Genomic DNA, 71,387 nt, shown 5'->3' with positions numbered 1-71,387 from the left:
GAGCTGCCATGTACTTCTGAAAGGGAAAATATAGTCATCATATAGGCTCCTGAGTGTTTCTCCTAGCAGGACCAGTAATACTTCCGTGGGACCATTTTCTATTGTAATTCTGGAATGTGGGGAAATGGTTCACACACACTTCGATGGCAGTCCCAAGCAAAAACAGGTCTCAGTTTACAAAGGTGAAAGTGCTTGGGAAATCACGTAGTGTTAGGCTCACACAGAGATTGTTTTCTGCAATATAAAGGTGATACCTGTTCAGATGATCACAACCCAAGAGCCCTTGTCTGGCAAGGGCCACGTGGAGTGCATGACATTCTGACAGGCAGGTACGTAGAGGAGCTTTCCAAGCTGCCTTTTCTGCTTTTTTGAAATACACAAAGCTACATCCCTCCTTCACCCAGAAAGAAGGTAGAAGATTGAGTGAGGTATGCATAAAATACCTCCATATGCAGTAGTATTTCAGCTGAATGAAATGAGCAACTGGGAGTTCTAGGCTCTCCACATACTTTATACTGTGAGCAGATGTACTTGTAGTGGGTTATTAGTCTGAGCTGTTCCCTGCTCAAACCACAGCTCAACTATGAACTCACTCAGTGGCTTAACCTTTATGTAATGGGATACTTCTAAGAATGCCTGATAAAAGGAACAGGAAGCTCTTTAGGTATTTGGAATCACTGCACATGTTGTTGTTGTTGTTAACAACTGTGCCATTTGCATTGACTCGGCTATGGCCCCAATCAGGCCCTGGAATAATTCCTGACATGTAGTCTGCCTTCTTGACAGTGTTCTGGGGTTTTCTGTGCTCCAAATTCAGTTCCCAAGTAAGCACAGGTCCAGTTCAAGTTCAAGTTTATTTATATCCCGCCCTTCCCACCGAAGTGGCTCAGGGCGGCTCACAACACATAAAAATCTAACATAATTTGAATTTAAAACATCTTACACAGTTAAAACAGTAGAATAATAAAACATATAAAACATATAATGGCGGTCTATCAGAACTACGCTCAGCTTCCCATGCCAGTTAATTATAAGCCAGCTGGAAGAGGGCTGTTTTACAGTTCAGATTGGGACTGCAGTGTGCAGGGTGAGGGCCTCAAACCTTCCTTGTTGTGCCCACTTTTCAACCAGAAACAGCCCCCTGATGAGGAAACTTACTGTACCTATCAGTACATGAAAAGTTTTCCCAGGGGGACACCTAGCATTTCTGGGACTATTTCAGGTTAGGAAACAGAGCGAGGAGGAGCTTTAGCCTCTTCTCCCCCTTTTGTGGTCTCCCGTTCTGAACTGGGTCCATGTGAACCTGGGAAGTAAGTTCCAAGCATGGCACTACCATCACAAGTCTGATTGAGTAGGGGACACAAGGATTTTGTAATGTGTGAATGGTCTCTCTGAGCTATCCATACAGCCTCATGATCTCTGTCCTGGACAGTGAGAACAAGTTTAAATCCTATCAGTGTATATATGAAGATGGGATGTTTTACACCACTGTGTACTTAACTAAGTACTTAATTTCCCTTTTTGTGTCCTGTCTGTTCAGTTTGGAGAACTCCTTTTGGAGCTCTCCTCTGTCTTTTTGCCTTTCTAGCATTCTGCTGTCATTAGCAACTTCACAGCTCATCCGAGACACCGGATCATTTAAGATGACATTAAAAAGCTCTGGTCCCAGTAAAGATTCCTGGGGGACTGCACTGCTTGCTTCTCTCCATTATGAAAACTGTCTGTTCTCACCTCCTCCTTCCCATTGAACCAGTTTCTGGTGAGGCTGGTCCTTCTTTCTCTAGACTGTTACTCAGAAGCTTTGGTAAGGGACTTTGTCAAAAAGCTTGGTAGAAGCCCAAGAATATAATGTCTACCAGATTACACCTACATGTTTGCTGACAGTTGCCAAGAATTCTAGAAGGTTGGTGAGGCAGGATTTCCTTTTGCAAGAAGCCATGGCAATTCTCCCTCTGTTGTTCTACATGTTTAATAATTGTAGCTGTAATTATGCTTTCCACCAATTTACCCAGGACAGACATTAGGCTAATGGCTCTGTAATTTCCTGGCTTCCCCTCTGGATCCTTTTGCAAGAATTGGTGTTTCCAAATCTTCCGGAAGGGAGCTGATTTTAGCAACACGTTGCATGCTTTTATTCTCTCTGTTTATTTAGAAATATGTAACCCTATTTTTTTCACCACCGGTGGGGACCCAGATCTGCTGATAACATCGTTCTCATTTTCTCCATTTTATGTTCACAAAAACAACCATATGAAGTAGGTTAGGCTGTGCGAGTGAGTGACTGGCTATAGGTTACTTGGTGAGTTTCTAGGGTTGCCAGACTTCAGGTGGTAGCTGGAGATTTCCCACTATTATAACCAGGGCTTTTTTTCCTCTGGAAAAAGAGGTGCTGGAATCCTCAAGAGGGAAATGAAGGAGAAACCCACTAGTGCCCCTCATGAACTTTTAAACATTTTTTGATAATTTTGTTTCCACAAAGGGGTTCTGGAACTCCATTTCACTGCATTTCCCCAGAGGAAAAAACCCTGATTATAACTAATCTCCAGGCAACAGAAATTAGTTCACCTAGTGAAAATGGCCACTTTGGAAGGTGAACTCTATGGCATCATACCCAACTGAAGTCCCTCCCCTCCCCAAACTCCACCCTCAAAATCTCCAGGAGCTGGCAACCCTATCCATGGCAGAGTATCTACTGGACCCTAGGTGTCCCGGATCCTAGGCTGATTTCTCACTAGGCTTGTTCCAGTCTTGGACCTCTTTTTGCCCCCCTGCACTTCTGTCCAATTTTGCACGAACTGCCATGAGGCTGCAACTTGCTCCGCCTCTTTCCCACAGCAAGCAAAATCCTCTGAAAACCAGTTTCTTCTTGCTGCGGGAAAGAGGCGGGGTGAGTCGCAGCCTCACGGCAGCTTGTGTGAAATTGGACAGAAGCGCCAGGGGGGGGAAAGGGCTCCGAGACCGGGAAAAGCCTAATGAGAAATCGGTCCTAGTCTGCAACACTTTAACTTACTTTAACCACTATCCCACAATTAAAACAATAGGACGATACCTTATTACCAAGATCAAAATATTGCACAACTCTAGCAAACATTGCTTATTGTTTTGTGATATTTTAGTTTGGTCTAATAAAAAGATACTGCAAAAGTGTAAGGCTGTTTTTTTTAAAAAAAAAAATCCATCTGCCAACACGACTTATTATTACCAGAAGACCAGCAATGACACACTTAAGTACTTTTTGCTTGATGTACCCCATCCAGACCTACTTCTTTGTTGATTTTGAATTCGTCAGCTGTAGAATTTTATATCTTCCCTTTGGAACTCAATTCCTTGGATACCTTCCCTGAAAGAACACAGTTCAGGCATCCAGTATCTTCTGCTGAGAAGACAGTTGCCAGGAGTTATTTTAGCTTCTCTATCATTTCCCTATCTTCCCTCAGTAATACTTTCACACCTTAGTCATATCTAAGCTCCAATCTGGCTAGTTTTCTGCTTCTGATGTATTTAAAGATGTACTTGATTGTTTACCATCTTTAGCAATATGCTCCTCAAATTCTTTTGTGGTGTGTTGCATTGCTCATAAGTAACACAGGCATACTAGCTTCTTTAAGAACAGTTCATATGTGAAATGCATATATCCTATTGAAGGTAAATGGAGAACCATAAGCTTTGCACTAGGGATCATGCTGAATTTTGCACACTGCCTGAAAAAAGAGTGGAAGACCTCTCACCCCAGGCTGATTTGCATTTGAATTGATGGATTTTGAGTGTGTTTTGGCAAGAAGCAACTGAGGAAGTTGCTTTCCCTGTTTACAGGCAACAGAGTCATATCTAGGATGGAGACAATGGAATGACTGACAAGTGGAGAGCTTGTGCCAAACTGCTGCAGGCCAGGGGGAGTTAAGTTCTTTGCATTTATTTGCTTATTGAGCTTTGATCAAAAGGAAACAAAAAGACTCACCAAAGCAGCTTATGGAAATTGAAACAATAATATGAGTATATCAATTAAAATGTCCTTGGGGAAGGTGTCCTTAATGAGGTCTCTCCCCAGGTACAATGCTTTCTCTTTTGCTTTTCCTTGTTCAGGGGATACTTCCAGATAGGTAGCCATGTTGGTCTGAAGAAGAAGAGGAAGACCTGAGTCCAGTAGCACGTTAAAGACTAGCCAGATTTCCAGGGTGTCATCTTTTGAGAATCAGAGCTTCCTTCCTCAGATATATAGGTTTTGGTTCTCAAAAGCTTATACCCTGGAAGTCTTGTTTGTCTTTGAGGTGCTACTGGACTCAGATCTTATTCAGAGGAGGGAGGGGTGCTCTTTTGGCTAGAGGTGATTCCAGGCACGGTGGTTTTTGGCCTGATATTTCCCCCCTCCTCCAGTCTGCACATGGAATCCTTTACTGGGTCTAGCAGGGTGGTGAGAGAAAATGAGCAAAGACACAGTGGGCACTTTGAAAGTTCAGCCCCCAATATTTGTGCATTGTCTAGTGTGAGTGGAAAGTGCTCAGCAGCTTCCATAACACAACAAATGGATATCAGTAGAGCCCTGCTGGTCGGTCTAGTCCAGCATGCTTCCCCCCCTCCCACTTCTGTGTCTATCCAGATGCCTCCAGGAAGCCCACAAGGAGGGCATAAAAGCAGTTGCAATTCTTCTCTTCTGTCTATCCTATGCAAACTGGTTGATAGATCTGTCCTAGGCAGGCCATCTAAGTTGGTAGCTGACACTAATCTCTTGTGGCAGTGAATCCCAAAAGTTAAGTCTGCATGGTATAAGGAAGCATTTCCATTGATCCTGAATCTACCATCAGTGTGTTTCAATGAATGGCCCTGAGTTCTAGTATTAAGGTAGAAAAATGTTCTATATTCTTTATCCACAGCATCCTTAATTCTACAAACCTCAATTACAGATTTTCCTTAGTTGTCTTTTTTTTCTTAAGCTAAAACACCCGGATTGCTTTGGTTGGCCTTTTCTGCATTCTTCCCAGTTCTGCCTTCTCTCTCCTTTTTTGTTTTATTTTAAAGACTACAACTGTTCAGTTTTCCAGCTGTGGCTGCTCCACAGATTTACATTACAGCAAATAGTTGTGGAAGTCTTGTTTTCAGTCTTGGTTCTGATGATTGCACGTATAGTGACAATGTTTTTTCTTGAGCTGTCCTCCAGAAACCCAGGATCTCTTTTCCAGTTAGTCACAGTGAGTTCAGACTCCAGCAAGCTATACATAGGACCAGGGCTTTTTTTTTTCTTTATTAGCAGGAACACAGTTCCAGCTGGCTTGGCATCAGGGGTGTGTGGCCTAATATGCAAATGAGTTCCTGCTGCTAAAACAATGGTGCCATCGGGGTGTGTCCTAATATGCAAATGAGTTCCTGCTGGGCTTTTTCTACAAAAAGAGCCCTGCATAGGACTATAATACTTTACACCCATGAGGCCATTCGAACTGCATCCACACAGCAATGAACCCTCCCTTGTGCATTCATTACCTCTGTGGATTGGTAATGGAGCATCTGTGCTCTTTCCTTCATGCACCATAATTTCCCTTGTGTTTCTTCCTAACCATGCCACCAGAGGACCTTTTTTTTTTGGAAGCCCTTTATTAAATCAGTAACTGCTATAGCGTTCTAGTACTATAGCAAAATAACCTTTACCCCCCCCCCCCCAAAAAAAAGCCTTCAAAATACCCTTGAGCAGTACAGTGGGGGAAATGGTGGCCACAAGGGACTGCTAAGAGCAGGAAATGGCTCCAGTGCAGGTAGGACTTTTGAAAATGCATGCCAGCCTGCTGTGCTTAGACCACATTCTTTCTCAAAGCATTGGAGTGAAGCAAGTATGGAAAAGAACATAAGAATGGGGGAAATGTTATATCAATGCTCCAAGACTCAGCACTCCAGTTTAGGATCACAGACAACCCCCCCCCCAATCTTGGGTTATGTTTTTTATTATAGATTTTTTTTTGACCCAGAGATAGCTGTGTAATCCATCATCAAGACCTGAAGACTTTAGTTTAATCAGTCTTTCATTGGGGGTTTTTGATTCAGCAGCTTCGTAGTATAATTTGATATCAGGTATTGCCAGACCGCCTCTCTTCTTCTCGTCTATGAAGAAAAACATCAATGGATGGTTGCCAACTCAGATGCCCTGTTCCAAGAGGCTTTGCAAGCTGTCTGGGCTAGTGTCATCCCGAAGAATCTGGTGTCCTCAGCAGCATTCCACCATTTGCATTCTCAGCTCTTTGCCTGTCTCCCTCACCAACAAATGAGCAGTGTGGCTTTCAGGGCCCTGATAACAAGCTCTGCATATGGTCCATTATTCTCTCGCATTGATTAATTTGGTTAACAGGCTCTTGAATATCCTGTTAAGGGTCATCCAGCTGGAGGCGAGTGCAGCTCCTGCCTCTAAACACAGAGACTGAGATCTAGGCCATCTCCTTTTTCTAAATAACAGGCTTGCTATTATAAGCGTGAAGGTCCAACCCAGGCCAGGTGCTTCCTTGGTATTAGCAATCCACATCCCAAATTCCTGGGGCTCCATATGTTGCTAACCAGCTATCCATAGCCACCAGCCAGGAAGATAACAATCTCAGTGGTTGGCAAATCCCAGCATTGTGTGTTTTCCCCTTCTGCACTGGCTTGTGCACCATTTACATGATAATGGGTCAAGCTCCTCTTCCCCCTTCTCTGGGCAGCTCTGCCTAATGAACTGATGGGTGTCACAGAGCTGGGTGAGTTCCACTTCCGGCAGCTGGGGCAAAGGCTTGCGTTGCTCCCCAGTTGATGAGGATAAGAAGAAATGACAAGCTGAATCCTGTTTTCATTTAATCATATTTAACCCTGCAAATCAGCCTGGGCTAGGGCCAGGCAGGAAAATGATTTAGCTCTGCGGTCTTGGAAAAGGCTTTCATGCTGCTCAGGGAGGGGAGGGAGATTGTCATCTCTGTCTTTACCTTGAGAAAGCAAGTAGTTTGTGGGATCCAAGTGGGATGGATCAATGGGCATTTTTAAAGATGGTTATAAAGCATGTGTAACATGGTTTGTTTATTCTTTCAATCCATAGCTCACCCTTCAAAGATGCAATACCTGCCAAATCATATTAAGTAGTTGATTAAAAATATTTATATGCTGCCTTTCCATATTGGACAAAGCAGTTTCCAAAAACCGACAAGAAAACAATCCAGCCTGTAAAAATAACCCTCCAAAATACATTCTGGAATAACCAGGACATATTTAATTGCCCAAAAGCCATTTTAAACAGCTGCATTTTTCATATTCACCTAAATAATGGCAAAGACATTCCTGACCTTATTTAATTGAGTGATGCATTCCATAGGACTGGAGATGCCCCAGAAAAGGCCCTTATTTAAATTGGGACAATCTTCTCATATCCTGTTGTCAGAATAGACTACTAATGACAGGGACAGGACTGGCATTAACATACCCTGAGGTGGGCAGCTGCTGGGGCCCCAGACTTCAAAGGTAACCTTTGAAACAGGCAGATCCTACTGGGATGGATGCCTTACAAAGTACTGGGCCTCATCATCCACTTGATCAGTGTAATCCCACATACACAGAGATGCTACCAGATAGGCAAGAGCAACTGTTGGAGTGTCCCATAAGAAGTGTCCCATAAGCCAAAGTGGTTTTAGTATGGATCCTAGTGTGAACAGCATGAGAACTGGTACCAATGTGATAGAAAAGGTGAAAGAAGAGGTAAATCTTCAGCAGGACACAACGCACACCTGCTCTGCCATGAAATTGGTGTGAGGCATCATGGCTGATACTATATGTAGAATTTCTACCTTTACTGTGCATTTAACACCTGCATATGGAACAGAAATTCATTAGGACAGCTAGATTTGTGTCCAGTAGTACCTTAGAAGCCAACAAGGTTTTCATCAGGGAGCTTTGACTCTTAAAGGTTTATACTACAAAATCTTGTTGGCCTCCGAAGTGCTGCGAGACTCGAATCTACTGTGGACCGACACACTGAAATTGAAATTCATTAGGTGATGCTTTTCCCTTGCTGGAAATCTTTCTCATGTTCCCCTTTAGTCTTGAAAGAGGCACATTTCTTCTCCTCAAGCTCTTAGAGCTGGAGATTGAATTGGAGAGGTCAGACTGGGGCTGGATCTGAATAGCACTGGATGTTGGGGACTAGAAATCACCTCCATAGGAAGTTTAGGAAAACTAAAAAGGGGCCAAAAGTTTAAAACATCAATAGTTATAGACAAAAGTACATGTGTTTGTTTCAAAGTGACAAATGTACAAAAGAACCGTATATGACCTGACTCATTGTGACCCACAAGAGCCGCCTTCTGAGGTCGAATAGTACAGAATACAACATACATAAACGTATGTATTTTTGTCCATAACTATTGATGTTTTTAACTTTTGGCTCCTTCCTTGTTTTCTAAACTGGAGGTTTTTGCTTGGTTTGTTTAGTTTATCTTCTGGTCTCTTTGTGGGTGGTATAGAAATCATTCACCTCCAATGTTTCCTCTAAGCTGTGGAGTCTTTGTGAGGAAAAACTTTGTGAGCTACTGGCATTAAAGCTGTAAGCAAACCATTTGGCTACTGCATAAACTAGGGCCAACCTTCCTGAGCTAAGACAAAAATGCATGAGCTGGATGCTGAAGAACTGTGAGCTAGCTTGCACTAACTCAGTTTAGAGGGAACACTGTTCACCTCCTGGATTTTCCTGTTTAGAGAGAAAATCACTGATTACTGTAGCACTACCTGCATCCAAGAATACACAAATTTTACCTACAACTCTGATTCCAAGAAGACCCTTATGGTAAAATCTCTGGGAGAAGAAATTATTGCGCCTTCCTCCCTGCTTTCATTTAGAGAAGATGCCAGGTTTTCTTCAGCCTCTAACCTGTGCCATTTTTAGCACTACTCTTTGGAGGACTGGTGTAGGGGAAGGCCTTGGCTCAGTAGAAGAGCATCTGCTTGGCTTGCAGCAGCTCTCAGGTTCTGTTCCTGGTATCTCCAATTTAGGTAGCAGATGATGTGAAAGACCCTGGAGAGCCTCCACCTGTCAGAAAAGATAATACTGACTTTGATGGATGAATGGTCTGATTCAGTATAAGGCAAGCTCATATGTTCATGTGACTGCAGGTGCTGGGAAAGACCTTTCTCTGCTAAAGACCCTGGAGAAAAGATGATGATATTGGATTTGTATACCACCCTTCACTCTGAATCTCAGAATGGCTTACCATCTCCTTTACCTTCCCTCCCCACAACAGACACCCTGTGAGGTAAGTGGGGCTGAGAGAGCTCTCCCAGAAGCTGCCCTTTCAAGGACAATTCTGTGAGAGCTAAGGCTAACCCAAGGCCATTCCAGCAGCTTCAAGTGGAGGAGTGGGGAATCAAAACCAGTTCTCCCAGATAAGAGTCTGCACACTTAACCACTACCAACTGGTTAGAAAAACCACCACTGGTCAGAAAAGTCAATATTGAGCTATAGAACCAATCATTTGACCCATTACAAGGCAGCTTTATACAGTAGCTGCACAATTTTAACTATCAAGGGTCTGGGGGTGCAGCCTTGACACTGGCTGGATCCATGCATTGTTGGAAAGTACATCTCCTAGATTGTCCTACCCAGACAAGGGAAATCCAGGAAGTGAATCCTTACAGTAGCACAGTGTCCCCTGTAACACTGTGTTGTCATGAGTGAGATTCACCCAGTGTTGTCATGAGTGTGAGATTCACCCAGCAGCTGCTGTCTAGCACAGAGCAGTCTAAAGCCATCTAATTCTGAAGCAGTGCATAGGGAAGCAATGAGAAAAGGAAAGACTTCCTTCCTTGGAAACCAGGGTACAAAGGCTGGGGTGGGGGGTGGGTAGGATCCATCTGCTGCAGTTTCCCCTTCATGGTGATATTTTGCCATCCACCAAAGCATCTCCTTTCCCCTGTCTTCCAGCTCTCCCTGCCATCCTCACTCTCTCCCACGCAGAGTTCTGCAGCTGGTATGCTGAAAACCATTTTGTTTTAAAGCTTGGTGGGCGGAGAGCGAGTGAGCAAGGAGGAGGAGGATTTTATTTTGTACCTGTGCTTATCTCCAAATTTAAACTTGACGGCCTGTGTGGATAGAGTGGGGCTTGGTTCTCTGCCAGGAAGGTGAAGACAGCCTCCCCTCAAACCCCCGCAATGTGGAGCGGAGTGGCAGAAAAGCTTTTAGTGGGTTTGGTGAACGGCGGGGGAGCCAAACCACTTCTGTTCAGTCACCGGGCTGCAGTGAATCAGCTGCCAAACAGCTCCCCTTTTGCATTCTCCCAAGATTAAATTCCTTTTTAAAAAATTGTGTGCTAATTTCTGCCCACCTGTATGTGGTCCCCAAGATTTAAAGTGCATCAGGAAGGTAGATTGCTTCTCAGCTCTCACAGCAACTAAGAACCAAGCTATGCTGACGTCTTGCTTTCCCCCAAGTCCTTCCCAAAGCAAAGGAAACTAAGATAGAACTCTGGGCACCTCTGAACTATAATGATGGTAATAACACTTGCATAGAATGCCGCTTGTCTCGGAGAATGCTGTACAGACAGTAGCTGTAATTAAGTGTAGCTGTGTCTATGTGGGGCAGGTTAAAAAGCACTGAAGATTACAGGGATTGCGAAGAACAAGGATGTGATTTTGGAATAAAGGGTAAAAGCTCCATGCACTCCCAGCTTGGTTGAGGGTGACTGCTGGAGGCTTTGCAAGAACCATACACGTCAGGGGAGCAACAGCCAAACTGCTATTAACTGTGGCTGGTTGCTGAGAAGACATGTTTGTTTAAAGAGCTCCACTGCTCCACATTAGTTTCTGGGCAGAATAAAAAATGCATTATTCCCAAGCCTTGAATTCAGCAGGAGCTCACAAGAGCGCAGCTCCTGAACCTTTCTGAGGGTTCCCCCTCTTCTTCTTCACCTACCTTGTCCAATGAATAGTAGGTGCAACTGCATAACAATCCCTGGATTAGGAGAGTGGGCAGCCAGCCAACCACCAGGGGCTTTGCCCTCATTAACCTCTGGAGAAGCCCACACCACCCTTTCTCCATTTCTGTGATTTTGGGCGGTGGGTGGCTTGCTGGCCCTTTGACTGGGAGGGGAGTGGCCCAGGAGAGCCCTAGGTGAGCGAGGCCTGCTTGGGCTGGGTTGCTTTTGGCTGGGATGGCGGTGGCATGTGCTAATGAATTATGCTAATGAGCTCCACCATCTATTTTTCCACAAAACGACCCCTGATCACTCCCCACTACGCATACACACACAACTTAGAGCTTTGGACTGTTTGGGGCAAGGGAATGCACTTCTGTATGTACCCCGTGCTTAGAGTACCCCTGACTCCTGGCCCAGGGCTTATTTTAATGTGTGACCAAACACAAAAGGCACAGCATTGGGCAGGAAAAGATGTGCAGTTCAAAAAGACAATCTGTGCAGCTGAAGTCATGCAGATAATATATTATCATAGCAGAGGTTAAAAGTGCCCAAGAACTATGCAAAAAGCAAACAGAGTCATCTGTTTTATTTATTCAGGAGATTTTTATGCTACCTCTTCATAGTCCTGCTCAAGGCAACTTACAGTTAAAACAGCAAGCAGTATAGATAACAAACTGTTAAAAACAAGCCATTGGACATACACAGCATGAAAACTGTCTATAAAACAGAAGTAGACCATTTGAAAAGCTGGGAAAATAAAATCCCTTGTTAAAAGTCTGGGTAAAACGATGTATTTGGGGTGTGGAATGGCATAATCTCATCAGATCTTTTTGCTTTCCTCACTGTTTCTCATGCCATCTCTCCCAGATTCGTTGCTTTCCGGCACTGTGTGGCTTCTGCTATGACCACAGCACCAGACTTCTCTCCCAGCAGTCAGGATGTCCCCCTAGACGGCACGCCCAGGCCTATCTCTCTTCCGTGCCCGCCCTCCGTCCAGGAGCATCATGGGAAGCGTCAGTAGCCTCATCTCTGGACACAGTTTTCACAGCAAGCACTGCCGGGCCTCACAGTACAAGCTGCGTAAATCGTCTCACCTGAAGAAGCTGAACAGGTACTCTGATGGCTTGCTGAAATTTGGCTTCTCTCAGGAAACCAGCCACAACAAATCCAGCTCTAAGGGGAACAAGAATGAGGACTTCTTTTACATCAAGGTGAACCAGAAGGCTCATCGGTCAGACTACACCCCGCTCTCTGGTGGGGACCTGGGAAGCCAGGCGGGAAGGAGCAGTGTGGATTACGGCACCCCAACACCACCCAAACCGAAGCCAGGCTCCAACCAGCTGGAACTAGTGAGTGGTGCTATGTGAAATCTGGTCTCAGTGCAGCTATGTCTTCCTTTGGACTAACCACTTAACTATTGGAGAGACATCAATTGCTGTATAGACTGTGCGGAGGGAGGGGGGGCTGCACATTAATTGTGGTGATGGAAAGTGACATCAAGTTGCAGCCAATTTAGGGCAACCCCATAGGGTTTTTAAGGCATGAGATAAACAGAGGCACATTAATCGCATAGCTAATTAATTCCTTTTGGGGATGCAATAGCTGCATCAAAGAAATAACAAAGGCAGACTGCGTGGTTTTCCAGACTGTACAGAGGGGTGAGTTGTAAATAGAACAGGTTAAGGACTGTAAGCCTGAACAATAAGTTAAACAGTAGGTGAGGGCAGGTTATTATTTTGAGGATATTTTAGTTGAGACATGTTAGTGCCCTAAGCAGCCGAAGGAATAATAATGATAGCCTTTCTTGCTAACAGTTAGTTGGAGCTTTTAATTTAATAACCATCAGATTAAGGTCAATAAAGACCAGGTGACACATTGCAGGCAAGCAGCAGCTAACAACATAAAATGCAGAGTACAGTTGGGCAGAGCCTTTGCCGTTAAAAGCACAGGCAAGTAAGACTGATGTTAGGATGTTACTAATGTTGAAAGCAGGCAAATGTGTTTTGGGAGAGAATTCCACAACCAGGACACTACCACAAAAAAGGCCCTATAAAGGGCTAGATGGTGCTTACATGAAGCTGACAAACAGGTTCATATGGGAGAAGCTGGTTCTTCAGTTGCTTTGATCAATAGACTTGAGACGGATTTCACACTAGGCTTGTTCCAGATGGAGAGCCCTTTTGCTCCCAGCACTTCTCTTAGTTTTTGCACAAGCTGCCACGGAGCTGCGAGTTGGCTCACCACTTTCCCATGGCAAGCAAGATCCTCTTACAAGTGGTTTCTGCTTGCCCCAGGAGAGCGGCGCTCCAACTCACAGCTCCGCAGCAGCTTGTGCAAAAGCGGAGAGAAGCGCCAGGGCAAAAGGGCTCTCCACCCAGAACAAGCCCTAGTGTGAAACTGGAATGTTTGTTTACTTTGTTTATATCCTGGCCTTTTCTCCAGTGTGGGCATAAAGGGGGGGATCACACGAGAGATTTGGCACAGCAGTATCCTGGCTCTGAAAAAGCTGGTTCTCTTTGATCTGTGCCACAGCATTCACACAGCCCTCAACCTGCTGCTGGGAGAGGCAATAGCTGCATGTGCAATAGGAGCATTCAGACCGCTCATGCATGTGCAGGGCAAGTGCATTGTGCTCCCAGCCATTCAGCCAGGAAATATGCCCTACATACATTTTAGAGGTTTGCTACTTGGATGTTTCTGGTAGCTATTTAAAACGAGGTAGGTACGGGCAGGACTCGTGGGGGAGAGGCAGACTGTGCACATTGAATCCAGATGGGAGGTGTTGCTTGGTCGAGCCAAATCTCTTGTGTGATCGCACCCAAAGCTGCTTACATTGGTTCTCCTCTCCTCCATTTTTACCTTCACTACAAGCCTATGAGCTACCGTAGGTCAGGCTGAGTGCTTGTGTGAGGCCCAGAGCCACCCAGCAAATTTCCATGGCAGAGCAGGATTTGAACCTGGGTTTCCCAGATCATCAAACGCTCTAACCACCATGCTAAACAAGCAGGAAGCTAAGGAAGATATTTAGATGTTGGAGCCTTAATATATATTCTCCAGAATAAAGCCCAGTTTACCTGGCTGCTGTATTCTGTTTAAGTTGAAATCCCACCTGAGGTCTACATTTGTGGAGGTTCACCTGTTGGAGGGAAATTATGTAGCTGTTGTAAGAACACACGTTTCCCATTGCCTTCTACTTTTGCTAATGCCTTCTGCGTAACAGTCTCTAATTGTTCTGCCCCGGGTGCCCTGGCTGTGATCCTGTGAGGAGAAATGAGTCACAGCCAGCAACACCAATCAGCAGAGTCTTTGGGACCAATTACGTGGGAGAGAGTCACAATCAGATTGCCAAATATTTCTTTTAATATTAAAAAATGGTGTTCGGGGAGGGGATTTGGATCAATATGACAGCATTGGAGGAGGAGAGGTTAACCTTTCTCCCGCTCCCCGGACTATTTCTTCACTCAAATTTGCTCCTCGGAGCAGTTAATAGTTGCGGTGAGAAAACAGTACAGGTATCTCTTGAATGCAGCTTCTTATTTTTTTTCACATTAATGGAAAGCTCAGTTGTAGCTCCTACATAATGTGCTCTTTGAACATTAGGTAGACTCCACTGAAGGTGGCTGCACTCTCCATTGCTTCTACTGGTGTGTGTAGGAGTCTAGACTTACCTGCATTTGTGAGTTTCTTGGACAACAAGAACACCTACCTGCAAACTGCAAATTTACCGTTTATCTTCTGTGTGAGTCCTGTACACATCCACAAACAAGACAGCTTGTGAAGAGCAGGAAGGAGCATGCTGGCTCTGGCCTCCATGTACAGATGTACAAGCTCTATCCACAGAACTAAGTTTGAGTCCAGTGACATCTTTAAGAACAGCAAAGTTTAATTCTGGGACCTGGGTATAAGCTTTTGTGTGCATGCATCACTTATGAATATTGAGAGCCTTTGTCCTAGTTTGAATCCTATTTCTGCTTCTCCCTCTCTCCCCTAAAAAAAATTCAGCCAAGCTTAGAGCCCCTTGACTGAAGGTCTCTTCCACATTGCAAGTGAGCTCTGCTTCTGCTTGGTTCAGTAACAGGCCTTGTGGGTTGCGGAAAGCTGTGCCCGGTATTATGAACAGTGGGGGGGACTGCAGTTGTGCTAATTAGAACAAACTAATACAGCAACCAAGTCTCATATGCACAGCCCTGAAAATAATCTGGTTTGTTGTCTTGCTGCGCTTAATTACTTTCTAAAACAAGAGAGATCAGGGTCTTAGCCTGCCTGGACCTTTGGTCCAGAGTGTTATGACCTCTCCCCTCCCCCCCCCCATGCTTGTTCAGTGATGAGGTCAAGACAATCCCTGCAGTTGTTCCGTGGCATCTTCTTTGTGACCCCCAGAGGTGAGGCTTGATACTGATAATGGCTTCTGCTTGATCAGTCCTGGCTCATTTTAAATCTTGGCAATGCATTTTAGTGGCCTCAGGAGGCAGCATTAGGGGAACCCGTACAGATGCTGGATTAACCATTAAGCTAAGCACTCTCTGTAGAGTGGAGCTGAGGCTTTTGTGCTGAAGTGTATTGAGTAGGTTGGGAGGGGACCTGCCTAACTGCCTGGGTAGGAGGTATTTGCAACAGCAATGCAGCCATGGCTCAGTGAAAGAGGCTCTGCTTGGCACACAGAAGGTCCCAGGTTCAATCCCTGTCGGCATCCCAGGTAAAAGGATTTAACTGTGGGTGAGGTGAATGACTTCTGCCTGCGACTCTGGAGAGCCACTGCCAGTCTGAGTAGACAATACTGGCTTTGATGGCCCAAGAGCCTGATTCAGTGTAAGGCAGCTTCATGTGTTCAGCCTCCGCATTGGGATTTTTGACATGCTTCCCCCTTGTGCCCTGCCCTTCCCCTCTCTTGCCTCCAGGAGGCTTTTTGCCAGCATTTGATGTTTTTAAAATGGTGGGAAGTATATCCAATAGTGTTAGGATACCACAGCTATTTATCTATTATAGAATTTAAAAGGGAAAACAGCAATAAGCCCAAAACTGGCAGAGGGGAGTGGTGGTGTGTGGGGAAATGGAGAAGAAATGGCATCAAATATGGGCAGAGGAACATGGACGTTTATTTATTTACAAAATTTATATGCTGCCTTTCTGCCCTCACAAAGGCTATCAGGGGAGCTAACAAATTAAAACTTAGATGATGACACTACACTTTAAAACCGTTAAAATCAGCCCTGACCTAGATAGCCCAGGCAAGCCCAATCTCATCAGATCTCAGAAGCAAAGCAGGGCTGATTCTGGCAAGTGTGTATGTCTGTGTATACACATACACACGAGACATAAAAATGGCAATTAAAACATTGGACAGGAAGGAGGAGTCACTGAAGGAATGCCAAAAGAAACCCAAAAGTCTTCCTCTGCTGGCAGAAGATGGCAACAGAAGGGGATGGATGGATCTCCCTGGAGAGGAAGGACTTACAAAGGTTTGGCACCACTACTAAGGCCCTGTCCCAGGTTGTTGCCACCTGCCTAACTTCAGAAAGTTGGGGTACCCACAGCAGTCCCTCTAGAGACGACCATAGTTGGGGGAGATGGAACGTCCTATGGGAATAGGCAGTCCTTTGGGTATGTTAGTCCCAAACCATATAGGAAATGTGCACCTTCTCATCCACACTATCCTGAACCCACTATGTGTAGGATCTTTCAGAAAAGATCATACCAGCACAGGCTTGGGAAACTGCAGAGAGGAACCAAGGAAAACTCTGAAAGCAGAAAATTGCATGACAATGTTATGCAGAATTATGTTATGTTACAGTGTGACAGTGTTATGAGCCCACCATGGGAAAGGGCGGACTACAAATTGACAGAAATAAATAAGACTCCTCTCCCACCCCCACCCCCACCCCAAAAAACCCTGCTGGAATTTGGGGGGATTAGAATGCAGAGCAAGAGCTAGGTGTGGAAGTCACACATGTGTGTCTAAGCATTGGCAAAGCAGCGGCTGGGGGGGGGGAGGGGAGAGGGGTCTCTGGCAGTAGATAGAAAGGACTAAGTAAGTGATGCTTCTGCCTTGGCTGACTGGGTTTCTCTATCTCTCCAGGCCACAGACAAAAGTTCTACAAGGCCCACAGCCTTCAAGCCTGTGCTCCCTCGCTCAAACACTGTACTTCATTCCTCTCCAGAACATGGCAGCCACACCTCCCAGCAGCTTCAGTTCCAGGACAAAGCCAAGGACTTGGAAGTTAAGCCAGCTCCCTGTTCGGGAGGACTCTCAGATTCAGGGAGGAATTCCATGTCTAGCCTCCCCACCCACAGCACTGCCAGCAGCTACCAGCTGGACCCTCTTGTCACCCCTGTAGGGCCCATCAACCGGTTTGGGGGCTCTGCCCACAACATAACTCAGAGCGCAGTCCTGCAGGACAGTAACATGATGAGCTTGAAGGCCCTGTCCTTCTCTGACGGGGGCACAAAGATCCTCAATCCTGACAAAGGGCCTTCTGCTCACCACTCTGCCGGGGAAAAGAACTCCTGCATCCGCTCGCCCATCTCCACAGACGAGTCAACGATTCAGGAACTGGAACAGAAGCTGCTGGAGAGGGAAGGGGAGTTGCAGGACCTCCAGTGCAGCTTCGAGGAGAAGGAGATTACCTCCTGCCAAAACTTTGAGGAAAAGCAGAGGCGCTGCAGGGAGGAGATGGAAGGGCTGAAGCAAAAATGCAACAACAAGCTCAGGCAGGCGTCGCAGAAGTCGCAGAGGGCACAACAGCTGCTGCAGCTCCAGGTGTTCCAGCTGCAGCAGGAGAAGAGGCAGCTCCGTGAGGAACTGGCCAACCTGATGAAGGAGCAGGACATGCTGGAGAACAAGCTGAGGTCTTATGAGAAGGAGAAGACTACCTTCGCTCCAGCATTGGAGGAAACACAGTGGGAGGTGAGTGTGAATCAGGAAGTCCTGCCTATAATATACAGGACCCCCAGTCTCTTGCAAGTGCATATAGACCCAAGTGTGTACTTGCACACAATTTGTGGTGCCCATACCCATAAACACAAAAGAAGCTTTTGCATGAGTTTTATCTATGTAGGGTGCCTTTGACATGGTCTGTTGGCTATTGAGGAAAGATATAATTTCTTACCCACCTTCTTCCCACAACTACTGCATCTATTTTCTTTTGGGCTTCTTAAGATTGGGTTGGATAACTCATCTGGTGTCCCTGCTGGTCACTTTCTTTTTGCATTAGATCTGTGCATCATTTTTGAAAATAATTAAAATGAATTGCAGGGAGTGGGGCAGAAGCATGATTTATATTAAAACCACAGGGCAGGAGCATCCAGGAGACCAGAAAACATCCGAAATCTTTAGAAGTCCTTAAAAAGGTAAAGGTAGTCCCCTGTGCAAGCACCAGTCGTTTCTGACTCTGGGGTGACGTCGCATCGCAACGTTTTCACAGCAGACTTAATAAATGTTAAAAACCTGGTGGAGGAGGAAAGTCTTAACCTGTTTTCTAAAAGAGAAAGGGCACCAACTGGGCATCCATAAAATAGTGGGGATGTTTGCTGAAGATGCCTCATCCCTGGAAAATGATGTTTTGGTGGTGGAACACACTGTCAAGTCACAGCCAACTTATGGTGACCCCATAGGGTTTTCAAAGTAACAGACGAACAGGGGGAGGTGGTTTGCCATTGCTTGTTTCTCTGTAGCAACCTTGAACTTCCTTGGTAGTTTCCCATCCAATGACTAACCACTGCTTAGCTTCTGAGAGCTGATGATGCTGGGCAAGCCTGGGCTATCCAGGTCAGAGAGAATGGTGTTTTAACCCTGTTATAACAGAAGAACCCACAAACAGGACTTAGATGGTACTGTTTATTTGCTCTTTAGAACTTCATAGTTAAAGGTCTGGACTGCAGCAGACTACTATACCTAGTATGCAGCACTGCAAGTTATTCAAGGGGAGGGTGGGAAGGGGCAAAGATATCAGTGTGTGTCCCTTTTCCCTGCATGGGAGATTTTAGGTGATGTTGAAGTCAGGAGTTAATTGTTCCACTTTCATGGGGGGTGGGAAATTCCATTCAGTGGTATTATATTTGCATCCACTCCTATTAATTTTTTTCTGCTTGAGTTTATCTCATGTAACTATCTAAAAACGATGACATTTGCAGCAACAGCAGACAGCATTCCAATCCTGACTTCCTTTTATGGAGATTTGTTAAAATCCATACTTCTTTTCCCCTTAGGAAAATGTTTTGAACTAGTTGTGTTGTGGGGTTTGAGTGGAAAGCAATCAGTCACAGAGCCTGCTCGGAATCCCTGATTTGCTCCCCCAGCATTTCAGTTAAAGGCAGCTACAGAGCAGGCTGCCAATTTGCATGGGCAGTGATAGGACAAGGGGAGGCTTAACCCCTTCCTGCCTTTGCCATCTTCCCAAAGCTGTTGTTTCCTGCAAAGGGAGGAAAAGAATACAAACATGATAGGAGTAACCAGGGCTTTTTTGGTAGGAAAAAACCCAGCAGGTACTCATTTGCATGTTAGGCCACACCCCCCCAATGCGGAACCAGCCGGAACTGCGTTCCTGTGCGTTCCTGCTCGAAAAAAAAAGCCCTCGGAGTAACCATCTATTCCCATGTAGAGCTAAAGTGCTTCAGCTTGCAAATGAGATTTAGGTCAGGAAAATAGCAATGGGTAAAAGGTTAAATGCTGCCCACAACCACAATTAAGCAAATTGGCAGGCTGTAGGAAGGCCCACAGTGCAGCCTTAAACATTACACATTACAAAAATTACACATTTTGAAGTCCACTAAAGTCAGCTTTGCTTAGAGATGCACTGCCAAGGTTGATCTTCTGTGTCATGGCTCCCTGGGAAGGGGCCATGGCTGAGTGCTAGAGCAAATGCTTTGCCAACAGGAGTGATCCTAAATAGGTCTACCTGGACAGTGACTGGTCCAGGGTCAACCAGTGAGTTTCCGTGGCAGAGTGGGGATTCAAACCTGGGACTCCCAGATCCTATTTTGACACACCATCACACTGGCTCTCCAACACTTTCACAAGTGGGTCACAAGACCAAAGGGTCAAAATGGGGAGGAGGTTAGGGGAGGCTCAGGGGCATATTTGACCCTGCATCACATACAAAAACAAGACTCTGAAATACAGCCTGTTGCTCAATTATGTAGTTGTTGTTGATAATAATGATAACAATAACAATAATATGCAATCAAGTCTTGACTCATGCCAACCCCCCATGGGGTTTTCAAGGCAAGATATGAGCAGGGGTGGTTGGCCATAAATACTGAAATGAAGAAATAAAATGTAAATATGCTCGTTGTTAACTGAATTAAATTCTTGTGTTTTGTGTTGGGAAAGGGGGAAAGTAGCATGTCATTATTCTTCTGGCCCTAAGGACATCCGACTTGCCTCAACCAGGGCCAGGGCCTTTTCAGCCCTGGCCCCTGCCTGGTGGAATCAGCTCCCTGTGGAGATCCGGGAGATCCTACCTGAATTACTGCCATTTCATAGGGCCTGCAAGACGGAGCTGTTCCGCCGGGCCTATGGTTGAGCCAGCGGGTGTCCTATTATTCCATCATTTGGCCTCCCTTGTGGTAACATCATGCTTACAGTGCAACTGGTGATTGATATGCTGTGCCCTGTCCGCCAGTGGTGCATTTTATTTATTGTTTTTACTGTTAATTTTAAACTGGTGTTTTAATTTTGATATGTAGGTTTTTATATGTTGTGATCCGCCTTGAGCCCATAACGGGGAAAGGCAGAATATAAGCCTATTAAATAAATAAAAACTGCAGTAAGTTTAGAAATGGTTCCCACTTTGAAAAGTTGGTGAGCCCTCAGATGAGATCCTGGTCTTCCTCTGTGCCACAGGCCATCTCAACACCCAGCCAAGTTGCACTTCAGAGTCTTGGGCTGGCTGATTTCCTTAGCTTTTAAATTCTGTGCCCCCTGCAGGTTTGCCAGAAGTCTGGTGAAATCTCTCTCCTCAAGCAGCAGCTGAAGGAATCCCAATCAGAGCTGAACAGCAAGACCAATGAAGTGCTCAACCTTAAGGCTCAGCTGAAGGACATCCGGCAGAAGATGGAGCTTCTGGAGATGAAGATTCAGGACCTGGAAGACTCGCTGCGAGCCAAAGCCATGGAACTGGAGGTCTGTGAGAACGAACTCCAGCGCAAGAAGAACGAGTCGGAGCTTCTGAGGGAGAAGGTGAACTTACTGGAGGAGGAAATTGCAGAGCTCAGGACAGATCTCACCATCCTCAGGGAAGAGAGGAAATGCGAGGTGGCCTCCATGGGGCCAGAAGGAAGCATGGCGGAGGACATGCAAGCCCTGTGGAGGGAAGTGGAGAGGCTGAAGGCAGAGCTTCAGGAGGAGCACAGCAACAACGAGCAGATGACGGTGGGCTTCCAGCAGGAACGGCAGACCTGGAAGGAGGAGAAGGAGAAGGTGATCCAGTACCAGAAGCAGCTGCAGCAGAGCTACTTGCACATGTACAAGAGGAACCAGAATCTGGAGAAGATGCTCCAGCAGCTGGCTGCAGGAGAGGACGGCAAAGAGCCCCTTGAGCTTGACCTACATGGCACAGATGTCCCTTATGAGGACATTATTGCCACTGAGATCTGAAGCATGTTGCATCTTCTGCCCACAGTGGAGGAGATGGGCCTCTCTCAACTCTCAATGGGGGGGCGGGGGTGTACAGTCCAGGAAAGCCATCTGTTCATTGGCTGAGGTCCTTGCTTGGCCAAAGTGAATCTCCAGCTGTTGTCATGCCATGGTTTTTTTGCTTGTTTTTTTTGTCAAGCACTCTCCTCTCCCTGGTCATACCAACGCCTCTGACTGCATCATGTTAAGAAAGAAGAGGGGTGGGTTTCAACAGCTGACTGCTCAGAGTAGCATCAACACAGGGACTGCCTTGCTACAAAATGTGTAAGAATCCCTGTGCCAGGTAGAATAGGGGGCTCCTTCTTACCTGCCAGCCAGGTACAGAATTGCCAAGGGGCTGGCAGAGAAGGGAGAGCAGCCCATTGCCACCCCCTGTGGTGCTCAGAGATGCCGCTGCAGCTCCCTTGCTCCTACCAAGCCACAATACAAGGACTGTTCATGCTCCAGGACCCTCCCAGTGGTTGTGCAGGAGGACTGTGGAAGAAGTGCAGCCTTTGATCCATCGTGCCTCTGATTGTGACACAGAGAGAGCTTGATGAGACCGCCTCACAAGTCCTTGAGGTATCCTCTTGATTCTGATTGGCTGGAGTTACGCAAGTCACTTGATCTCCTGAGATGAGGAGGAGAAGATTCTGGGATATTCTGGAGAACTAATGGGGCTCAGGTTGTAACTCTGGAGAGGAAGGCACTGGCAAACCATTTCTCACTTGCCTTGCAAACCCGTTGCCGAAGTCACCATAAGCCAATTGCAACTTGACGGCACTGTAGAAACATACATAATTGGGTTGTAAGGCAAGACCTTCCTTGTCCAGGAGAAAATAACCCTGTTTCCATAACTGCCTCTTTTACCAGGATAGCTGTCCAGTCAGGGAAAAAAATGGGTTAGTGTTCTAGGTTTCTAGAAGCCATAATTTGGCAATCAGCCACTGGATCTTCCCCCCTTCCTCATAATTTAGCAAGACTTCTCTCTCATAGCTCAACTAGAGTTGAGAGGAGTATTTGGGCTAGGGGAGGAAACTGAAATTTCCTTGTATTTTGAACAGGAATGTTTGTATTGATTTCTGTACAATGTGAATGTTTTATGGAGCTTTTTAATTTTGCAAATAGTGTTTATGTTCCCACATGCTTCACCTTTTCTTCCATTTTGCCACTGACCAGGGCAGATCAGCTAAATATAGGGCAGCTCCCTCCCCTTCCTCCTTTGTCCAGACATTCCAGGGGCTGTGAAATATAAATCCAGTAGAAAGCTAGAGGAGGAATGGAAGCAGATGGGCCGATAACAGGAGGGAACGTGGCAAGCAGTTCCATAATGCAGGCAGATGGATCAGAAGATAACTGTGTTCTTGGACAAGAACTGAGTTACAAATCCAAGACATTCCAGAGAGCTCTCTGCAGTCTCGCCCTCTTATTTCTCCCATGCATCATGTCTGGCATCTGTGGGAGAATGAGACTTTTTGGAGCAGCAGCCTTACCCACAATGCTGTTCTTCTCTATGAGACCTTGCATGTGTTCTCCTGATCGACCTTCAGTGGTCCCCTTCTTCCTAAGTCTTCCCATTCAAATTTGTTGCTTTTCTATGGTGGAGCCATAGATCAGCAAGACAGTGTATGCTTTGCATGCAAAAGGTCCTTGGTTCAGTCCACATCATCTCTGGCTAAAGGGAGCATTAGGAAGGACCCGTCTGACACCTTGGAGAGCAACTGGCAGCCAAAGTAGACAATATCATGCTGGGTGAATTTGACTTGGTATAAAAGTTGCTATGTTTCTTTTGGGAGGGTTGTAATGTAGTTCATGGAGCAATATGGTTTGCATAGAGAAGATCACAGGTTCTGTTGTGGTCATCTTTGGATAAAGAGATCCAGGACAAAAGTATTGAGGAAACTTGTAATAAAGACCATGGAGACGGTCTTTCGGGAGTGGCTATGGCTCTGTGGTGGACCATCTACTTGGCCTGCAAAAGGTCCCAGGTTCAACCCCTAGCACCACCAGTTAAAGATAGTCATAATAGGTCATGTGAGAGCTGCTAACTATTACTATTAAGGGGGGGACAGCTCAGTATAAGCCAGATTTCTATGGTCCAGCAAGCTGTACCACAGTTGAACAAACAGAGCATTTGTTTCAGAGGAAGGACATCTCCAAAGTGTCCTGAGAACACGTAAGGTTGCTGTATCAGCCTTCCCAGGTGCTCTGGTGTTGGACAGCTGCTTCTCTTACTTTGATACCAAACAACTTTGTCATCCTAAACCATAGCAGTTCCTCTCTTGTGACCCTGTAGGACACTCTCATTGGAGCTGAGAAGTTTCTCCTGCTGCTCTGCAGCAGTTCTCAGCACTTCTGGCTCAGCATTTACCCAGTCTTAAAAAAAATGAAATGGATTTAATACATAAGGCAGTGGAATTGCATAAACCAGTATGTCAAACCCCCCCCCCCCCAAAAAAAAAACATCTTCCATACTAGAGAATGTGCTTCTGCAAAGGGAAAGCTTTTAGTGGAGATCAGACAACTTTGGCATGCGGCAAAGGATCAGCACATCCAACCTGCTTTTTACTTCACAATCTTCAAGCAGTTTTCACTGGTGTGATAAATGTGAGTTCAGTAGGTGGGAGCATCATCCCTCCACATGCTAAACTGTGGCCCAATGCATTGGACTGTATTCTCAACATGTTCATTTCTGTTATTTTGACTTCGTTGTGTTTCATGTTTGTGAACACCTTTCTTCTTGGAGTTCATACACAGGGCAATCCCACATTATTCATGGTACGAGATGAGTTGGCCGTGACCCAATGGCCTGTATCCAGTCCTGTTCTAAAGATTTATGGGTACATAAGATTTTTAAGGGAGCAGCAGTTTTTGCAAATTCTGCTCTCCTGTTATAGACCCCAGGACTCCTTTTGTAGCAGGAACTTCTTTGCATATTAGGCCACATGCCCTTGATGTAGCCAGTCTTCCTGGAGCTTACAGTTGGCCCTGTACTAAAAGCCCTGTAAGCTCCAGGATTGGCTACATCAGGGGTGTGTGGCCTAATATGCAAATGAGTTCCTGCTACAAAAAGAGCCCTGAGTGTTTTTTAGGATCCACTGACCTCCCAGGAACAAAACTGCAAGGGAATCAGTAGGAAAGGGGAACTGCAGCCTCCCTCAAAAGAAAACAGAAGTGCCCTCAAGTCTTCAGTTGGGTACAGGCAGGGCTGGCCCGATGCCCTGAGGCACCCTAGGCAGACTTGCTGCCTGGCAACCCCCCCAAGCGCCCCCCACAGCTCCTCCCCTTCGGCTCCGCGCCCCCTCCCCTCCCTTCTCCACGTATCAATGCCGGAACCAGTTCTAATGCCATGTTCCGGCACCCCCCCCCCGGCTCGGCATCCTGCCCGCTCCCCCCCGTGTGGCGTTCTGCCCCCCCTCCGGCACTCCGCTGGCCTGCCCAACGTGGCTAAAAGCAGCGGTGTTCCGCTCACTCCCCCCTGCTTGTCGCTGGCTATAAGTAAGGCGTGAGCTGCGAAGCTGGCAAAACTTACTTCTAGCCAGCGATGAGCAGGGCGAAGGGAGCGAGCGGAGCAGCGCTGCTTTCAGCCACGTCGGGCAGACCAGCAGAGGGCCAGGAGGCAGGCAGGATGCCGTGCGGGGGGGTGGGGGGGTGACAGCAGCAGTGGCCCAGAGGGGGCTAGCGGCGGGGGGGAGGGAGGCAAGCTAAGCGCTTGCCTGGGGCACCGGGGGGGGGCGAGAGCCCAATTTGCCGCCTCTCGGCGCCCTAGGCAACCGCCTAGTTTGCCTAGCAGGAGTGCCGGCCCTGGATACAGGCCGAAAACTTGCCTGCTGAACAAAGATTTGAATGCAGGTCTCCCTCATCAAACACTGTTACCCCTTCTAACACTAAAGAACTGCATCCTCACACTAGATGAACCACATGTTTAATGGAAGACCACTTCCTCCTCCTTGACCTCTCTGACTGAACAAAGGAAGTTACCTGACTAACTAGACCTTGATTGATAGCAGTCAGTATCTTCTCAGGTCATGCAAACAATAGGGAATCAGGCACAGTGTTAACCCTATAATGACTGGAACTTTAGAACATTGCAAAGGACATACAGATACATATACATATTTCCAACACATCCAAGGGTCTCATGCATGTTTCTCCCTCCCTTGTTCTGTTCTGAAGGCGACCCTGTGAGGTAGATGAGGCTGACAGGGAGTGACTGGGCTGAGGTAGCCCGGTGAGCTTTGATGGCACTGTGGGGATTCAAACCTGGGGTTGGATCCAGTGGCTACTTTCCACACACACTTTGCTCCAGCAGGGCTGCTAGCTTCCTCTGTCACTAGTGCTTCTGTTGGTGCAAGGCAGAGAAAGTGCTGTGTTGTTCCTGGAAGTTAACTACTTTGCATTTGGCAATTATTCCAAAGGGATAGCCAACTTAGCCTATTGTAGCAAAACAAAACAAGCCTAGTCATTAGGGTTGCCAGGTCTGACGCAGGAAAAATCTGAGGACTTTGGGTTGGAGCCAGGAGACTTTGAGGGTGGAGCCAGGAGCAAGGTTGTGACAGGCATGATTGAACTCCAAAGGGAGTTCTGGCCACCACATTTAAAGGGACTACACTCCTTTAAAATGCCTTCCCTTCATTGGAAATAATGTAGGATGGGGACACCCTCTTTTGAGGCTCATAGATTTGGACTTACTGGTCCAATTTTTTTAAACTGGGGGGGAGGGGGGTTGAGGAGACACACCCAAAGTTATGCTGAAAATGTGCTGAAAAAACAGCACCCAGAGCCCCAGATACCCACAGGGTATAATGGAGTGCCCAGCAGACATTTCCTCTCCCACCCCTGCTTTCTAATAACCCTGAAACGGGGAGGGGGGGCTCCAGACCAGGGGATCCCCTGCCCCCAACTGGGGATTGGCAACCCTACAGTGGACTGCTGTTTTATTTTGCATCTAGGACTTGAGAGAGTGAGGCTGAAAATCCAGTTGACTCCATTGCTTCTTGGCAGCCTGTCTCCCCACACCCCCAGCTTGTGGTGAGAAAAATCATTCTTGGGCTTGTGAATGTAAACCCTCTCTCTTGCTCTTCTCTTCCTGCTCCTTAGCTAATTGGGCTTGTGTGCATATGCTTCTGATTAACAACATTTGCATTGTTAATTGCAATCCCAACGCAGGCCTGCTCCCTGGTGAACCCCTTGGGGTTAATTACTTCGAGGTGGGAGGGACTCCGTGCTGCCTGCCTGTCCTGTCCTGCTGTGATGAAACTTCCTTCTGCTGCCCTGGCACCTCCCCTGCTGCCTGCCCTTCTTTCTCTGCCCCCCACTCCCGCTTCCCCTCACCTGGGGGCAGAGGAACAGCTGTTGGCAGGCTTCATTAATATAAAAGGAAATAATTGGGGGGGTCCCCCCCCCGAGAGAAGCCTTCAAGCATCTTTTACAACAGGGCGGCGAGATGCTTCCAGCACAAATGTACAGCCCCACTAAAACATCATCCCTGCTGTGCTGTCACTGAGTTTGAACTGATGCCGCTGCGCCTCAGCTTCATGGCTTTTTTCTCTTACACTTGCAGTAGCAAAAACACATTTTGGTTCTGGACTTGGGGGAGTGGGGCTAAAATCAGCTCCTGTGTCAAACAACTGGATTTCAGCATCTGGGAATTGTTTGTTGCCTGGAAGCTGAGGGTGGCACCTTTCTCTTTCTCCTGCTGCTGGGCACTTTTTGACAGGCATTGCGTTCCAGCCCTGTGAATTGTGTGTTCTGGCCGGAAAGAGCAGAATTAGGGCCGTAACATTTTAAATGAGGTGACAGCACAATCCCCTTAATTTAATTGTGAACAACAGAGTCAGGTTGCATGGATGCTGAAATAGCCATTTCTCCCTATGTTTGCATGGTACAAGTGTGGAATGTGGCCAACGCTGCACCCAGGGCTTTTTTTCCTGGAAAAAGAGTTGCCCAAACTCTCAAGAGGGAAGTGAAGGAGAAACACAAGGAATTCGTTGAAGCAACATTTTTTTTACACGCTGCAGACTTGCCTCTACTTTAAAGCAGTTTCCAAACTTTAGACATGTCTGACTTTCTCAGTTCTTTTTCTAGTCTTGCTTTTGGTGCCTAACACTGAATGATGTGTGTTTTAACATACTTTATTGGATTGAAGTCTGTCATGCTCCCCCAGTGCTTCTCGCAAATGTTTAGAGATCTTTGAGAATTCTGTTTCCTCTAAGGGGTTCCAGAAAAAAAAAAAAAGCCCTGGATGCACCTCTTCAGTGTACTGGGAATTGAAGCTGGGTTTCTCAAGCCTCTTTCCCACCTCCCAGCAAAGCTGTGGCTGAGATTTGTAAACTGAAGTGAGATCTCCATATTAGGTCTGTAGCCAGGATGCTGTCAGTGGAAACGCTGCTCCTCCCGCCTAGAACATAGATTCACCCCATCTATGACTTAGGGAGAAAGACAGCTTTCCTTCCACTCCTTGGTGATATTGCCATTTCAAAACAGATACTGTCTTCAAATAGGAATATTTCTGGTTATAAAAATAGCCAGTGGCAGATGGTACCCTCTGAAAGTGGAAACGCTCCAAACTCCCACCCTGTTCTGCCAGGCCAGGAATCTCTCTTAGTGGATTTGGCAAGATCCTTATATTTAAATTATCCCAAAGAGATCCTGCTTGAGCTACTATGATCACAGCAGGTTGCTTCAGGAGCTTCCAAACTTACATTTCTTCTAGTTATATCTTCCTAATGGTAATGATTCCTAGATGCTAGAAGACACACAGGCTTGGCAAGGTGGTTAGAAGAGGTTGTAAGTTTTCCATTAGTTTCTTGGATGGCTCACCTAGAAAGCTGGCAGCCCTACTTTGCAAAGAAGCTGGATAAATGGGCTGCTTCCACACAGATGTTTTCTCCACGCTTCCAAACTGTCATTTCTTATCCATCTGTCCTTTCTTATCCATCTGACAAATTGCAGATTGTTCTATTTCTATCGCCTTGGATGTGCATGTTAATTCTAAATGCACTTATGCTGTCAATATTATTTTTAAAATTTCCAAACTTCTTTTCCATGAACACACACAAAGCCATGCACTGGTTATTTATGTATATTGCCAGTGCGCCATGTCTGAAAAGCCATTTAAACTTGATGGGAAAGACTGCCTTGGGAGGCAGCTGAGAATTCTTTGTGGGCAATCTCTTCCTGTTCTGCAGATCCACAGTTCTCTAGATTTCAGGCAAAGGTAAGGAGTGAGTCATAACAGGTAGAGCATTCTGATTGCAGCGCAAGTACATTTATTAAACGCTCAGCTGGCTTATAATAAATCCGAAGGCATACAATGCAATCAAGCCCAACAATAGACTTGCACAGGAAATTGCCTTAGAGTCAGACCATTGGTCTTTCAAGGCAAGAACTGTCTCCTCAGACTGACGGCAGCTCTCTAGGCTCTCAGGTGGAGGTCTTTTCCATCACCTACTGCCCGGTCCAGTCCTTTTAACTGGAGATGCCAGGAACTGAATCTGGGGATCGGTCTGCATGCAAAGCATATGTTTTACCACTGAGCCACAATCCCTTTCCCTTCTTTTCCAGACCAGAGATGGAATTAGCCATTGGCACCCCAAGGGACTGACCCTGGAAGCAAACCTAGTTAATGCAAACAAAAAGGGGCTGTGCCACTAATGGGAAAGGAGGAAAATACAAAAATACAAGGATAATAAGGTGCAATGGTCACTAATAAGCAATCCTGTTTCCAGCAGTGTATGAAATGTACGGCTTTCTAGCTCCACTATGTATGTCAGTATATAGAATTTCAATAGATCTATTATAATGAGCCACAACCTTTACTTTGCAAATCCACTTCCACCTGCCCTAGGTTTTCCCACTGCACCACAGCTGTACACTGAGGAAAACACCAGTTTCCACTGTTCCTCTTGTACCACACATAGGCCTTTCTGACATGCATGGCAGAAATGGGTTGCCTTTGGCTTTTTGCTCATGTGATACATGCATACAGGATTTGTGCTGCACTGTTGGTGTGCAGAGCATTCTAACATGCATTGTAGCAGACATGGTAGAATTTGCAGGTAGTCAAATGGGATGAACCACTTCAGTCTGCATGTGGGGACAGGGAGCTTTTAAAGCTTTTCTTTTGGGTTAAAAAGAAGTAGCAGCAGCTCCCTGCATTTAAAACATCAGGGAGAAAACAATATTGCTGACCACACTAGCTTTTCAACACAAGGAGTTATGAATTTAGGAGAAGCTGCTGTGGGTGACTCTGCACGAAGCCTGGGTAGGGTAAGGTTTGGGGAGGGGAGGGCCCACTGCAGGGAATAATGCCATAGAGTCGACCCTATTTTGCCTTTGCAAATGCACCACCAGCAGGAGGTACAGAGTTACCAGCTCTGGGCTGGGAAATTCCTGGAGATGCAGGCTGTTGGAGCCTGGGGAGGACAGGGACCTCAGTGGGGTACAATGCCATATAGTCCACTCTCCAAGGCATCCGTTTTCTCCATGGAAATTGGTCTCTGTCGTCTGGAGATGAGCGGTAATTCCAGAAGATCCCCAGGCCCCACCTGGAAGCTGGCATCCCTAACACCCTCTGCTCCCCCACTCTAAATCCCCTTTCCTAAGAGCCAGTTTGGTGTAGTGGTTAAGTGCACGGACTCTTATCTGGGAGAACCGGGTTTGATTCCCCACTCCTCCACTTGCACCTGCTGGAATGGCCTTGGGTCAGCCATAGCTCTCACGGGAGTTGTCCTTGAAAGGGCAGCTGCTGTGAGAGCCCTCTCAGCCCCACCCACCTCACATGGTGTCTATTGTGGGGGGAGAAGATATGGGAGATTGTAAGCCGCTCTGAGTCTCTTGATTCAGAGAGAAGGCTGGGGTATAAACCTGAAGTAGTCATCGTCTTCTTTCCCCAAACCTGTTTTTTTTTTCTTTTTTTAAAAAAGTGCCCATCAAGGTTCATTTATGTATCTCTGCACCTGATCTTTAGTTAGTCCGTGGCCCAGTCTCTGGTAGGTGGCAGCTCAGCCATCCAGAGTCATGTTTGCAAGCAGCAAGAGAGCTCTGAGAGGGTGTTCACTGTCTCTAGCATCTTTAGGGAGCATCTGGTTTTCCTGGGAAAACATCCTGGCTGGGAACAAGGCCACAGCCACACGCTCTGCTTCAGCCCACTACTTTCTTATTAAAGAATGTCAGGGTGTACCACCAGGACACTAGATTCCTTCTGCTGCCATTTGCTCTCTCAAAATTTGCTGTCTCAGGATTTCATGCCCTGAAAAGTCACCAGAAGCACTGCGATTCTGTGGGGAAGCAGTGGGGGAAAACACAACAGTATCCAAGCTAAGTCAGATAATACATGTGTACAGGGCTTTTTTTTTGTAGCAGGAACTCCTTTGGCTATTAGGCCACACAAACCTGATGTAGCCAATCCTCCTGGAGCTTACAGTAGGCCCTGTGCTAAAAGCCCAGTAAGCTCTTGAAGGATTGGCTACATTGGGTGTGTGGCCTAATATGCAAAGGAGTTCCTGCTACAAAAAAAGCCCTGCATGTATGAGTGACCTTAGTCTCCTGCATGTATAGATCAGACTATGCCAATGCAGCTAGTTCTCAAATTCCAAGTCTAGGGTCAGATTTCCAAGGACTGAATGCTGACGTTCAGCTGATCTCTGCATTCTGCATCATGCTGTCCCATTAGGGTTGCCAGGCCTTGACAGTCCCATGGCAGAAGGCTGCAGCAGTGGGGATGAGTAGATATGGACTGATTTCCCACTACTTTACCTTGCTCTCACTTGCCTCTTCTCAGCAGGGCTGCTGTTGGATTTCGCACAGGCTGCCCCGAGGCTGCAACTCACTCTGCCTCTTTCGTGCAGCAAACAAGATCCTCTGTTTGATGCATGAAAAAGGCAAAGCTAGTTGCAGCCCCGGGGCAGATAGTGTGAAATCCAACGGAAGCCCCGCAGAGAAGAGGAGAGTGAGAGCAAGGTAAAGCTAGTGGGAAATCGGTCATGGTGTCACTCTGATGCCTTAGTGTCATTTCCAGCCAAGAACCTAGAAGTGCCATCACTGCAGTAGGGTGATGATCAAGAAATCTGCCAATCAATGACCATAGAGATCCAGGGATTCCTAGAGTGTTATGGTAGCATGATGATGTCACTTCCTTTTTTCAGCTGGAAATGGTATTAAGGCATTGTACAACAGCATTTTCCTCTCCCTGTTTCCTCCTCACTGCTCATAAGAGCAGTGGTGGGGACCAGAGACGATTGGTGGGAGCCTCCTGCTAGAAGTGGGTAAGTGCCATCCCTATGTCCATACTGAACATTGCCTTTGTGCCACTCTGCAACTGAGCCATGGCATCTGCACAGTAAGCTTGCACTGTTGCTGCTGCCACTGTTGCAATTGGTGTACCACATGTTAAAAACACCTTGTGCCACAGTTTTCCTGGTTTTAAAGATTCCACTTGTACCTTGGCCATGTCTCCCTGGTTTGCCGCAAATGGTGCAGACACAACTTGATGCCATACACACAAGATCACAAAGATGGGTGTGCTATTTCAACATAGGCCATTGCTTGTGTTTGTGCAGCATATTTTACTTTGCAAATGTATTGTGATCTTTTATTCTGTGTGCCTGTGTGGTCAGTTGCTATTATTCCCATTTTACAGATGAGAATGTGTGACTATACAAATGAGCCTATCTCAGATGTGGGACTAGAACCCGGGTTAATAGCTCTGTATCCTTTGAACTGCAGATTTTCCTCAGCTACCCAGCGTACCTGAAAAAAAGACTATATTTTTGCCCACATGTGCCATCAAGAAGGGGGAGGAAGCATCTTCACATGGAGGTTACTATTGCATACATGATTTTCAAAAACTCTTTTTGTTTGGGTAGCTTTTTTCTTTAGGAGAATTGTCTTCCATTGAAGGTCCTCTTCCTTTGGGATAAATATGGTAACTGCCGTGTTTACACCTTGCAAGCATGAACACTAGTTAGAATCTTCTCACCACCATAATTGTGTACTGAGATCATGCAGGGTCATAAGGAGGATGTCCTTTTTACTGCTCTCTGATTGTGAGAATAGTAAAGCTGTTAAGCCCTGGCCTGGTGGCCCAGTCTAGCCTGATCTCAGAAGCTAAGCAAGATCAACACTGGTTAGTATTTGGATGGGAGACCACCAGGAAATTCTAGGGCTGCTACCCAGAGTCAGGCAATGGCAAACCACCCCTGAACATCTCTTGCCTTGAAAACCCTACAAGATCACCATAAATCAGCTACAACTTGAGCACTTTCAAACACCATCACTGAAGCTATTAAGAGAGTCCCAGATCTCCCTAGTGGACTTATGAATGCACCTGAAGACTTTGCTCCAGCCCATCTCCCCAAAACATTAAGGGCACTACAGAGAATCCCTCCTGTCACCAGCCATATCTTCCCCCCTCCCCATGTGACAATACCTGGGGATGCTGACTTGCCATTGCACAGTGCTGTGTTTGCTTTTGACAGTACGTGTTGCCTCCACATGACTCACCCGTCCCATCCCACACCTGCCTGGGAGAATCCAGCATGCAGGTTGTAAATATTCGAATTCTCTCCCCACCCCCCTTTTAATGTTGTTCTTGGCAGTTTTTAATATTTTTAATGTTATTTCTGGTGAATGATGTAAACTAATTCTATGTTTTTATGTATAAATAAATTTGTAAAAACCAGAGTTCTGCACTCGGGGTTTTTCTTTTCTGGATTGTTAGAACATCGAGCCCCTGAGTGGGCTGTCACACCATTGAAGACAATTTTAGATGGGACATGAATGAATGTTAAAAGTTAGCTCTGTGACTTTGCTCATCTCTGGAGGCTTGTGTCGGCTGGGCTGATGCCTACCTGATGCAGCCACGATGGCTCTGTTAATGTGCAAGAGATCCAAAGCACAGGATGAATGAGACGCTTGAGAGCAAGCAGAGGTGCACAAGTATCTTCTTTTGCTTCAGTGGCATCACATTTAAATTACGTACATGAAGCTGCCTGACCCCGAATCAGACCATTGGGTCATCAGGGCCGGTATTTTCTGCTCAGATTGGCAGCAGCTCTCCAAGGTGATCCTTCACTGGAGATTCTGGGGATTGAACTTGGGACCTTCTGCATGCCAAGGAGATGCTCTACCACTGAGCCACAGCCCCTCACACTCATTTAGATCAGTAGTATTTCTTAGCCTTATGTAACTACGCATTCTCTTAATCATGTAGTCCTTGCTGGAGTTAACACCCTTCTAAGTCTATTGAACTCTAAGACCGATTTAGCACTCACCTTACTCTGCCCCCACATCCGTCTTCTCCATGCGGCGTCCTCCCGATTTCCCACTATTTGTGCCAGGGTTGCAGCAAACATTGGGCTTTCTCTGTTATGGCCCCTACATGGTGGAATCAGCTGCCGGAAGAGGTGAGGGCCCTGCGGGACCTTGTACAGTTCCGCAGGGCCTGTAAGACGACCCTCTTCCGGCTAGCCTATACCTAGCTTGAGAATTTTAATGTAACTTGCCGGATTTCTTTTATATACAGTTGAAATATTTATTAATATTTATTGATAACCATGGTTTTATCTGTTTTTATCTGTTTTAAATGCTGATCCCTTTATATGTTTAAATACTGTAATTTTGTTGGATCTATCACTGGAAGCCGCCCTGAGCCACTTGTGGGAAGGGCGGGATATAAATCCCAAATAAATAAATAAATTGTGGTTTTCGTGCAGCAAACGGAAACCGCTAAAAACCAGTTTCCGTTTGCTGTGTGAAAACTGCAATGTTTGCTGCAGTCCCGGCGCAAATAGTGGGAAATCGGGAGGACGCCGCATGGAGAAGACGGACGTGAGGGTGGAGTAAGGTGAGTGCGAAATTGGCCTAGCTCTGCTCCATTACATTCCATGCCATGGAAACGGCGTTCTTTCTTGTGTGACACAGAAAAGAGAATGCCTTTTTTAAAATGGTGGCTGTTGCTCACACTTCTTTTTTGTATTTAAAGAAATCTGTCCCATTAAGCAAGGAACCCTCTCTCTTTTTTACAGAAATGCATAATATCCATTCACAGGTTTCCTGTTGTCTTGTGTTTTGGGGTCCTTCCTTGTCTTCTGAGCAAATACACAGGGAGAACCAGAAAGAACAGTCCGTGCCAGGCAGGAAAGGTCTTCTTCCCCTCTCAACCATAATTAAGATAGCTGACCATTTTCTGCCCTTTTAATGTTGCCCCAAATCTGCCACCTGAGACAGATATGAGTAGAGTCAGCCCTGAGTTTTTTTCATCAGGCAGTCTTGCCACCCAAAAAATTCAGCTCCCAAAGCCCCGTATTCCACTGTGGGGGGGCAAGTGTATAACAAGGGGGTCATGGGGAACTTGGCAATGCACACCATAGTAATCTCCAGTTTGTAATGTGACCCTCACCCCCAGTAGGGCTGCTGTGGCTCATGCAAGTGAAACGATGAAGCAGCTATTGCCGTTTATATAATAAGGCTGAAAGTGACGGCCCAGGGGAGGTTCAACATACTGATTCCCCACCACCACCCCCGGCCCTTGTTTCAGGTCTTGGCTGTGACAGCCAGATTGGAATATTTGCTAATGGCAGATGCTGCTCGTCCCATGCAATCATGTGTGCGCATGATTCCTTCCTCACATTCTTTCTCCCTTGCAAAAAGCCACCAGCCGGCAGGAGTTGTGACTTCGTTATCAGGAACCCCATCTGCTACCTGCAAAACCTTCTGGGAGTAAACAAGAGGGGCCTTGTGATTGCCTGATGGAATCATTTAACGCAAAGGACATATGCTACTCCCTAATGCTTTCCGTGTTGGGCAGTGATCATCTCAAGCAGGGTGAGAAAAACGCAACACTTGCAACTTCTCTGTGTGTCATCCCAGCTTCCTTCCACTGTGCTGCACACCTTTGTATTAATATAACACTTTATTTGCATATGGGAAGCCTGCGAAAGTCATTGCAAATGCTTGGCAAGTTCTCAGGGTATGTCCAATGGAGCCATCTTTCACAAGATCTCTGTTACTTTTATTATCTGCTGCTAATCAGCAGCTAATGTTGGGATGCTGTCATTTTATGGGCATCTCAAAGGACTCCAGAATAATGTGAAGAGTGCAGCAGTATTGCATTTTTCTTGGGCGAGTTTGATTTCATCCTGTCTTTGCAATGCAGATGACAGATGAGCCCTCGTAGTGTAGTGGTTAAATTGCCCAGATGGGAGACCCAGGTTCAAATCCATGAAGCTTGCTGGATGACCTTTGGCCAGTCACCCTTTATGTTAGCCTAACCTGCTTCACAGGATAGCAGAACAGAAGAGCCATGCTTGGAACTATTTGGAGGTGAGCATGTGATAGATGCAGATGGCAAAAATTAGCTGGTTCAATTATCGTTTTTATTCTCACCTGAGGTTTTTACTGGTTTGTAAAATGCATGGGGAGAACCCCCCCCCCCTTCCCCATGGTGATTGAAAGGGGAGGCAGGCAATCTTCAGACTTTCTTGGTTGACAATAAATCTAAGTGGGGACAATATTAGGCCACCCGCTTTGGGCTTTGCTGTGGGGTCAGCTTCGTAGGATTGTTATGGGAACATAGTGCTGTGTGGAGCCACACTTGGAATTCTGCTTCCATCTGACTGCAAAGGAACAATGAAACAAAAGTAGTAAATGATCCAAGTGTAGAATGGACCAGGGTCTGACTACGGTGATAAGGAATCAGCCATATTAAAGCTGAGGAAGCAGTCTGACCACAGCTAAAGTATCCTTCAACTGCCCATTTCCACACATTAAGCCTTTATTAATGGGACAGGCCAGTTGACAATCCTATCCACAACACAGACTATTCTCCTTTCCACGTTTTACCTCCCCTTGGTTTCTTTTATGTCATATATGGCTAGGTCTAATTCATAAAGTTGAATTCTGGGTGTAAAAACAATATTTTAACAATCTAAACCATTGAAACAACAGTTCCCAAGCAGAATCTGCCAGTAATTGAGGGTTCTTGCTAGTGATGGCATGATGCTCCTTGTATCCCCTATCTGTGCTAACTATACAGGTGCATGAATGTGTATCAGCATGTACATAAGCATATTTTGTGCCATCGCCCTGTCACAATCTGTTGACATGTTGCATAGACCCTGCTGCTTCCCCCTGCCTCAATTTTGAGCAATCAAGCCTCTACAGCCTCCATAAAAATGACAGGTGAGGGGAAATTATACCAGTGGTAGCAAAAATAACAGGACAATTTTCCTGCTATGATCAATCTCCTCTGTGTTGCACAGGGTGTGGAATGATGGCTTCTGGGCCATATCCCATTCGAAGCAGGAGGCAGTGCAGACAGGGAGGATGAAGTAATGTGGAAATGAGGAAAATGCAGGTTGTCCCACCCATGGCGGCTCCTCCACCTCCTTCACAGCCCTTATTTTAGGGAGGAATAAATGAACACAGTCAAGTTAAAAGGGCTCAGGGTCTTTAAAGGTAGCCAGGGCAAATTATTTCTTCTGAATTATAGGATTGGCCAGATATGTTGGTTTGGTCCCTGTCTATAAAGTTGCAATATCATTTTGAAGATTGCTTTCCCCAGGGCTTTGTTTGAGCAGGTGCACAGGTCCAGCTGGTTTGGCGGAAGGGGGTGTGGCCTAATATGCAAATAAGTTCCTGCTGGACTTTTTCTACAAAAAAGCCCTGACTTTCTCAGTAGAGTAAAGCCAGCACAGAGACTGGCAATAGTTTGATTCAGGGCATTTTTGTAGCAGGAACTCTTTTGCATATTAAGCCACACACCCCTGATGTAGCCAATCCTCCAAGAGCATACAGTAGGCCCTATAAGAAGAGCCCTGTAAACTCTTGGAGGATTGGCTACATCAGGGGTGTGTGGCCTAATAGTCAAAGGAGTTCCTGCTACAAAAAAGAAGCCCTGGTTTGATAACCCAATCTCAGGGAGTTCTGACAGAACTGAGTATGTCCTCTGATCTGACAAAAGGAATCACTTCAGGTAGAAAATAAGCCTCTAAAGGGGTCATGGAAATTAGCTTCCAGTTTCAGCAAAGCATACTGCACTGTGGCTCTCTCCTGGCTCATAACTCAAATGTGTTCCAGTAAAATGAGAACTTTTTTAGAAATGACAGCTTCAAGGGATGCTGCAGGGGAGAAATGGCATGTAGCTTCACAGTTGCGGCTCCTGACTGAAGCATATTGGGAAGGAACTGTAGCTCTATGAAGAGGACAGAGCTGTCTATTCAAGAATCCTCTCACCGAAAGCGTGGGCAGATTTGCATATTCATTGGTGAAAACTGTAACTAAATCCAGTCTTGTCTTTAATTAAAATACGTATACCTTGCCATTTCTCTCGGCTGAAGGTAGTTCTAAACTCGGGGTTTATAAACACATCACCATAACCCAGAGGTCATCTCACAGGGCAACTGTTATAAGGACAAAATGGGTGAAAGAAGAGCAAAGCTGTAAGCTGCTTTGGGTTCCCACTGGGGAGGAAAGCAGAATATAAATATCTAAAGAAACAAATCATTTATGATTTGCTTCTGCAGAAAGTGATATTTGGCACTGCTAAGTTTTCTGTTCCTTGGATCCATCATCAACCAAAAGGGAGAATGCAGCCAAGAAACCCAAATAACAGGGCTTTTTTGTAGCAGGAACTCCTTTGCATGTTGGAGGACTGGCTACATCAGGGGTGTGTGGCCTAATATGCAAAGGAGTTCCTGCTACAAAAAAAGTCCTACTAAAGGGGATTGAGACTGGGGAGGGCAGCCATGAAGGAGCTAGAGAAGATATTTTCTAGTTAATCCATGCCATCGTATTCCCCATTATTATGTAAAGGTGGGAAAGCTGGATACTGAAGAAGGCTAACGGGAAGAAAACATATTCATTTGAAATGTGGTGTTGAAGGAGAGTTTTACAGAGACTGTCGACTGCCCAAAAGGCAAAGAAGTGGATTCTAGAGCAAATCAAGCTTGAACTCTCCCTAGAAATTAAAATGACTAAACTGAGGCTGTTGTTCTTTAGTCATGTTATAGGAAGACAAAGAGTCACCGGGAAAGACAAGAATGCTAGGAAAAGTTGAAGGCAGCAGGAAAAGAGGAAGACCCAACATAAGACGAATTGACTCAACAAAGGAAGCCGCAGCCCTCAGTTTGCAAGACCTGAGCAAAGCTGTTAACAGAAGGACATTTTAGAGGACATTAATTCATATGGACACCATGAGTTGGAAATAACGTGGTAGCACTTCACACAAGCACACCCACACACGCCCAAGCCATGACCAGTTTATTTCCAAGCAACATGGCAAGGCAGTTTTTTTCTCTTTTTTCCCTCAAGAACTGGCACTACATTTCTGCTGGATTTTCCTAATCCCCCAAACAGCTGCCTTTGAAAGTGAGTACAGACTGCAGCAAACCACCTTGCTCACAGGCCAAGGAGAGGCTGCCTCCCCCTCACTTTTTTTGATATGCAAATACACCACAGCCAATTTCCTCAGCTCCCCTGCTCTCCTTCAGCAGTGTTCCCTGCCTTACATCTGCCAGCCCAGCCTCAGGTCCCTTGGGGAGGGTACAGGGCAAGCTTAATGTTTGTTCTCCTCTGTTCCATTAATGAAGGGCCAGCTGCTCCTTGGGTCTCCCAGGGGCCGAAATCAGATGACTGCAGCGCAAACCCTGTGGGCAATCCTCATTAATTGGTACTTCTGCAAAAATTAAGACTTAAAGCCCTGTAAGGGCAGCAGCTGGGGGAATCAGCAGGTTCCATTTAGCAGGATACCTGCTGCCTGCCTGTGAAATCTCAGTCTGTTTGCTCAGCATCCAGCTAAGTGCCCACGTGTAATGCACATGGCCAATCAGGTGACCCAAACACCATAGAAGGGGCTCCCAGATTTGGTGCATAGGTTTGTACAGAGGTGAGAACAACCTTTCCATTTATACCCCAGGCCTGTGCATGGTGGGGTGCTAATAACAGAATCTGTCACCTGGAGAAACAGCCTCAACAGACTGTATTTGTAGCACCTGGCTATTGATCTTTCAACAAAGAGAAAATTGGATCTTTCTTCCTCCCGAGTCCCAGGTTTGTCCCTGGTGCCTCACTCACTATTTTACAAAAAGCAGGCCTCTCTACCATTGTACTGATGCCAGGGGTCATTTTGTAGAAAAATAGGTGGTGGAGCTCATTAGCATAACTCATTAGCATATGCCGCCCCCTCCCCACCAGCCAAAAGCAACCTGATGCAAGAAAGGAGAGCCCCGGGCGAGCGAGGCCTGCTTGGGTGGCTAGAGATCCTCACTTACCTGGGGCTCTCCTTGGCCCCCCAGTCAAAAGGTCCGCAAGCCACCAGCCACCCAAAATCAAATAAGAAGTGGTGTGTGCTTCTCTAGGGGTTAATGAGGGCTGCTGGGGGTGTGGCAAAGCTCCTGGTGGCTGGCTGGCTGGCTGGCTGCCCATTCTCCTAATCCAGGGATTGTTATGCAGCTGCACCTACTGTTCAATGGACAGGGTAGGTTGGTGGGGAGGGGGGCATCAGAAAGGTTCAGGAGCTGTGGTCCTGTGAGCTCATGCTGGATTCAAGGTCTGGCTGATGCTATTTGCAGTGCTAAAACTGGCAGAGATGGCACAGAGATAATTTCCCTGAGGTAGGTTGGACCAAGGATCGGACAGATGGGACAATTTGTCCCTGCGGTGGATGTCCATCAACTAGCTTAATCTTCATGACACTAGAGATGAGCAGCCCGAAAGATGACTCCAGGTTAGAATGGAATGATGGGAAAAGAAACTTAGGAAAATGTGGCCTTCAGACTGATGCCAGAGTGGGAAAAATTGTAGATAGGCTGGCACAACTGGAGTAAGAATCGGGCTGGATCCTGACTGAATTTTCTAGTAGCAGAATGGAACTTTCCTGCCTCCCACTACAGCCCACTGATCTCCATAAAATGCTGCTCCTGACAGATTGGGAATCTTGAATAATGGCATGAGGAGGATCTGCAGCAGGGAGGGGGAATCGGCAGAAACTGCCAATTTAGTCCAGATCCAACCTACTGTATTGTGGTTCCCTTTTCCAAACAGTGGAACATTGTAATCCCTTTTTAGGGTCGATAGCAGAATATTTCCTCTGTTTGACCACTCCTCATTATCAAAGAACCTCTATGCTAGCCCATTTTAATATGCTGCCTTCGGCCGTATTGTTTGGAAGGTTTTGTGAAATCCCATATGCTGACAGATTATGCACTTGTGATGCTAACGAAATAGAAAGCCTCGATCATATTCTTTTGCATTGTAGCTATCATTGTGATCTCCGAGCCTTGTTTTTGGAGCCATTACTGAGAGACCAGGAAAATCAATCTGATGAGAGGAAGACGCCTTTTCTACTCTCTAACTGTCGTGTAGTGACTATGGAAATGGTGGCCAAATTTTTGCATCTGGCTGCCAAGAGGAGAGACTGTATTAATAAGTGTCAATGATTTATTACTGGTATTTCCTTGCCTGTCTATGATGCTGCCATATGTCATTAAAGGTTGTTGTTTTGCCATCCCTTTTCAGGGATTTAATTTCCTTTGCAGGAGAATATGCTGCAGATGTGTTTTACAGGGTTTTTTTTAAGTAAAATAATACTCTTGTTTACTCAACAGGAAGAAAACCCAGAATGTAAGATAGCCACCCTAAAAAAACGGTAATAAGCAACTCGTACCCAGCCAAGTGAGTCCCCAGCAGAGATTGGGCAGGCAAGTGGCTTAGAGGCAAGCAGGGATGTGATTGAGCCACAGCATGTCCCTCTGCATATCTACTTAAAAGGAAGGCTAAGAGCGGTGGACTCTAATCTGGAGAACTGGATTTGATTTCCCCACTCTTCTTCCACATGAAGCCAGCTGGGTGGCCTTGGGTCAATCACAGTTCTCTCAGAATTCTCTTAGCCCCACCTACCTCACAGATAGGTGAGTCACAGCATGTCTGCTGTGGGGAAAGGAAAGTGATTGTAAGCTGCTCTGAGACTCCTTCAGGTAGTGAAAAGAAGGGATAACTCCTGTTCCTCCTCCTCCTCTTCTTCTTCCTTAGGCCCTAAAGCTATTAGGAGGGAAAGATGGGAAAGAAAGGATAGTTCTGAAAGGCAGGAGCAAGCTATGCTTCCATCCGAGACAATGCAATATTTAGGCAGTAGGTGAACATACAGAAAGAGCCATTCATGTTGGCTGCACTAAGCTTTGAGGAGCTGCTTTGTTCTGGGGCATCTGCCAGTCAGCTTCTAGTTGGTTGCATGGAGAGTGTGGCACGCTTCCGCTTTTGTCTGAACAGACTGCTGAACTGGATTTAGCGGCACTGCTGGTCCACACCTCTGTTTGATAGACCTATCCAAATCCTCTCTGTCTCCAAAGGTACATGCATAGCCCAGTTCCCATAGTAACTGAGCACCTAACATCTCACTAACAAGTAGCCCCATTATCATACTCTGGGGGTGGAGGTGGGCTGGGAATTTTAAAAAGAGCATGGGAGAACAAAAAAACTGGGGTTGTTCAGGCATTGGAACTGCTTCCAAAATGACCCGAGCCACTGACTAAAAGCAAGTATCTGTTCAAGTTATCTGTTCAAAAAGCAATACGTGTGCCTGGCTTGCATTACTGTGGGATCTGACCTCCAGGCTAAAGATATCCATTCCCATAGAGAAAATGGCAGATTTGGAGGGATGGCATCACATCGCTGCTGAGTTCCCTCCCTGAATTCCACCTTCCCCAGGCTCTGCTCCCGGATCGCCAAGAATTTCCCAACCCATAGCTGCCAGTCATAAACACAGGACTTGCAGTGCAGGCAGATAGATCTTTGCCTTCCCTACAACATTTTGTAAGCCAGAATGCCCTCAAAATGAGGTTGGGGAATTGTCAGGTGGGCACCTGGCTTAATCAGGATCTTTTTACCTATGTATACAGGATACACATCCAGAAATTAATGCTTAAATTTACCAAGGACTCCAATTAAGTAAAACAATTAAAATTTATTCCAGAAAAATATAGAACTCACATACAAGGCAATGTGCTCATGAAACATACATACAGTCCTAAGACAAATAGAGAGAGATATAGAGACAACACATGGATAGACAGACAAGGTGATAATTACTGATCGTAGTCCTCAAGGAAGGCTCCAATGGCGACGAAAGAGGACAGGGGAAATGGGATCCTCAACTGGCCAAGATTCGGGGATGGATCTAGACAGTGGAACTGGGGTACTGCTAGATGCACACCTGTGGGGAGCTGGCTCACAGGTTATAAGGGCTCCCTTGAGCCCTTAGGGGATGGGAGGTACAGGGGTGGATGACAGTGGTCAGATGGTACATGACCTCAGAAAAAGGGGAGGCTCTGCAGTGACCATAAGGGCTGGACTTCTGCAGTAGCCAATAGCAAGTTAATTGGTGGCACCTAATTGGGTGCCCATAACTGACCAATGAACAAGCTTGTGCCCTGGTTACCTGATTGGACTTCCATGTAGCAATGGTCCAGGATGGGAGGCTTCAAAATGGGGGAAATTACTGGGTGGAGATGTGCTTAAGTATATGAAACTTATCTAAAAAGGTGAAAATAGATGACCAAATTGCTACCTAGGTAACACCCGGTCTATACAAAGACACTTGGCTCTATGTGAAGATGTTCTTCCTCCTCTTGTCTTCTATTGGTACCAGTCTTTGTCTTGAGTTCCATTAGACAAAGGCTTAGGCGGTCTGGCAGGATCCACACCTAAGATAAGCTTGATTGCCTTATGCAGAAGTTGAAGCAGCTGTTGGATACGTGAGTCTCTTGCTTTGCTGCAATGGAGTCAGGAAAACAAGATGGATTCTGGTGGTGTTAGCCTTTGGTTCATGGAAACAGGCTGGAAACTGTTTGCCTGTACAGTTCATGGCAGCGTGGCTTCTTCCACTGCAACGGCTGAGACTGGGCAAGCAAGGAGCAGCTGGAAGCTCATCTGTAGTTCTGGCTAACACCCATCCAGAGATGTAGAATGCTGCTGCAAAGCTGAGGCTTATAGTATTCACATAAGCCTTAGAAACCATGGGCAAAGTCCACTTCTTAGAGCAGATGTGTGCGAGTCAAAACTCCAGGCACCCTGGCAACCATACTGGTGATCACGATGTCCATGTGTATAAAAAGTAGGGGGCTTTTTCTTACAATTTCACAATTGAACTAGGGTTGCCAAGTCCCCCGCGGCCTCTGGAAGAGACATCATCGCACCGGAGACACCGCTCTAGGCATTGCCGGTGCGATGACATCACTTCCAGGTGACATCATTGAGCCAGCGACATCAGGAAAAAGTTCCCCCTGCTGGCCCAATGTGGACTGGTGGGTTGGGAACCTCCAGGGTGGGAGAACCCCTGCCCAGCCTGGAGGCTTGGCAGCCCTAAGTTGACTCCCTGCCCCTCACATGCCCTCCTTCTGGCCTGCCTAGGGTTGGCCCTGGAGTTCTCCCAGAGTTTCAGCTGATCTCCAGGTACGGTTGCTGATCCTCTGGTTTGGGGGCCCTCCCCCTGCTTTCAGGTTATCAGAAAGCAGGGTGGGGTTTGAATGTCAGCTGGGCGCCCATTATTCCCTATGGAGGCTGTTCTCCATAAGACATAATGGAGAATCGATATGTGGGTATCAGGGGCTCGGGGGGGACTGTTTTTTAAGTAGACACACCAAGTTTTCAGCATAGCATCTAGCTCCTTTCCTATTAACCCCCCCCCCCCAAGTTTCAAAAAGATTGGACCTGGGATCCAATTCTATGAGCCTCAAAAGAAGGTGCCCCATCCTCCATTATTTCCAATGGAGAAAAGGCATTTAAAAGGAATGCAGTCCCTTGAAATGTGATGGCAAGAACTCCCTTCGGATTTCAGTCATGCTTGTCACACCTTTGCTCCTGGCTACACCCCCAAAGTCTCCAGATATCTCCTGAGTTGGATCTGCCAACCCTATCTCCAGAGTGCAGAAATCAGTTCCCCTGGAGGAAATGGTGGTTTCAGTGCGTGTACTGTATGGCAACACAGTTCCCTCCTCTTTCCAAACTCCACCCTCCCCAAGCTCCAGGAATTTCCCAAACTGGAGTTGGCAACTGTAGTCCTGCCCCACCGCCAACACTGCTGATAGCTCATTTGTTTGCAGTGGCTTTTCCCTTTGGTAGTTTGAGGGGGGAGTTATTAGAAACAAGGCCATGACACCGACCTTTCTTTAACAGAACACTTCATTTCACAATGGACTGGGCTGTACTTATTATAGAATAGCTGCATTTCAGATAGTTAAGCCAGATTTATTTTCTGGGTAAGGCACCGCAAGGGATCTCTGGAAGAGAAGAAGCAGATTAGCATTTTTATATTTAGATAACCCACAAAGAAGAATCAAAGGACACAATGTAGGCAGATGGGGCTTATTTATGTGTTCAGTTGCAACATTTTTTTTAAAATGTGGGGACAGTCCAGTAAATATTGCTAGTAACTCTCGCAACCAACAATTGCCAGGAGAAGAAACAGTATACAACTAGCGTCACTATAATGTCATATAATACTATAAATATAGCACTGAAAGGTTAGAAAACAGATGTACATGTTTTTTTTCCTGGGCAACTGGTTCTTTAGTTGTGTAACACCTGCTGAAAGAAAAACCTCTGAGAGCTGTTAAAATATAGGAGTTGATTTCTATAATATAGCAGAAGACAAAGGTATTATAATGCATCTTTGCTAATAATAGGTCTATTAAGAACATAAGAAGAGCCCTGCTGGATCAGACCCATGGTCCATCTAGTCCAGCATCCTGTCTAGGGTTCTCAAGTCCTACCTTGGTCTTGGCAAGGGACATCATTGCGCCAGGGATGCTCTAGGATTCAGGTATAAAGCTCTATGGTATCAAATGCTAGAGTACGCCCGGCATGATGTTCCCGGTGTAGTGATGTGGATGATGTCATCATGCCGGGCACATCGCATGCTTATGGAGCTCTTTGGGGGTGAGGATCCCCCACTGGCCAGCTCCATGCCAGCAGGTTGGGGGAGCACCCAAACCAAGGGAAACCCTGCCCCCAGAGGGAGCTTGGCAGTCCTAATCCAGTTTCTCTGGAGGTCCAACAACAGGGCATAGGCCTTGATGTTGCCTCCTGACACTGTGATTCAGAGGTTGACTGCTAATCCAGAAAAAAAAATAGCCTGTTGAAACTTGTTGAAAGGCTACAAGCTAATTCTTATATAATCCCATGAGTTTGACCCCCTGGTTGAATTTGTGAGGGAAATTTTGTTTTATTCCTGACAGGGAGGAGTAGGAGGTACTTTCAGGGGACGGAGAGAAATTTCTGAGAAAACCTTTTCCTCACAAATTTCACTTAGGAGGTAGGGTTGCCAGGTCCCTCCTGGGCCCGCAGGGGATGGGGGATGAGCTTGCTGGGAGTTTCATTGCACATTTCAGTCCACACGACTTCCAAAGAGACCCAGAAGTGACATAAAGACATTGGGGCAATGCTCTGATTTTTGGGCAAAAACTTGATGGTAGAATTAGAAATGTCAGGTGTTAGGGTTCCCAGATCTGTGTCGGAAAATACCTGGAGACTTTGGAGGTGGATCTGGGAGAGGGTGGGGTTTGGGGAGGGGAGGGACCTCAGCACAGTGCAATGTCATAGAGTCCACCCTTCAAAGCAGCCATTTTCTCCAGGGGAGCTGATCTCTGCCAGTGGGAGATCAGCTGAAAAAGCCGGAGGTCTCCAGGCCCCACCTAGAGGCTAGCAACCCCATCAAGTGTTCCTCTCTTGTTTTGGGGTGATTCTCACCCCTCTGCCAGATGATTGGTGGTAGATGGATGACTGGCATCCATATTAGAGAGTCTTGAATGGAAGACAAAGTTATTGCCAAGCATCTTTATTAATAAAGTCTCTAAAAGGGAAATGGTCTGTTCAACCTGTTGGAAGGTTCTTGATTCTTGTAAGAGCAAAGTATTATCAAGATTCTTTATTGAGGATAGCTTTGTGAAAATGAAAATGTCCCATTTGAATAATTGGGAGATTGAAAGCTGATTCATATAAGGGAAGGTAAAGTTATTATAAAGCATGTTTATTGCTCGCTTGACCTAATTCCTGAGCACAAAAAAGCTACTGCTATATTGACAATATTGCTGGCTAAACTGTATTTTTAAGCTAAAAATCCCCGTGCTGGTCAAAACTTGCTGTTCTGGTTCAGTTTCCCAGCTCTCTTGCTGAGAACTTAAGACTAGTTATCCTAGCTCTAGCCCTAACCCAACCCTAACCCCAAACCTAACCCTAACATAACCTTAACCCTAACCCTAACCAAGATCAGTTCCTCTGGAAAAACGGCTGTTGAGAGCCAGTGTGGTATTCTGATTAAGAGCTGTGGACTTTAATCAGGGTTTCTGTTGTGGGGAGGAGAAGAAAAAGTTGATTGTAAGCTTGAGACACCTTAAGGTAGAGAAAAATAGAGTATAATAAAAACCAACTCTTTTGCTTTATTTATATTTTTATATTTTGATTTATATAGCATTATATCCTGCTGAGGTCCCTCCCCTCCCCAAATCCTGCTCTCCCAGGTTCCATCCCCAAAATCTCCAGGTATTTCCCAACCCAGAACTAGCAACCCTATGCAGCAGTCCTGATCTGAAGCTGGTTCATACACGCCTTTTCACAAGTGTGACCACCCTTTTTATTCCTGAGCTGAGATTTGCTAGTTCTGGGTTGGGAAATTCCTGGAAATTTGGAGTCTGGGGAGGACAGGGTTGGATATGGGACTTCAGAGAGGTATAATGCATGTGTCAAATGAATGTTTAGGCTAGCCCTAAAATATCAGTGTTCTGTACCACGGTAACTCATCTAGTGTAAATTATGCAAAGGAAACATATTTGCATTTCTGCTTCCGTTTCATCCTTTATATTCCTTTTGTGACTTGTGGCCTGTGACAAGGTGCAAATCTTTGCAGCCTCTATGAAACCCCTACTCCAGCTTTTGTTCTTGAATTGCCCGCCCCTCTTCAAAATAATATTAACCACAAGAATAACAAAAGTTGATACTTGAAGCGTGCAGAAATTTGCACCCAGTGTTAGATCAGTGAGTCGCAATGGATGTTTGGAACTCGCCCAACCTGGAATATAGCTGGGCTTGAAACACTATTCCTAGCGCAATATTAGTTGTTTTATAAATAGTCCTAACAAGTACAGCACACATGATTTTGGAAAAAAACATTAATCTGGCAACCTTGCTTTTTAGCTGTCTTGGCAGCATCGTTATGCTTCCTTTGCATAGCCTCACAGATGGCACATAATGGCTCTAAATTCATTTGTTTCAGGGACTCGGCAAGTCGTCAAGGTAAATCTAAAAACGTTGCCATCAATTTCCAGACATTTAAAACTCCATGTACTTAATTTTTATTCAGTCACATTTTATCAGTGCTGGGGAATATGAATAAAGCTCAGCTGCAAGAGTTTTCTCCCCATCCCACCCCCTTACAACATATTTTGGAAATTTGCTGTTTAGCGTTTTTCTATGTCATAAAACCAGCTCAGGATCTATCCACCTAGCTTAGATCTGCTCCATTCTTTTGCTTCCTTTGGAATGCTCAAGCACATAATTTCCTTTGAAATTACAGGTTTAAGTGGCAAATTGAAACCTTCTTAAGCAGGCTCATTTAGCAACTTGATGAGACTTGAGTGTAGCTGCTCTCCGGCTCCCAGAGTTCTGAGCCAACTAGTCTAGTCTGTCTGCCTTCGTGTCAATCCATTTAGGAGATCAGATCTCCCCCTCTAGCATCCTGTCCCTGGGCCTTCACAGTCTTCTGTGAAAATAAAAGGCTAGAAGGACGGAGCCCGGAGGACCACTTCGTCAGAGGCACTCTTCACCATTGTTTCAAGGAGCACTTGTGGAGCTTTGACAGGAGAGACACTAATGCAGGGGTGGGGAACCTTTTCTCTGCCAAGGGCCATATGGATATTTATAACATAATTCGCGGGCCACAAAAAAATATCAACTTAAAAAACAGTGCTCCGCCAACGGAGAATGATTCAGGCTGGCAAAATTAATGCAAAGAATTGTTTTTCTATTTGAAGTCATGTGGGGAGAGCCTAATCTGGCTGGCACACACACACACACACACACACACACACCCCTGGCCCGCCCCCTTAGGCAAATGCATAGGTCCAAAGCTTTTTTGTAGAAAAAGCCCAGCAGGAAGTCAGTAGGATATTAGACCACATCCCCTAATATTAGCATATTAGGGCACACCATCTGGGATAATCAAGTGCAAACTGAACTGTGACAGTAACTTTTCCAGGCCCCGCAGCAATTCTGGCCAGCCAGCCAGGCCCCAGGGAGCTGCCACACAATACATCTGAGCCCTGTGATCCCTGCCTGGCCCTGGGGAGGCTGCTGCACAGTGTGGCTGGGCCCCATGATCCTTGCTGGCCAGCCATGCCCCAGAGAGGCTGCCACATGGCTCAGTTCGGCCCAGCAATCCCCGAGGGCCACACCAAGTGACCTCAAGGGCCGCATACGGCCCTCAGGATGGAGGTTCCCCACCCCTGCACTAATGAGTCACTCTGCATGCCCGTTCTTAGCACCTGATTAATGAGATTGGAGGGTGTACAGCTTGTCTACCTTTCCCTTTCCTCTAGAGCTCTTGGGTGCCCTCCACATTCAGACTGGAATCTGAGAACCTGAAGATCTCGTTGATAAAGTGAACCCCAAGTTGTTTTCACCAGAGGAAGATAAAGTTTTGGACACAATGATAGTTTAATTTAGTTTAGTTTATTGATATTATAGATACTTAGACCAAATATACATATTAAATGCTTACAAATTGGATGGATGGATGGATGGATGGATGGATGGATGGATGGATGGATGGATGGATGGATGGATAAATGGATGGATGGATGGATGGATGGATGGATGGATGGATGGATGGATGGATAAATGGATGGATGGATGGATGGATGGATGATAGAAGATAGAAAGAAAGAAAGAAAGAAAGAAAGAAAGAAAGAAAGAAAGAAAGAAAGAAAGAAAGAAAGAAAGAAAGAAAGAAGACATTTCCAAAGATTAAAACTAGAATGAAAATTTACAATTTCATCTAAAATCTAATAGCTAACCGCCAAATAGTTTCCATGACCTGAGTACCACCATACAGAATCTGGCTACTTGGTGGGTGATCTTAGGATGTGACACAATAATAAGGTACTACGAGGTCACTAATGAGTAGTGGAGAGGGCTAGAATTATTACAAAATAGCAGCTTGCTCCCCCCTGCAAATTCCACACTGTGGTTAAATCATGGTACATAACAAAAGGGAGAGTATGAAGCTCTTATTAAGATAGGAATTTTCCAAATTCAAAATGGCAGTTCATTCAATGATATTGGTTATAAATGATATGGTATATAAATAATGTACCAAATAATATGATATCTCAGGCTCTGTGGGCCCAATATGCATTTTCTTTTTACTAGCGGAAAGAGCATGAACCAGCCAGGCAGTCGTAGATCTACAATTAGCTTAATCAATATCTGTAACTATTTTCTTTTAAATAAAATACGCAGCATTACTGCAACAGAATTTAATGGAATTCCTGGACGTTCTCTGCTCTTATCTTTAAAGCGGTAATCTCCTTTACTATTTTGTCTTCCTTTAGAAATTGTAATATAAATTGTAATACGCTTCATATTCCAAGTGCTGTGCTTTTATCACAAAATGTGCAGTTCTAGTGGTCTGGCTATTGCACTCTTATGGTCTTTTATGATTAAGCTAAGTTTTCTGGAGGAAAATTAGAGACACCTTTGTCCCCAGATGGCCAACTTGGAAACCTTTTATTTTAGTGCAATCATAAACAGAGTTATACCTTTCTAAGCCCACTGACTTAAATGGGTCATGAAGAGTGTAACTCAGTGAGGCCCTAATACAGTCTCCCTTCCTCCATTTTACCTCACAAAAGCCTTGTGAAGTGAGTTAATGCAAGAGAATGATGGGTCCAAAGAGTACAGCGGGGGGGGGGGGGAAGCTTTTTCTTGCACACATACAGCCCCCCAATCTCAAATAACTCCTCACCCACAATGATACATCTCATTTGAACATAGACGCTGGTACCAGAGCTTGCAATAAACCCAGAGGCCAACCATGCTGCCTGCCACATACACCCAGACACTACAATCACTGTATCTAACAACCTCAAGTACACCATCTCAGGCTTATTCACAATCTCATCTTCTAACGTTGTATACGCCATTAAATACCATCAATGCCTTTCAGTTCTCTACAGGTCAAACCTATGTAAAAGGATAAATGGACATAAAACTGACATCAAGAATCACATGACTGAGAAACCTGAAGAAGAACACTTCAATCTTTCAGGACACCCAATGGGTGACCTCAAAGTTGGTGTTTTAGTGCAAAGAAACTTCAAGAACACACTAGAAAGAGAAATTGCTGAGCTGCAAATTATTACAACACTCAGAACAATGGAATCCCCAGGACTTAACAGGGATATTAGTTTCTTGTTTCACTACATAGGCTAACCTCATTCAGCCCTTACTTTTGAATTCTCATTGATCCACCAGAAGGGCCATTTTATTTTATCTCTTATTTTGGAATAATAGATTAGAATAGTAGATTGTAATGTAACCTAATGAATAGTAGAAACTGGAATATATTTCTCTGGTCTGGGGACAGGGGAGATAAATCTGTACAGCCAATTGCTCCACTTCAAAGAAGATGCTGCAAAGTTGCCATTTTTGAAAGAAGACAGATGGCAGGGTCTCAATTAGTTACTCTCAGCATTCTACAATTAAGGATACATTAATTTCCATTTTTTACATTTATTTCCTTCATTGCTTTTCCCGCAGAACTGAACCCAAACAAATGGTTACCATACAATCTCAGTCTGATTTCCCACTATCCTTATGCAGCTCTCATGCTCCTCTTCTCCGCCAGAGCTTCCAGCGGATTTCATACTATCTGCCCCATGGCTGCAACTAGCTTCGCCTTTTTCGTGCGGCAAACAGAAACTGGTTTTTAGAGGATCTTGTTTGCTGTGTGAAAGAGGCAGAGCGAGTTGCAGCCCCAGGGCAGATAGTGTGAAATCAGACAGAAGCCCCACGAAGAGGAAAGTGAGAGTGGCATAAAGCTACTGGGAGATCGGACTAAGCTTGTTATTCCTGTTTGGTTCTTGAATGTGTTAAAATATCTTCATTATGATGTATGATAATTTGCTGCTCACCCACTACCTATATGTATGGTAACTGGCAATTTCCAATTTTGTTTTTGTCTTTGTCTTGCCTCTAATTGACCCTCCCTGGCAACTAAACCTCCCCAACCCTCTCTCTTTTCCATGTGAGGAAATTCTGTTTCACTCTATCTGACGAAGTGTGCGTGCACACAAAAGCTTATACCTCGAATAAAACCTTGTTGGTCTTAAAGGTGCCAGCAGACTCAAACTTTGTTCTAATGAGTTAATGTTTACGATCAGTGGCGTCACTAGGGCGGGGCCAAGGGGGCCATCGGCCCTCCCCCAGAGCATTCTCATTGGCCCCAGGCACTGACCCATGACCCCCCCAACAGGAAGGGGCTGGCCCTGGGACAAGAACGCTGCTGCTGTGTGTGGGCTGGCCGGGATTCTGAAACCGGGGCCGCGCTGCCGCCGGCTCAGCTGAAAGCGTGTGGGTGAGTGGGGGAAACTTAAATGCTGCAAAACTGGTATCTTGGATTACGGGGGCTGGTCATGTGACCAGAGGGTGGATGGGGGGGCCATGTGAAGTGGGCGGGGTTGTGTGCGGAGGGGGTGACGCAGCCCTCCAAAAGGGGTGATGCCCAATGGGGGGGGTGACTTGAATCAGTTACACCCCAGGGTGCAACCCACCCTAGTGACGCCTCTGTTTACGATGATGGCACAATGGGAGTAAAAATGGGCTGAAGACTGATCAAATAGTAGACTGCAAATAAATGAAACAGCAGCCATGAATCCACGAATGGGGAGGGTCAGTAGTCCTCTAAAACAAATCTCATGTGCATAAAACCATCCTTAAAACACTCACTTGCTTTCCAAGATCTTCTTAGACAAACTTCAGCAGGAGACCAGGAAAGATAACTACTCTGACAAGTAGAAACTTCTACAACCTCAGAGTGGCAACTAAATGATTCACCTGTGGGCTTTGCCAACCTTACACATTACCTTTTGCCACCCTCAAAACCATGGTCAGTTTGACACTGGTAAACACAGTTCTTCAAATTCTTTTGCCTTGCCATTTAAGGAATTACAGTACAACCCTAAGCAGAGTATAAATATCTAAACAAAAACTGAACTACCAAATCAAAGCAGAACAACAATGACACCACAGAATGATCACATTTAACAAAAACCGCTCACATAAACAAAAGCATCTTTACCTGAATGTAAGGCCAGGCCTGTGAAAACATCCACTTACCAAGGGCCTGTGATGATCGTGACCTTTCTCAGGCAAATTTCTATTAGAAGGGTCAAAGAGGAAGAAGTAAGAACAACCACTGGATGACTAATGTCTGTAGTAGATACTGAAAAAGTCCAGTGGCACCTCAAAGACTAAACTCATTTATTCCAGCAGGGTTGTTAAGGATTCTGGGCTAGTATCTAGAAGTGAGTTTTGTCTGAGGAAAGCTCATGCTGGAATAAGCATGGTTAGCATTTAAGGTGCCACTGAACTTTGTGTTTTATTTTGCTGCAAGAGACTAACACAGCAAACACCCTGGAATGGTAGTGGATATTGCCATTGGATTCACACTTATTCTACAGTCACATGTACATTTATACTGATGTAGCCGTTTTCTTCATTTAATAGTGGTAGGAACAAGCAATGTAATGGAGTGAGTGGGTAGGGTTGCCATCTTTCCCAGTGGTGGCTGGAGATCTCTTGGGATTACAATTAATCTCCAAGTGACAGAGATCAGTTCACCTGGAGAAAATGGCCACTTTGGAAAGTGGACTCAAATACGGTTTTCGCACACAGCTTACCTCGCAGTCACAATCCTGTTCCCTCTGCAGCGTCCGGTCAGATTTCCCACCATCTGCGCCAGAGTTACAGGAAGTGCCGCAGCTTCTGCATAGCAAACGTAAACTTGGTTTTAGCGGTTTACGTTTGCTACGCAAAAGCCGCAGCACTTCCTGTAACTCCGGCGCAGATGGTGCGAAATCCGACCGGACGCTGTGGAGGGAACAGGATTGTGACTGCGAGGTTAAAGCTGTGTGCGAAAATGGTATATGACACTGTAACTCATTGAAGTCCCTTCCTTTTCCAAACCCCACCCTTCTCAGACTCCAAAACCTCCAGATATTTTCCAACCTGGAGCTGGCAATCCCATGAGTAGGGGAGGAAGGAGAAAGGATATTCATTGTAGTTGTAAGCTTCTTTGTCTTTTCTGTTCTTTATATTGTTAAAAGAAAAATAAGTAGTTAAGAGAGCTCAGTGCACCTCAACATTAGTTTTAATATCAATCCATATAGGCACTGCCAAATCTTATTTTGCAGATTTATTTGAGTGTGTGTTTGGGGTTGGTGCTCTCCCCCACCTCACCCCAGTGTCCAATCTGGGGGTTTATCTTGAGGCAAAGTACCTTGTTTTTTTAATGGTCATGGAGGCCTCTCTAATGACTGCAATAAAAGAGGAGGATTGTAGCTTCTCAGGTTGCTGAACCAACACCATAGTCAATCATGCATCACATCAGTGATTGGTGACATTGGCTCTCTTGGGAATAGATGTGGGGACACAGATGTGAGAGGGAAGAGGTACCAATTTAAACAAAAAACAGCCTTACTTTCCCCTTCCCCTATCCACTTAGTTGCTTTTGCTGTCGTGTCCCCCTCCCACCCCAAATCAGAAAGCTAGAGGGAGGAAACAAAGTGATTGATCACCCCTAGGGAGAAAGACATGGTGTATCCTCAGTGCCAAGCTAAACTGCAGATCTATCCTTAGGCATTCTCAAGAACAAAACAAGACACAGCCTTTCAACTGGGCTTCGTTTAGTAGCCTTAAAAAAAACCCTAAAAGCCCCTGGGGGGGTATCTTCTACAATCTAGCTAGACTCTAGATGAGCTGTTTCTTTTGGCTGTGGTTGCTGTTGTAAGCCCCTGCCTTTCCAGTGCTCCCTTTGCTTTGTTCCTATTTTTAGACACTGCCCTTCTGCTTTTATCAGTATGATGTGGTGGTTAGGATGTGGTTTGATTAGGATTAGGGAGCCTCCCAGGGGTACAAATCTGCTAAGAAAGATTGCTGGGTAATTTTGAATAATTCTGTCTGTCACTCTCTTTGTGTCACTCAGCTTAAACCTACCTCAGAAGGCTGTAGGTTGACAACTTCCAGGTGGTGGTTGAAGATCTCCTGCTATTACTACTCATTTCCAGGCGACAGATATCAGTTCACCTGGAGACAATGGCTGCCTTGGAAGGTGGACTCCATGGCATTATACCCCACTGAAACCCCTCCTCAAAATCCACCCTCCTCAAGCTTTACCCTCAAAATCTCCAGGTATTTCCCAACTTGGAGCTGGCAACCCAATAAGGTTGTTTGTGAAGATCAGAAAGGGAACAGAGAAATAGGTATGCCACCGAGCAGGATAAGCACGTAGTCAATAAATATTTTACTGGTCATGATTTTAGATTGGTGTTTTGCTTTTTAATGCTATGAAACTGTAGCAAGTAGTTTCTACTGGAGAGGCAGCCAATAAATATTTCAGCAGAATAAATAATAATAAAACGAAGAATGCCTTGAAACAAGCATGTATTCCTGAGGGCAGAAAATCCATCCCAGTTTGTTTTACAACACATAAATTTTATTTTTAAAAATGTGAGAGGACAGTTTCCTCTTTTTCACCATAGTTAATAATCACACTTTTATTTTTCGTAAAATCTGTTTTAATATTCTAAAGCTTAGACACTATTTTTCTCATTTTCTTGCTGTTTCTAATTCATTTTCATAGCTCTGCAATCTCCTTTCCTCTAAATGCAATGCATCATTCTTGGATGTAAATAGTAATAAGGCATGTAAATTTCCCTGTTCGAGTTCTGATGTCACATGCTAAACTGACCAAAGCTGTGTAGTAACCTAGGGTTTCTCTCACTTCCGTCCCCATATCCTGTGTCCTGGGGCTGGTCATATGGTTGGTAGGGAGGTTACAGGAAATTGGGCTGTTAATCAAATATTCCATGTTGCTAGATTTCCAAGCTGAAAAAAAACCCAAATATCCCAACTGACCACAGAAAAGCAATGCAACAGCAGAAGCATAACATCCAGGAGTGAGAAGGATCTTCAGCTATTTGCAGTGCTAATCTGCTGGAGATCTGAAGAAGTGTGCATGCACACAAAAGCTTATACCTAGAATAAACTTTGTCGGTCTCAAAGGTGGTTGTTCTGCTGGATACCTTGTGGAGGACTGGTGCCACATGGTGGATTAAAGAAGGAACTGCATCTCCATAAATGTGTTTTTGTGTGTGTGTGTTTTGGGTTGGGTTGGGTTTTTTGCTGTTTTTTTGTTGATTTATGGCCACCCCACTCCCATCCCCAGCTGGCTGCCCAGAATTACCTGGCAACCCTTAGAAAATGGCTCCTTTGAAGGGTGGAGTCTATAGCAATATACCCTGCTGAGCCCCTCCCATCCCCAAACTCTGCCTTCCCGAAGCGCCATCCCTCCCAAATCTCTATGAATTCTCCAACCCAGAGGTGGCAGCCTTAATTTTATGCTGCCTGGCAGACCCTGGGAGGGCATTCCCCTACTAGTAGATTTGGGGAACTTCTAGGGTTGCCAATCCCCAGATAGGGGCAGGGGATCCCCCAGTTTGGAGGCCCTCCCCCCCCCCGCTTCAGGGTCATCAGAAATGTCTGTTGGGCACACCCATTACGGAGACCGATTCCCATAAGGTATAATGGAGAATTGATGCATGAGTATCTGGGGCTCTGGGGGAGCTGTTTTTTCAGGTAGATGTACCAAATTTTCAGTACAGCATCTGGTGCCCCTACTCAAAACAACCCCCAAGTTTCAAAAAGATTGGATCAGGGAGTTTAATTCTATGAGCCCCAAAACAAAGTGACCCTATCCTTCATTATTCCAAATGGAGGGAAGGCGTTTAAAAGGAGTGTGGATCCTTTAAATGTGATTTCCAGAACTCCCTTCAGAGTTCAATCATGCTTGTCACACCCTTGCTCCTGCCTCTGCCTGCAAAGTCTTCTGGCTCCGCCCCCAAAGTCCCCAGATATTTCTTGAGTCAGACCTGGCAACCCTAGGAACTTCACACACACCCCGGTTTGGTATGATATGAGAATGAATTGAAATTATTTGGAACTTGTAATAGAGTGGACAACCTTCTACACCTCCATGAGGAAGGCTGACTGAAATGTGCTGACCAGCTAGTGAGCGACGTCAGAGGTGGTTCTGAGGCATCCAGTACAAGATTCTGGAATTGACACCCTTCATAAACAGAGGAGAGACTGCACAAGCCCTTTATTGAACTGGTTGAGTTTATTGCAGCATCAGTATGCAGGAATCAATTGACTACTGTTGTATTATATTCTGAATGAATTTGGTGATTAACAATTCTAAAGATATAGATATATAGATACATATATATAGATATATACACACACAATTATAAAAATATATATTTAGGAAATAGCTAAAATTGTATTTTTAGTAATTCAACCACGATCTATCATGTAATTGTAGTCTCCAGGCGGTGGCAGGTGCAATCGGTCTCTCTCTCTCCATAAAAGAGATCAGTTCCCCGGGGGGGGGGGGGGGGGAATAGCTACTTTTGAAGGCGGGCTGTATGGCATTATTCTCCACTGAAGTCTCTCCCCTTCCCAAATCCTGCCCTCTCCAGGGCCCACCCATAAAATCTACAGGAATTTCACAGAGCTGGCACCCCTATGTATTTTGCTAATCATTTTCTGTGTCCTACTGATCAGTGACCCAGTTTGGTATAGTGGTTAAGTGTGCGGATTCTAATCTAGGAGAACCAGGTTTGATTTCCCACTCCTTCACATGCAGCTGCTGGTGTGACCTTGAGTCAGTCATAACTCTCAGAGCTGTTCTCTCAAGAGCAGTTCTCTCAGAGCTCTCTCAGCCCCATCTACCTCACAAGGTGCCTGTTGTGGGGAGAGGAAGGGAAGGAGATTGTAAGCCGCTCTGAGATTGCAAGTGAAGGGCAAGGTATAAATCCAGTCTCCTTTCCTCCTCCTCCTCCTTGAGTGGGTGTACAAAACCCAGTTGCACATAAGAAAATAAGATCACAACCAAACACCATAGTAATCTATGCAGCAGCAAATGGGGGGGGGGGGGAATGGCCCTGAAAAAGGTCCCCCCCACACACACACTCCTAGCCTGGCCTGGCCTGGCACCGCCCCCCAAAGATGGAAAAGAGCTCTTTCCCAGCTAGCCCAGAAAGCGCTCAGCCAAAATGGGTGGCTGGGCAGGTTGAGGCCTGGCAGGGCTCATTTTGTAGCAGGAACTCCTTTGCATATTACGCCACAGATCCCTAATGTAGCCAATCCTCCAAGAGCTTACAGGGCTCTTAGAACATGGTCTACTGTAAGCTCTTGGAGGACTGGCTATACCAGGGGTGTGTGGCCTGATATGCAAAGGAGCTCCTGTTACAATATGAGTCCAGCATCCTTGCTGGGCAAGATGGTGAGGCTGGACGGGTGAGGCTGTGAGGCCAGGGGATGTATCCCATCCTTTGCTGCAGCAAGAATACGATCAGGCAAGAATGCGTGTGGTGATCCCTAGGGTTGCCAACCTCCAGGAGGTAGAGCAGGGGTAAAGCACAAAGGCATCCACGAACAACCAACAACTCTGGAAAACTTATGCAGTAATATATTGAATACAAAACCACTTATATAACTACATACAAAGTTACCAAGTAACAAAAAAACACATTCCTATCTTAAAGTGCAAAGTTCATATATGGGAATGTTGTGGATGGGTTGTACTTTCGACCGTTTCCAAAATACATCTCCCATATCAGATACTGGAGCTGCTTATGTCTTGCTTGCTTATGTGGGCAATAGTTTGGGTTTGGTTCATGCAAGCCACTCTCCACATCTCCACTCACACCTCACCAGAAATTCAATTCCCTAACCACCATCGTCCTCCCAGATTTTAAACCTAAAACTATAAAGGTATCAGATTAAATTCAGAAAGACACACTAATGGGTATGAACAGCTTTCTTTTCAGCAAGAGTAACATCTTTGAGCTATTCTGATTTTATTTTTTCAATATAAAAAAGAGTGATATCAGAACCCCCTCCCTGACTTAAACCAAGAGGTTTGTTTGACTCAGAAGCAGTGCTGAGGAACCAACCAGGGGAAGCTGCTGATTCAAAGGAGCAAGTAACTTCGCTGCCTCTGGTCTGGTTGTAGAAAGTGAACTCCACAGATTGCTGCTTCTTTTTATAAAGATCCATAATATCTCCCGCCTAAGAAAACATAAAAGCTTAGTTAAACATGTGCTGTTGTTTCAATAGAATTTCCTCTTTGCAACAAAACTGTATGTGAGGTCCTGCCAATTCACACACAACTTTAAAGCCTATTGGAAGACCCTTGGTTAAATCTCATCTGTGTCATGGACTTACTTGGTGACTTTTGTTAGACCACCCTGTCACAATCTCACCCCTTCTCCTCCTGCCCATCAACACTGCAAGAATAACAACACAGGCCTACCTTAAAGGAAAGCAGTAATGATTGTAGAGTAATATACAAGTAACTGAATGCTCCAAAAGTGCTATATGAATTTCCTGCATTGTGCAAGGAGCTGGACTAAAGGATCCTGGGTGTACCTTCCAACTCTATGATTCTATGAATGTTAAACATTCTTTTCAATTTTAAATTAGCAGAGCAGAAAAAGGCACTTAAGGCCCGATCCTAACCAGGCCAGATGCACCACTAGGCTTGTTCCAGCGTTGGAGCTCTTTTCCCCCTTACCATTCCATCCAATTTTGCACAAGCTGCTGCAGGGCTGCAACTTGCCCCGTCTCTTTCCCACAGCAAGCAAGATCCTCTGAAAACCGGTTCTGTTGCCACAGGAAAGAGGCAGGGCAAGTTGCAGCCCCGTGACAGCTTATGTGAAATCCGACGCCAGAACAAGCCTAGTAGAGAATTGGTCCAGATTTACTTGACTCCACAGGGTTGCCAATTCCAGCTTGGGAAATTCCTGGAGACATGGGGATTCCTGGGGAGGAGAGGCAGCTGTTATTAGTCTAGTACTATGCTAGAAGGACGCTTCCTCAGCAGATCAGTTGAGATGTTCTCAGGAGAATACTGAGTGACAGCCAGTTACTAGCATGCTTCCATAGGAACCCTTGGGCTAATGGAGTTTCCCAGCCAAGAAGGACACCACCACCCCTTCCTTCTGTAGCAGATGCCATTTTGGAGGCTGGGAAGGGGCAGTCAGAAAGAAGGAAATCCCTGAGATTAGCAATTACAAAGTGATAATAGAACAGACAATAGGACAATATATAGAAGGATTTTATTTGTTCCCCTGGCTAGGTCCACTGCCCTGTATACTACAAGTATGCATCCTGTTATAAAATTCCTACTCAGGAATGAATGCATTGCCTCCACATCACTGTGAAATCTGCAAGTCCCATATGTGTTTTCATTCCCTGCACACACCACAAAAGCAAAGGCATAGCACTTTAGAAGGCCTCAGTACGGGTTTACCAACCTCAATGTGGAGCCTGGAGTTCTCCTAGAATATATCTGATTTCCAGATTACAGAGATCAGTTCCCCTGGAGCAAATGACAGCTTCAGAGAGCAGATCAGGAGACACAAAAGTCCTACTGTGACATTCATCATTGTTAAATTCTGGTCTCTCCAAGCACTGCGTCTGCATCTCCAGGAATATCCCAAGCTGAAGTCAGGCTGAGGCATCCCTCTTGGAGGAGAAAAACAACCCCTCTTCACACTCAGGAGGAAGTGGAACATGCTCAATCCACTTTTTGAAGTATTTGAATTTTGGCCACTAGGTGGCAACCAACATGGCAAACTGGAATGATGTACAATTCTTGCCCTGATGGAGAGTCATTTTGGCACAGAATGCAAGAGGTTAGTATAGAATATACACAAGCCCTAGTTCTATGAGCGGGAAAGGGAACAAGCATTTACTTAAGGATCAAAAAATACTTGGAAGCAAAAAATGAAACTCACCACTAACTGTAGCTGAGGCTGATCACCTGACTTCACATTCAGAACATATTTCTTATCTTTGGTACCCATAAAGATAGGTCGCTTACTTTCGTCTAGGGCTCGATTTGGAGTCACTGCAACAAAATGATCTGGAAGGAAACAGCAGGCAAAAAACACAGTCAGCAAACTGAAAGAGGAAAAACACCTTCCTCAGATTAAGAGTTTAGACCAAACATTTGTGGTTTCAATTATTTGAAACACATCCCAGGTGTTTACTTTTCTCATTGCTGATTTTTACATATTGCCACGTTGCACAATGCCACGTTGTTGTAGCAGGGGCAGGTTCAAGGGGGTACAGAACTGGAAAGTGGCCCAGCCCCCTCTGCCCCCTCTTTCCCCAAAGGAAGGAGTGCCTGCCTGTCTTGCTAGTCCTGAACCGAAGGTGCTCCATCAAGACAGGTGTCCAGGAGGGCTGGGCTGATAGATGCATTCCCTGCTGCAGTAAGCCCTCCTTTCCCACATTGTGCCTACCCCTCTCTATGGGCTGGGGGACACTGGTGGAGGAGGTAGTTTTTAGGATTGGGTGGCATCAGTGGGTTGGCCACCAAGACTTTCCCAATGGCCTTAATAGCCAGTCTTCCCTCACCCAGGAGATCCAGAACAGCCCAGGAGTTCTTAACAATTGTGTGTCATCGAGTCACAACTGACAGTTGCCAACCTCCAGGTGGCAAGAAATATCCATGAAAAATTACCAATACAGTCTCACTCATGCAATTAATATACAATTCATATGATTTCCAATAAATAATAAATAGAAGTCTTGTAAGCCACATACAATTTCACAATAATTTCATAAAAATTGCAACAAGCTTCAAGCTAAATTCTACAGTGGCAAAGTGCTAGTGCAATACTTTGAAAAGTCCTCAAATACATTCTAAATCATGAGTAGATGTCCTGGAAGACCCTCAACGTGGATTGCCAGTGTATTCTTCACGTTTCAATAACGGAGACACACATGCAGATGTATGAAAAGTTTTATTGAGTAAAGTGGCATATTGGACATTCAAACGCAACACCCTGTCCCCTGGGAGTCTTAATAATTCTTTAGATTTTTCCTGGGTTTTGTAAGCTAGGTCTTAAAGATTTTGTATATGATTTTGTGACTTGGTTATCTGGTATTGTCACTTTAAGTTTTGGTTCAGCTGTTTCTAATGAAGTTGGACTATGGTCATTTAAGCACTTTGCTTAGAGTGAATTGTGAGAGCTTTCTCCACAGATAAGACACTGCGCTGGATACCCTGTAAAATTATTCTTGATGATTAATTACCTTTAGATCATACTGATTATTTATTGGAAAGCCTGTTTGGTGTAGTGGTTAAGTGTGCGGACTCTTATCTGGGAGAACCGGGTTTGATTCCCCACTCCTCCACTTGCAGCTGCTGGAATGGCCTTGGGTCAGCCATAGCTCTGGCAGAGGTTGTCCTTGAAAGGGCAGCTGCTGGGAGAGCCCTCTCCAGCCCCACCCACCTCACAGGGTGTCTGTTGTGGGGGAGGAAGGTAAAGGAGATTGTGAGCCGCTCTGAGACTCTTCGGAGTGGAGGGCGGGATATAAATCCAATATCTTATTATTATTATTTATTATTTGAGCAGAATTGTGTATTATTTATATTTATATTGTATATAGAAACCCTTGGTGGACTGTCCAACTTATCCCTCCTCGATGAAGATGTGGTCTCATTGAAACATGAAGAATATGCTGGCAATTCACATTGAGGGTCTTCCAGGACATCTGCTCACAATTTGGAATGTATCTGAGGACTTTTCAAAGTATTGCACTAGCACTTTGTCACTGTAGAATTTACCTTGAAGCTTGCTGCGATTTATGAAATTATTGTGAAATTATATGTGGCTTACAAGACTTCTGTTTACTATTAATGGAATAGATGTCAACACAAGGCAAGAGCTGGGTGCAGAGATCAGAAGGGTGTGTGTTGATCCAAGCAAACAGATTATTATCTGTGGGGGAGTTAATTTCAAGTTCTACTATTGTTATATAGTTACTGGATATTGATGGTAGATAATTTTGTAATAACTCCATGAAGAATTGTTTTGTTGGAAGAGGATAGAGCTGATAAAGGCATTCAAACCCACCCATTCATTCTAGACAAGGCATGTCCTCTCTCTCTTTTGGAGATCCTGTTTTTCAGTTCCATGGATTTCTTCACTTGCTATAGTTAAGAACTCAACTCAAGGTCACTCCGACACAAGCATTGACTGTTTTGGAAGCAACTACAGTAAGCACGCCAGCTAGAGCATCAAGGATGGGTAACAAACATTTACAAATCTCCAGGGCTTTTTTGTAGAAAAAGCCCAGCAGGAACTCATTTGTATATTAGGCCACACCCCCTGACGCCAAGCCAGCCGGAACTGTGTTTCTGTGCATTCCTGCTGAAAAAAAGCCCTGCATATCTCCCTGTAGCTGCTTGTTGCTCATACAAGATCTAGTCAAAACAATGGACTGCAGTGTGAAGAATCTGAAACAAAAACACACTGCTTTCAGGCACAACAACACTACAATAAGAATATTTTAGTGACAGCCAGTTATACACAACAAAACACTAATTCCAAATATACATTCTCAATACATGGATACAGAAATACCAGAAATGAATTCCAAATATATATATATATGGACAATGGTGGGTCAATCCAAAGTCCACCGTTCCAAATCTTCATCAGGCCCAAGATGAATGAATAAATATATAGTCTTGGAATCACTTTGAAATGGGACCTTTAACCTGGACTTCAGAGAGCTTACAGGTCTTAATAATTGTTATCACTTTTGGAGTGGGGCCAAAGCAGGCTCCAAAAAGCTTGTAATCTTATAACCTGTATTTGTATAGGAATCACTGCAAACATTTACACATAGCTGAAGTACTTGGGGTCAGCAGAGCAAATAGGCAAGGTGGGGGTGGGTAGTTAAGAAGAGAAAATTAGATAAAAGAAGGCGGTGTTCTGGAGGTCTCTGGTGCAGAACAAGGAAAAGGTAACAAATTCCAAAGCAAGACCTTCTGTTACTTTGATTACCCAGCTCCAGAACTTGGAAATGGATTAAACCAGTAAAGTTGGTGAGCATAGATGTAAAGAAATGAGAAGTGCCAGTAAAACAAAAGTACTTTCTTACCTTCTGAATTGGAACTTCGTGGAGCTGCTTGTAATGAGCCATCCTTTGGGAAGACGAATTTCTGGTTGGTGTCCCAAATTCTGTATAACCAGGGTGCATCTAGACTCATAATTGAAACCTCTGGGGGGAGGGGGAGAAAGATATATATAAATAAGTACGCAGCCACACAAACCCACTCTTTCACATGTGCAAAGAAAATTGATACTGGTCTCAAAGAAGGAATGAGGAAGTTCTTCAGCAGTGAACATTGCAATGAAAATGTTAAGATTTGTGAGATGTCACATTTAGTTTTCATTTTGCAAGCTGCAGTTTTGCAAAGAGTTTGCACAAAATGACAAGAGTCCCGGCTGGCATAGCATATTTCCTAAGGCACAATTTGTCTTAATGACTGATGCAAGTCTAGGAGTCACTAGGAGCAATAGGTCACTCAGTGAATTAATAGTAGCGCTCTATTCACACTTACCAAATTGCATATGGGAGGGATGGTGGTTCAGTGGTAGAGCATCTGCTTGGTAAGCAGAAGGTCCCAGGTTCAATCCTCAGCATCTCCAATTAAAAAGGGTCCAGGCAAAATAGGCATGAAAAACCTTAGCTTGAGGTTAAGCCACTGCCAGTCTGAGTAGACAATACTGACTTGGATGGACTGAGGGCCTGATTCAGTATAAGGCAGCTTCATATGTTCATATGCTGTATGCATGCAGCAGAAAATAGGAGTGCACTTATTGACATTTATCTATCTACAAAGTTTATATTCTGCCTTTCTTCTTTCACTGGGGCCACCAAGACAGCTAACAAATTAAGAGCATACGTAATAAGCACAGGTCTTTAAAATCATTAAACCCAAACAGAAAAGCAACATTAAACCATTAAAGCCTAACTAAAACATACATAGAAAAACATTAAAACAACAATTGAAACACAGGGCAAGGAGGAGGATCAGTGAGAGAACCCCAGACAGAATAAAGTCTTGATCTGCTGGCAGAAGAGCAACAAAAGGGAACAGATGAGTCTCCTTGGGGAGAGAGTTCCAGAGTTTTTGGGGCAATGACTGAGAAGGCCTTCTCTTAGTTGCCACCCACCTAATCTGAGAAGATTGTGGCACCTTGGAAGATGACCATTAGTGATCTGGTAGGTTGATAAGGCAGTAGGCAGCCTTTCAGGTAAGTTTATAAAGGAGTAAGCAGTCCTTTGCCTCCAGACATGATCACATACAGGCAAAGATCTGTAGCAAACCATTACATGAGTACATTTTAGTGCTTTTTGTAATGTTGTTCAGATTTCTGATTTTGAACAGCCCTGTTCAGATGTTTGACTTTGGTGATCCAACCATACATAACAGGAGCACACATTATCTGAGATCTTCTCAATACATGTATTGTTGTATGAAAAGGGGCAACGTTCATATATTTTCCATGTGTGTACAGCTTCACTACATGCAAATGGAATTTGAGATTTTTGAAGGACGTGTTCATGCATACCAAAGCTTTCTATTCAGGACTTTATTTGTAGAAAAAGCCCAGCAGGAACTCATTTACATATTAGGCCACACCCCCTGACATCACCATTGTTTCACACAGGGCTTTTTTGTAGAGAAAGCCCAGCAGGAACTTGTTTGCATATTAGGCTACACATTCCGATGCCAACTCAGCCAGAATTGAGTTCCTGTGCGTTCCTGCTCAAAAAAAGCCCTGTTTCTATTAATGGAAAATACATTTGCCCCTGTTCCTTCAAAACATCCACTGAATGCATCAGGAGATACATACAATTTATTTGGGACTGCATCTACTGAATGTTTTAGGTCGTGATCCACACAGTAATTAACTCAGACTATTTTATGTGTCACCACTTGTTTTGCCCTGCCTAACAATTAGAGAGGAGACCAAATGTTGCAAGCCTACCAGCTTTCTTTTAAGTGTCCCTGTTTCAGTTTTGTTTTCCTCTTCTGAGCATCTGCTTTCACTCAGTTTATTTCCTTGTGTGGTATGTTGCTCCTGCTTAATAAAGTATGCATTTTTAAAGTTTGCTCCTTTGTCCCATAGACATTTCATAAAATGACAGTTACATATAAATGGCATAAACACCATATGTGCATCTAAGTGACTTCTAACCCTTAAAGAACTGACAGGGCCTCGTGGTAATAGGTCATCTGGACTCACCAGTGGAATTCAATCCATCTGGGACAGGTCCAACTAAAGGAAGCCCACACATGTGAAGTAGCACAGGGAAAGTTCCTCTTTGGGCTGTTATATGGACTGGATCTTATTTAAGGTTGGTGATAAGGCAGGCTTCCAAGCAGGCCGGCTCCAGGTTTTGGTGACCGCTCTGCATTCTCCTCCCCTGCTACTAAGCTATCCATCCTTCCCCCCCCCCTCCCATTCTCCTGCTCATTTCTCAGTTCTCCCAGTGCTCACCCACCTTTTTCCTGACTGTGCTAAGTAGTGCATGCAACCGAGAGTGTGGGTGGTAGGAGGAATCACAAGTGGATGAACTAGAGAGAGGTGAGTGGGTGGGGGACAGTAGCACTGGGCCCCACCGGAAGACCTCAGTCTTGGCAGTTGCCCCACCTCAGGATATCCTGCTTCCCAGCCCCAGAGACGATCAGCAGACTGTGTAGCTGTAGGTTGATATCTGTTGATTTTGGACTTTGGAACTATCTTGGATGCAGCCTTGCTAAGGTAATCTCTGGATCAGAGAACCATTATTTGAAGCATCTAGATCTGAAGAGGCGTGCCTGCACACAAAAGTTTATATCCAAAATAAAAAATGGTTGACCCTAGAGGTGCCAGTGGTCTCAAACTTTGTTTGATCAGTCTATCTGGGCCCTGAGACATTAATGGAAAATCCATTCCATGTTTCCCTTGCAACTTTGACTATGCTGCAATGTATTTCAACAGAGTGGGTTTCACTTTCCAATGTTTGTATGGCCAGTTGAAGCTGTTGCTTGCTGGAGTTGTCTCCCTGCAAATAAAGGCTTAATGCTTTGAGCCAGCTTGTCTCTGCTGAATGGACCTGAGAACTGGTACCTACTGACTACTGTAACTTGGGAACCCACAGCCAGAGCGGGATATTACACTGGAGAGCCATTGTCAATCTGAATGGTCTGCAGAGGGGGTGGGGGGGGGGGAGAAGCTTGCAATGTCCAACCATTTCATGTTTTCTGAGGCTCAGAACATTTTATATTTTTATTTTATTTATTTATTTATTTGTAATTTATTTTTAGTTTATGCTGTGATCCTTGTGCTGTTTCTTGATGTTTTATTTTCTTGATGTTTTATTTTTAAAACTAGTAAGAAGGCCAGTTGTGAAGAGAAATACAACGGATGCTAGAAATTTGTTGTGGGTTAGTGTCATGGCATTGGGGGGTTAGGAGGGAAAGGAAAGATAGAAGGGGGCAAGGTATGTTGAGAAGGCAGCTATTGGGAAGGGAAATGGAGAAAGTGGTGGGATGTGGGATAAGTTATCAGAGAAGGGGGGTAAACTGAGAAAGAAGGGATGGGGCAAAAGAGATGGGGTAGATTGCTTTCCTTCTCTTTCCCCATCTCTGCAGCCTCTACCTTTGAAAAGTACAGTCTTTCTCTACAGTGAGGACCAAAGCAGCTTACATCATTCTCTCCCCCTTTTGATATGCACAACAACCCTGTGAGGCAAGTTAGGCTGAAGGTCTGTGACTGGTCTGAAATCACCCAGTCAGCTTCCACAGCAAGAAGCTGGGTCTGGCAGACCCTGCTCTGAAGTGCCAACTGCCAAGTCATACTGGCTGTCATGGGGAGGAAACAAAGGCAGCTTCCTCAGTGGCCCAGTCTTAAACACAGGACTCCATACCTTCTGTCTCTCCTTCCCTCTCTCTCTCTCTGTACCTAGAATAAAAGGGATGCCATTTTTTGTCTATGTCCCTCTAGCTGTTTAGTTCCCAGGGGAGGAGCCCTCAGCCCATTGAGGGAAGCTTTCTGTGGCTGTTTCCCTCCTCCTCCCTAGCTCAGCCAATATAGGAAAGGCTTTCTTTCTCTCCTCTCTGAAACAGTGCCTCAGTCCTCAGCCAGTGGAATGCAACAGACCTGGAGTGGTGGTTGATGGGCTAATGGTTGATGGAATGCACACCACAGACAATGGGAAACCTGGATTTGGCTTCACCACAGGGCTTTTATATATAAAGGATAGCATTGCCAAATCCCACTATTCCCCCAACTTTCCATTTTAAACAAACAGTTTTAAGTATGTTTGCACTGTAAGTAACATATATATATATCCTTTATAAAGTTTATATCTCCGCTACTTGGCCCGATCCCACAAAGTCCCATTTGTCAGATCCAACCCATGTAACAGATGAGTTTGACACCCCTGCTCTAGCTGACTGGGTAGTAAAGGGACTGGTGGCAGCTTCTGAGGTGTGTGGATTCACATTTCAACATTTTGTTTGTCATACCCCAAATACAAACTCCCTGGTTTGGGGAGTTTGTGATAGGGAGGTCATCAGCTGTCCACATGGGGCTACATCCATATGTATTGGTCCATGGTCCTTGTGACTCCCAGTCTCTCCTCTCATTTTTGCCGTTAAACCTCCTTCAGCTTTAGCTGAAACATCAGTACTAGCTTTTCTTTTTGTGGGATAAAGTAAAAACTTAGGATAGGTTAGTGTGAAAAAGGTATCTGTGAACATTTCCAGAATAATTGATAGGAAAAAAATAACTATTTTTTACCTTCTCCTTTCTTCCCAAAGTTATGGAATAAGTCTGCCATTTGCTGGTCCACAGTCTTCCTTTCATGCGTCATCTCTACAGCCCCTTTGATATTCTAGATTCTTTTGGATTAGTTCAGGGCACTGTATTGGTTGCCTTGTCTGCGGTTGCAGTTGAAATCCTGGGAGGAACTGTTAAAAGAGGATGCCATCTTAAGCCCAAACTACACATTACAATTAGTAACTACAATTGGCAGCCTATCGGGTCAGAGCTTTGCTGAACTGTCTTTGATGCTGGCAGTCAAACACCAAGAGCAGGAGAACTTGTTTTCCAAGTCTGAATCATGACCATGGCATGAGGGGAGAAGGAGCTTCAGACTTCCCCTTGTGTTGGCATTATTTGCCCCACTGAGGTGCTGTGCGTGTACTGATGGGCTACACAGGCAGGCATTCCCCTGACCCTAATTTTTAGTTCAGGCCACAGACTACAGTTACAAACTTTGCAAAGGACATCTAAAGCATTGTTAAAGCAGGTGTATTAATTCTGCTGTGTACGCTTGCGTCCTCAGGCACAAGTACTCACACAACCACACTAGCTCTTTCTTATGGCTTTACGAACCACATGGCAATGGGAAATTCAATAGGTCTAGTTGCTCCATTGTGGGAGGAAGTTGTGTCAGCTCTGTGTTCAGAAGCTGTCAGTGGCTCAGGAACATTTGTCAAGAAAGGATTTTGTAACCTTCTCTATGCAGAAACAGCAGATACCTCTTTTTTTTTTCTTGATGCAAGGTAAGACCCTTACAATCCCTTCTGCATATTCCCAAAGAAGATGTGTCTAGAAAACTTGACTCTCTGTTTAGTTCTAAAAGTGCATAGCTGAGTTTCTACATCAACACCAAGCACCCACAGGCAAAAGTTAAAAGGGACAGAAACCAGGAATTGTTTCAGGAAGAAACTGGGTGGTAAAAGAAGTGAAGCAAAAGCTGTGAGTTAGCTAGGGTGGGCTGCCTCAGCTGTCAGAATTGCATCAGGGCACAAGCTTATAGGTTAAAAATTGCTGCATATTAGACAGTATCTTGGGACAGGAAAATAGGTTAACAGTTTGTCAGTCTTCTCTCCTCATGAGAGAGAGCAGATAGTCTAGCACTGGAGCAGGCAACCCCAAGTGTGTGTGCCAAACAGTAGCTGCCAGGCAACTTTGCTTGGCATACATTGCCGGTCCTCTGTCCAAGGAACTGAAGCAGGGGTGGCCAAATTTGCTTAATGTAAGAGCCACACAGAATAAATGTCAGAGGTTTGAGAGCCGCAAGAAATGAATGTCAGAGGTTTGAGAGTTGTGAGACAGGGAAGGAGGAAGGCAGGCTGGCAAATAAATGAGGGAAAGAGGAAGGGGTGAAAAGAAAGCAACTTTAATTTTAAATGCATTCCCCAAGCCACTGGCTGGCTTGACTTGAAGAAGTGATTTAAAGAGAGAATTGCCTTCTCCAAGCTGGCCAACGGGGCAGTAGGGCCTTCAAGAGCCACACAATAAGTGTGAAAGAGTCACACATGGCTCCTGAGCCACAGTTTGGCCATCCCTGGACTGAAGGAAGTCCTTGCAGGGCTGGCATCCCTTCTTGGTCTTGGCTTGTTCTCAGTCCATCTGGCAAAGTACAACCCTCACACCCTTTCCTTTGCTGGCTCACCAACATCTTCATAGGTAGACACTGCGGGGGGAGGGGTTGTGCTCCAGTCCCAAAAGGTTGCCTACCTCCAATCTAGTATGAAGAAAATAAAGATCCAAAAAGGCAGCAGGAAGCTGAGGAGACAGTACCTGGATGGAACAGCAAGTCTTGTGCCTTGGCCTGAAGGTTCTTTCTCTCTGCTTTCCTTTGACGTTTGTAGGATGCTTTATAACTACCCAGTAGGAGTGACTTCATGCTGAGGGAGGGAAATGTTCTGGATCATAAATGTGATAAGCCTTGTTACAGGATGTTCTCCAAGTGCAAAACATATTTTGCTTCTTAAGTTTTTGAGTCACTGGGACTTCAAACCGATCCACACAGACATTTTTGAAGGAGGTGATAGCTGCATGATTTGTCTTAAAGAGATTCTCTTTAAGCCAATTTTAGAAGATATTTCAATGCCCAGTGAGCTACAATCAGGACTGATGCTATTTCACACACCAAAGGAACAGGCCTTTATTTAAATAGATTTCTAGCTCTGAACCCCTCTTGGCTATGATCGAGACAGAATATTTTTCATTCAAAATATTTTTTTAAGAGAAAAACATTTTATTGCTGTAGATTCAATTATTATATTCCATCTTTTTTATTACAATCCATTTTATATCCTATTTCAAAGTCAACTTATGTAGTAAGAAGTTATTTTAACAAATTTGAACGACTATGAAAACCTCAAAATTATTAAAACAGAAAGCAAAGGTGGATTACATCATATATTTATACATTAATTGATATTCTTACATTCTTACCAATCTCTTTTCATTTATCTTGCCTCTATAGTTCTTTTCTTGCTCATTTTGATCCTCTGCTTTCCTCATCTTTGACTCTATTTTGTATCCACACATATAGTTTCTCCCATTTTATATTAGCCAGTATTTTTTATTTCCCTTTAAGTATCGCAGTAAGTATATCAGCTTCTGTAGCTTGTAAAACTATTAATTCTCCCATACTTGGGATTTTCTCTTGTCTCCAATACTTTGCATATAGTATTCTTGCGGCTGTGAGATGTGAATTATCAAGTGTGCATCTTCTTTAACCACCTGTTTCCTCACCATAGATAGCAATATAACTTCAGGCTTAAACTGAATTCCGCTTTTCAACATTCCTTGCAGGAGTTCATAAACACTTACCCAATATTTTTTTGCCTTACTACATGCCCACCATAAATGATAAAA

General features: G+C 45.1%; 2 protein-coding genes across 2 annotated transcripts; one reads left to right on the top strand and one right to left on the bottom strand.

Annotated features, from left to right (window-relative positions):
- The first annotated feature begins 11,776 nt into the window (after positions 1-11,776).
- On the top strand, positions 11,777-24,213 carry LZTS1 (leucine zipper tumor suppressor 1). The gene is made up of 3 exons (XM_060251175.1): positions 11,777-12,256; positions 16,984-17,811; positions 20,833-24,213. The coding sequence occupies exons 1-3, from the start codon at positions 11,912-11,914 to the stop codon at positions 21,499-21,501; spliced, it is 1,842 nt and encodes a 613-aa protein (XP_060107158.1). The 5' UTR covers positions 11,777-11,911; the 3' UTR covers positions 21,502-24,213.
- A 34,415-nt stretch (positions 24,214-58,628) lies between these two features.
- On the bottom strand, positions 58,629-71,030 carry LOC132580713 (interleukin-1 family member 10-like). The gene is made up of 5 exons (XM_060251723.1): positions 70,962-71,030; positions 68,511-68,604; positions 63,814-63,912; positions 60,651-60,778; positions 58,629-58,920 (listed from the first exon to the last, which is right to left on the bottom strand). Exons 1-5 carry the CDS (start codon positions 71,028-71,030, stop codon positions 58,699-58,701), a joined length of 612 nt encoding a protein of 203 aa, XP_060107706.1. The 3' UTR covers positions 58,629-58,698.
- Between the last annotated feature and the right edge of the window lie 357 nt (positions 71,031-71,387).

Source organism: Heteronotia binoei, chromosome 12 (assembly GCF_032191835.1).
Source record: "Heteronotia binoei isolate CCM8104 ecotype False Entrance Well chromosome 12, APGP_CSIRO_Hbin_v1, whole genome shotgun sequence".
Lineage (NCBI taxonomy): Eukaryota > Metazoa > Chordata > Lepidosauria > Squamata > Gekkonidae > Heteronotia > Heteronotia binoei.
Note: the sequence above shows the minus strand (reverse complement) of the source record. Positions and strands in the feature narration are given on the sequence as shown.

What these genes read in the sequence shown, in the direction of transcription:
- LZTS1 (XM_060251175.1), top strand. Translation starts at nt 11,912, where the DNA reads ATGGGAAGCGTCAGTAGCCTCATCTCTGGACACAGTTTTCACAGCAAG. An exon ending in GCTCCAACCAGCTGGAACTA is followed by an intron (nt 12,257 to 16,983) that starts GTGAGTGGTGCT and finishes CTATCTCTCCAG; the next exon opens with GCCACAGACAAAAGTTCTAC. An exon ending in TGGAGGAAACACAGTGGGAG is followed by an intron (nt 17,812 to 20,832) that starts GTGAGTGTGAAT and finishes TGCCCCCTGCAG; the next exon opens with GTTTGCCAGAAGTCTGGTGA.
- LOC132580713 (XM_060251723.1), bottom strand. Translation starts at nt 71,030, where the DNA reads ATGAGGAAAGCAGAGGATCAAAATGAGCAAGAAAAGAACTATAGAGGC. An exon ending in CTTTGGGAAGAAAGGAGAAG is followed by an intron (nt 63,913 to 68,510) that starts GTAAAAAATAGT and finishes TTATGAGTCTAG; the next exon opens with ATGCACCCTGGTTATACAGA. An exon ending in AGCCTCAGCTACAGTTAGTG is followed by an intron (nt 58,921 to 60,650) that starts GTGAGTTTCATT and finishes ATGTTTTCTTAG; the next exon opens with GCGGGAGATATTATGGATCT.